Consider the following 72,089-nt stretch of genomic DNA (forward strand, 5'->3'; position numbering starts at 1 on the left):
CAGCGCACACTTATAATCCCAGCAGTCAGGAGGCTGAGACAGGAAGATCATGGTTCACGGACAGCCTCAGCTACTTAATGAGTCCTCCTGCAATTTAGTGAGACCTTGTTTCAAAATAAAGAATAAAAAATAGGGGTGGGTGTGTAGCTCAGAGGTAAAATGCCCCTGGATTCTATCTCCAGTACTGCAAAAAACAAACAAACAAACAAACAAACAAACAAACAACCCTAGAGGTTAAAGAAGTAGTGACATTGCCCTCCAAGCATGCCTTGCATTCAAAAGCCATTTTGGAAGCATCTCTTTTTCCCTTTCCTTCCTTCCTTCTTCCCTCCCTCCCTTCCTCTCTCTTTCTTTCTTTCTTTCTTTCTTTCTTTCTTTCTTTCTTTCTTTCTTTCTTTCTTTCTTTTCTTTCTTTCTTTCCTTCTTTTTGCAGTACTGGGTGTTCAACCAAGGGGTATTCTAGCTCTTTGCTTTTTATTTTTTATTTTGAAGTAGGGTCTTGCAAGGTTGGTGAGAATCTTCCTGTGTTGCTGAGGCTGAACTCAAATCTGTGACCCTCCTGTCTCAGCCTCCCAAGTAGTAGGATTACAGCTGTGTGCCATCATACCAGATAATTTCATAACTTTTTTTTTTCTTTTGCAGGTCTGGGGCTGGAACCCAGAGGCATTTGACCTCCGAGCTACACCCTCTGCCCAATTTTTTATTTTTTATTTTGACACAGGGTCTCACTGAGTTGCAAAGGGCCTCACTAAGTAGCTGAGGCTGTCCACAAACCAAGATCCTCTGGTCTCAGCCTCCCAGATGCTGGGATTACAAGCGTGCGCCACCATGCCTGGCTTATAACTTTCTTAATTCTACTTGACCTTCATCTCAACTCTCCTTGAGCCATCCTTTGACTCAGGCACTTTACATAATTTATAATTATATTAAAAAACTCCCAAGTAGCTGGCATTACTGGTGCACATTATTATGCCCAGATTACACCCAGATTATTTTATTTTATTTTATTTATTTGCTTTTGCGGTACCGGGAATGAAATCCAGGAACATTCTACCTCAGAGCTACACCACCAGCCCTATTTTTTATTCTTTATTTTGAAACAGGCTCTCATTGGGTTGCAAAGAGCCTCACTAAATAGCTGAGGCTGTCTGTGAACCATGATCCTCCTGTCTCAGCCTCTCAAACTCTGGGATTACAAGTGTGTGCCACCATGCCTGGCACACAGGCATGCGATTATTTTAAAGCAAACCCTTGACATCATATGATTTTATTTGTAAATGTTTATATAATATGAAAGATAAAGATGCTTAAAAAATTGACCACAATAGCAGTAGCAAAGCAAAGAAGTAAGGATGATTCCCAATACCATTAAATATATTGGTAGTCTTCATTTTCTTCAATGTTCTTTAGCTTTTTGCTTGAATCAGGATCCAGATGAAACACATATATGGTGATTAGTTAACATATCTGTTGTCTCTTTTTTAAAAAATTATTTCGCTGGGCGTGGTGGCGCACGCTTGTAATCCCTGCGCTTGGGAGGCGGAGATAGGAGGATCGCACAGGTTTGAAGCCAGCCTCAGCTACTTAGTGAGGCTCTCAGCAACTTAGTGAGAACCTATTTCCAAATAAAGTATAAAAAATAGGTCTGGGAATATAGCCTGGAGGTAGAAAGCTCCTGGGTTCTACCCCCAGTAATACACACCCACACACACACACACACACACACACACACACACACACACACTTTATTTGTTTTGGTAACAGGACTGAACCTAGGAATGCCCTACTACTGAGCTAGACCCCCCAGCCTTTTGTATTTTGAGACAGGGACTCACTGAGTTGTACAGGCTGGCCTAAAACTCGTTATCCTTCTATTGTAGGCTTCTGAGTAGCTAGAATTACAGACGTGTCTGTTAAGTCTCTTAATGTAAAGGCTCTCCTCCTGTTTCCTTGCATTTTTCCCTCTGTGGTTGAAGAAAACAGGCCCTATATTGCTTTGTGTAACTATGACCACACTACTTTAACCAACTTTATCATTCCTGCCAGTGGATCTAGATTTATGGGAGGAGCCCTTTGACCACCCGGCCGCCTGTCTGCAGTGCTATTAATATTTCCACCCATTCTTGCCTAGTCTCCCAGGGAAGTTCACCCTTCTCCCCACTGAGTCTCTCCCCACTTTCTCTGTAGGGAATGCCCTCTATGTTTTATCCTCCCTCTGCGTGTCCTTAGCCTCTCTCCACCTTTCCATGTCACTGTTCAAGGCTCTCTCAACTGTAAAACCAAACTAACCAGCTGAATAACACATACCTACCCTGAACTTCCTTCAGCCCTATATTTATTTTGGTTCCATTTCTCATATTACTTTCAAAGCCACACTTCATTCCATTTTTTCCTACTCTCTTACGGCCTATGTAATCCCTCACCCAAGCCTGTCTTTAGTTTCTATGACTCCTCAGAAATACCATTTTGCTTTCCAAGGTCACTGAAAACCTGTTCTGAGCTGGACATGGTGGCCCATGCTTTAATTTCAGTAAAAGGCTGAGACAGGAGGATTAAAGTCCGAGAACAGCCTCAGCAATGTAGCAAGACCCTGTTTCAAAAAAAAAAAAAAAAGAAAAAGAAAAAAGGGCTAGGGTGTAGCTTGGAGGTAGAGCACCCCTAGGTTCCAACCCCAGTATACACACACACACACACACACACACACACACACACACACTCCTCTGGCTAAATGCAGTGGCCACTCTTTTAAGTCTTTATCTCACTTGGTATCTTTGTAGCATTGAGAGTGTTAGTCACTTGCTGTTTTTTTATTTTTGAGCCTTGTTTTTTTTTCTTGTTTTCTTAACTCTTTTACTGAGGTTTCATAATTCTTTTCAAAGTTTCTCTCCCTTTTCTTCCTTAAATTGAAGTATTTTAGCTGAGCATGGTGGCACATGCTTATAACCCTAGTAAGTGGAAGGTGAAGACAGAAGGATCACAGGTAAAGATGAGGAGCTTTGGGGAGCCTCATGCAGTGAGGCCAGCCTCAGCGATGTAGCAAGACTTAGCACCATAGTACCTAGTGAGACCCTGTTTCAAAGACAAACAAATAAAAAAAATATTGGGCTGTGGGTCTTGCTCAGACATGAATGCCCTCGGATTAAATTTTCTGAGTAACACGCGCACACGCACGCGCGCGCGCACACACACACACACCACCACCACCAACAACAACAACAAAAGAAAATTAAAGTATTTATAAGTTCTGCAAACTTTTTGTAGATATCCTGTAAATCTCTGGCTCAGGAATCTTTCCCATCTACCTATGTAGACAACTGCCTATTGAATAGACTTTTTGTTGTTGTTGTTGTTGTTGTTCTGGAGATTAAACCCAGGGACATTCTACCTCCATGCTACACCTCCAGCCTTTTTACATTTTGAAATAAGGTCTCATTAAGTTGCTGAGGGTCTTGTTAACTTACTAAGGCTGGCCTCAAACCTGTGATCCTACTGTCTCAGCCTGCCAAATACTAGGATTACAGGTGTGTGCCACTGTACTCAGCTGGACAGATACTTTGATGTCTTTCAGTAACTCAGACTCAACATTGCTGAAATTTGATCCATGACCTTCCCACTTAACCTTCCTCAATTTCTACTGAATGATATCACTTCCTACACAGGTGCTTAAGCCAGAAATTTGGAATTGCCCTTAATGGCTTGCTCTCTCTCCCTGCTCTCCTTGCTCTCATTTCTAACAAATCACGAAGTGATGTTAATCATAATATTTTGTTCTTTTCATCTTCTCCTCCCCCAAGCTTCTCAGGTTTACATAGATTATTGCAATACTGCAAAATAGCCATAGCGGGTCATCCTGTCTCCTGCCTGGGGTCCTCCAATCATTCCTCACACTGCACCACGCTGTTCTGTCACTGCCCTGCATGGCACCCTCCACTGGCTCTCCACTCCTCCAGGAAGAGAAAGAAGCTTGGTAGCAAAGTCGAAAGCCCTTGACTGGCTGCCTTCACCTCTTCAGCTTCTTCTGTGCCCTTCCGTTTTTCACATTCAATGCTCCAACTTCTTGTTTTTCCTACTAGAGTCTATTGGTTTGTTTGTTTGTGTTTTTTTTTCCACCTCTAAAACTGTGCTTATGCTGGACCTTTCAGTTAGAATGTCTTTCCTTCTCTTTGTTGAATTCAACCTGTGAGCCTCAGGTCAGAGTCACCTCTTCTAGAAACTTTTTTTTTTTTTTTGTCTTCCAGCAAGTTATACATTCTTCTTTTCCAGCAGCCTTAAAATATGCCTCACAATAGGCAGTGCCCTCTGCTTGCCTGTCCTCCTTCACCAACTGATCTCTCCAACATAACCTGTAACCTATAACTCCCCAGGACATGGAATGAGCTAGCTGGAAGAGATCGTGTCTTCATTTTGCATCTGAAGATTTGCTTGTGACTTCCTGTCTTTAAGGAGGAAACCAAACCTCTGTTCTAGTAATGTAAAAAAATCATTGTTTGCCAAGAACCTGCCATGGGCAAGGCAATGTCTGTAGTCTTCAGAATATAAAAATAAAAATGTTTCCCTCAAGTTACTTAGTGGGAAAAAGGAGATAAAAATGTGTTCTTAAGTAGAATGCCCTCAGTAAAGAGGTTCACAGCACAAGAAAGGAAGAGACAAAATGCCCTGAGAGAGAAATAAGATTTTCCATCCAGCAGACAACTAAGCAAAGAAGAATATATTCATGTGTTTATAGGTCAAAATCTTTGGAGATTCATTATTTATTTTAGTCTTTTACCTATTTCTAAATTGTATTTCTAAATTTTATTGGTTGCTTTTATTGTTGCTAATTTTTAGGATCTCTTTTGGAATATTAACATACTTTCAGATATAGCATTTGGAAATATTTTATCCCATTCATCAGTAACTTTTAACTCTGTTTACATTGTACAATTTTTTTTTATTTTTTAGGAAGTTTGTTTATTCTTTTGTTGCCTGTGCCTTTGAAATCATATCCAAGAATTCACTGCCAATTTCAATGGGGTGAAGTGTTATAACCCAGGTTTTCTTCTAAAGTTTATAGTCTTAAGATAAAAGACATTTAGGTCTTTTATCTATTTTGAGTTAATATTTGTATATGGTGTTAGGTAAGGGTCAATTTTATTCTTTTTCATGTAATTATTATTTTTCAACAATATTTAGTAAAAAGATTATTATTTCCTTCACTAAATGTTCTTGGAAACTTTGTCAAAAACAACTTGACCATATATGGAAGAATTTATTCCTAGGCTTTTTATTTTACTCCACTGGTTTATATATCTGCCTTTATAGCAGTACTATACTGTTTCAATTATTGTAGCTCTGTAAGGTTTGAAATCAGAAAATGTACGTCTTCTAGCTTTGTTCTTTTTTGAGATTGTTTTGGGTATTTAGAGTTCATATTTCATGTTAGGATTTTTTCTGAAAAAAAAAAATGTACGATAGTTTTACCTTAAAAAAAAAAAAAGGAAAAATATCCTCTGGTAAGAAAGAAAGCAAAGAGAAATACTGAAATGTTATCTCTAAGTGATCAAAAGTTTGATATCAGACAAATGAATCTGTTATGTGAGATTATCTTTGTTAATTTTGGATAAATTGCTATAATATTAGATGTCAACCACTAAGCCAAGCATGGGAAGGTGAGATGGGGAGGGAATGGGTGGGGATTGGGTAGGGGCTAACTGGGTGATGTGTGCATGTATGTCTACACAAGTTTTTATCCCATTATGATGTATGAATACAGTGCACCAATAAAAAAAATAAAAAAAAAACACACAAAATGCCCTGAGAACTCAAAGGCCTATAAAAGGTCCTGGGTAACCAATGGAGTCAAGAAAGTCCTGTGTGTGTTTGGGGGGGTAGTGTTTGAGCTGAGCCTTGAACTTGCGTAGGCAATGAGTAAATATGGAGGACAGAGAGGCCAGATAGAGGAAAGCCAGAGACTAATTCAGATTTTAAATTATGGGCATAATTTGCTATATATCTATCTGAAAGGTAGCAGATACTTTTATAGTCTTTTTTATTATAGAAATTGTACAGCATTCATGGATCTTTTGCTACTAGAAAATATTTTATAGCATTGATATATTATTTTTTGTCATCATGTTGCTCTGGCTTCTTGCTGTTTCTCAGCATTCAGAGAATCAGAAATCTGATAATACTTATTAATTCAACAGTTATTGATCCTCAGTAAAAACTGTGTGCAGTGGCATCTACAAAGATCGATTAAGCCTGAGTCACTGTTTTCAAGAAATCACAGTGTTGTGGTGCCATGATTTGGATCTGGCATGTCCCCCAAAGGCTCATGTGTTGAAGGTTTTGTCTCTGATGCTGCAGTGTTTGGAGGTAGGACTCTGGGGGAAGCAATTGGATCACAAGGGCTTCGACCTTATGAATGGATTAATACACTGAATAGTCATGGTTGAATAGAGTATTGGGAGTAGTGGAAACTCTAGGGGGTAGAAATTCATTGGAAGGAGTGGGTCATTGAGGCCATACCTGTGAAGACTGTACCTTGTCCCTATCCCCTTCTTTTTCTCTGCTTCCTGGCTACCATGAGCAGAGCAACTTCTCCATTACCCCTCCCATCGTGCTGCTGTGCCTCACTCCAGGCCCAAAGCAGTAGAGTCAGCTGACCATGAACTGAAACCTCTGTAACTGTGAGCCAAAATAAATCTTTCCTTCTCTAAACTGATTTTCCCAGGTATTTTGTCATGCAGATATGGTAAAGTCATCAGATGGTAAAGAGCAAAATAATAAATACTTTGGCACAGGTATAAATAAGTTAGTATAGGAACTAAGCCAAAGGAACTTCTACCTCTGGCTTGGGGGTAGAGAAAATATCAAAGAAAATGGGAAATCTTTGAGGTAGGCAGCTTCAGTGTCCCAGAAGTAACTACAATAGTGAAAAGTGAATGGGAATGGAGAAAATGGAACCAGGGGAGGTAGTATTATTGTGCTTTTGCAGACTTGCAATTGGGTCTCAGCAGGATCCAACCCCTCAATCATTGCTATTTTAAAAGAAGAGGAGAAATAGAGCAAGAAAGAAGAGAAAGGAGAAGACCTGGTTTCACATATCCAATTCTGTAATTTGTGTGCTGTGTAACTGAGGACAATTTCTGAATGTCTCTGGGCATCTGCCAGTTAGAGGCAAAATTGACATTTAAAGCCTCTTTTTACTTGAATGACCTAGGATTCTGTTTTCTTTCTGATTGTAGAGTTGGACATTTGTCTGTTGATGGACACTGGACCAAGATCTTTGGCTCAACATTTGCTGAGAAAGAATGAGGCCTGTTTTCAGATATGTTTTCCTCATGACTGAGCTGTGTTAGGTTTTTATCGATCAGCAATGGCTACTCATCTGCTATTTTCTTTAGCGAGAAAGGAATTGATTTAAAAAAAAATATCTGACACCTTTCCTTTCCTCAATATCAGTGCTGCACATGAACCACGTAATTCGGTGATAAGAGCTGAAATTACTCATTGACATTATCAGGAAGCTATTTTGAAAACATTATCTCATTTTATTTCCTAGAATATCAAGTCTCTACGATATCCGTTCCTTAAAAGAGAGTGCTATTTTTGTTCCGATGGAAGCCAGAATATTTTAGTAAAGTTTGTCTCCAGTACTGCTAACTTCCTTCCCCAATACTGTGACCCACAGGAACATTTTTTTTAGTAAACTCTTTGCCATAAAAAATATGATGTAGTTTGCTCAATTTGAAGTTAGCTGTTTTCAATAATGTATCTTTACTCCCCTCCCATGCAGTGTTGGGGATAGATCCCAGGGCTTTGAACAAGCTGGACAAGTGCTCAACTACTGAGCTATATCCCCAGCCCTATCTTTTTTTTTTTCTTTTGGTGGTACTGGGGTTCCTAGAAACCCTTCTACCTCTGGGCTACACTCCCAGACACCTATTTTTTTTTATATTTTTAAAATTTGGAAACAGGGTCTCTTAAGCCAGCAAAACTGGCTTCGAACGTGTGCAATCCTCCTGTCTCTGCCTCCCAAGAGTGGGGATTACAAGCGTGCGCCACCACGCCCAGCCCCAGCCCTATCTTGACTCCATATGCATGGTCTACATTACATGTTATTTTGGTAACTTTCAAATACTGGGATGAATCTCTTTATTTATTACTTATGAATTTGTCATCTCTCTCCTTTTCTCTCTGTCCAGTCACCATGTACTCAGGCATTGTTAGAGCACCATTTCACAGCTGAGTCCATCACAAATGAGTATTTTATATATTCCCAAAGGTAGAAAAATAGCTTCCATATTATTATTGTTTTGACTTGTTTCCACTAATAGGTAAAAGTGTTTGTCTAATAATCAGATATTCCTCTGGCTTGATCTTGAATCTTTATTTAGGAGACAAGAAAAAGCGAACACTCACTAGCATTTCTATGGAAAGATTATTTTATTTATTTATTTATTTTTGGTGGTATTATTTATTTTGGTGGTATTTATTATTTATTATTATTATATTTGGTGGTATTTATTTATTTTGGGGTTCCTGGAAACCCTTCTACTTCCGGGCTACACTCCCAGACCCATTTTATATTTTATTTAGAAACAGGGTCTCTTAAGCTAGCGCAGCTGGCTTCGAACCTGTGCGATCCTCCTGTCTCCGCCTCCCAGGCGTGGGGATTAAAAGCGTGCACCACGACGCCCGGCCTATGGAAAGATTATTTTGAAAACTTTGAACATGTCCCAGATTTCTTTGCCTTTTCCCACTGAATTGCTGAGGCTGGCCTTGAGCTTGAGATTCTCTTGTCCCAGCCTCCCAAGTGCTAGGATTACAGGTGTGTGCCACTCCGCCTGGCTCCTTCTTTGCTTCTTGATTTAGAAAAAAATTTTTTTAATCGATACATAATTGGCATCATAATAATATATATGTGACACAGCATAATAATTCTATACATGCATGTGATTAGGTATTTTCAAGTATTTAAAATATTGACAGATTTGTGATTCACTTATCCATTTAATTAAATTTTAGTATATTGCTCTCTAAACTGCTATGTACAAAGCTAATTTTAGGCAGCCGTCCCTAAGTAAGTAAAGGGGAAAGATGACGTCTAGCAGTGCCACAGGGTGACAGCCTGGAGCTTCTGGGAGTACCAGGGCCTTGACCGCTCACATCTCATGGGAACTCTTTACAGCGCAGTCTTGCCTCGACTATAAGAGTCACACACCTTTGCCTAGGCAATGCCATCAGCCAGATGCAATGGAAAAGTATGTTAACATGGAAAGTATGGGAGGGCTATCTAATAAATGTCTGTATGACTCCTAGGCTTAAGTCTCTTAGGCCTGCTAATTATTTTTTGAGTGAACTAATGTATATATGAGTAAACACATGTTAGGATGTTGCTACCATTTATAGCCTATGAGCAAAATTCCTTATAAGGCAAAATGGGACCAAGACCAGCTAGCTAATGGGTTTACTTAACGGGTCATTTATAAGGCTGCTTCACAGAGATTTAGCAACGAACAATTCTATGATGATTTGACTGTTTCAACTGTAGCCTTTCCCCCTGTATTTCTTTGGAATAACACCTGATTAACATACAGCAGTCAAGTTTTTGCTTGTCATTTAATAGAGTGTAGTTTTAAAGTATCTTTGCGTACCAAGCAAGGCTTTTAAAGTTGCTTCAAGAATTGTGCTCTACATTTCTCTGTAAAATTTAAGATAAACCTGGGTAGAGGAAGGATGGAAGAAACACAGATTTTTATTGAACTATTCCTTGTTTCTTTTTAATTTTTGTTTTTTAATTTGGTGCTTGAAATTGTACCCAACCCTTTTTAAATTTTGAAACAAGCTCTCTATAAGTTACTGAGGGTCTCACTAAGTTGCTGAGGCTGGCCTTTAATCATGTTCTTCTTTCTCAGCTTTCTAAGTACTGGGATTACAGGCAAGCACCGCCATGCCCAACTCCTTCTTTGCTTTTGATTAGATATTTTCCTTAATTGGTACATAATAATTGTACATATGTATGGGGCACAATGTGATAATTCTATACATGAAGGTGCTGTATAATGATTAGATATTTTAAATTATTTAACATTGTATCTAGGGAGGAAAAGTACTTGCAATAGAATCAAGTCAGCTGTTTGTAGCTCCAACTAATTGTTGCTGGGTATTCTCCATTTTCAAAAGAATGATGAAGCCAGGCACTGAGATGCACATCTATAATCCCAGTACCTGAGAGGCTGAGACAGGAGGATTACAGGTTCAAGGCCAGCCTTAGCAAGTTAACAAGAGCCACAGCAACTTAGAGAAATTGTTTTTAAAAAGGGAGGGATGAGGCTGGGGTGTAACTCAGAGTTCATAGAACATTCCCGGGTTCAATCCTTAGCACCACACAAAGAATCAGAAGAATAGTGAACTTGATATTTTATAGAAAATATGACAGATTTTAAATGTAGCATTACATTGAAAAAACTGTGTGAGCCAAACTGTCTGTGTCTGTGGGGTGATAAGACTCTTTGATTATCAGCTGGTCACCTCTATTCAAAGCTGATTTCAGAATTACATGCTACATGCTGAGAATTGTGCAACTTATTAACCAGGTAAACACAAAATCTCCATCTCAGTAATGGTTCCAAGAAGACTTAGCATGTAGGGTTATTGTGAGAGCTCAGAAAATTTATATTAAAACAAGCCTGTCCTACAATGCAGGGCAGATAATAAGACTCAGGCAGTGTTGTCTGAATCTGTATCAGCAGCCGCACATAATACCGAGCACTTGGTCTACCATTCTTTGCTGTGCCCACATTCATTGCAAGCTAAGGATGAATATGTGTTTTCTTTGTTATATGATTTAAGAATGGCTTCCCTCCCTAAGTCAACCAGACACTTGAGCTAATGAGTTTTCTGAGTTTAACTAAACATGATTCTAGTTTTTTTTTTTCCCCCAAGAATCAGAGATTGGAAGTAAAGAAAAGATTTGTTCTTTCTGTGTTTGGGAAGCATTTAGCTTTCCTTTGCAGAAAGGGGCGAGGTACATTGGTCTTTGTCTTTCTCATTTGACATTTCTTGCTCGTTGCCCCCAGGTCCCCTCCTATCATATGTATGCCATAACACTATTAGAGAGCTGTTACTCTGTGTTCAGAAGGAGCCCAAAGGCTCTTAGGGCCAGATGGAGACACGGCTTCATCTTGCCAACCAGAGGTGTTGGGCTGCCGGCATCTCAGCTGGGAGGCTCAGTGTGGAAGGGTGTTCTGGCCTCTCAGTGTTGTTTTCCACAGGCCCGCAAGGAGGGAGAGAAACACACCTGGCTGCTGTGTCTGAGAAGTATAAGTACTCATTTAAAATTTATTTGAGGCCAGGAGTAGTGGAGAATGCCTGTAGTCATGGTACTTGGGAGGCTGAGAAAGAAGGACTGCAGGTAAAAGGCCAGCCTCAGCAACTCAGCTAGACCCTCAGCAATTTAGTGAGAACGTGTATCAAAATAAAAATAATAGAAAGGGGTGAGGTAATGGCCCTGGGTTCAATCCCCAGTTACAAAGAAAAAAAGATAAACATTTGGGAAGGAGGAAAGGAAATTTGTGCACGTATCTGACCCTGGACTTGTTTTCGGTGTGTTAAAACTGGAGAACAGGGGCCATATTTTCAGTGCAATTTATTATATATTTCCATGTCATTTTGGCAAATGTAAGAAATCTTCATTTTTGAAAGCACTGGCAAAGACATCACTTCTCCTCCTCCATAGAGGCTCATCTTCCCTTCCACTTCCCAGGACATTGCTATTTTTATCCTCCCCTAACTTCCGTGTATAAAAAGGGAGATACTACTTTTAGATCAAAATGTTTACATTATAAATGAAGAGAAGGTTTTGTTTATTATTCAAATAATAAAAGATCTGGAAACGCCGGCTTCCAATTTCTTTTCGTCTTTCTAAAAACACTGTCACAGAAAGGCAGAGCCTGGTTTGGTATGTCCCCTAAGGGTTCATGCATGGGGAGATTGGTCCTCAGTGTGGAATCATCAATGTCCCTCAAGTGCCCATGTGTTCAAGGCTTGGTCGCCAGTCTGTGGTGCTCCTGGAAGGTGGTAGTACTTTTAGTAGGTGGAGCCTAGTGGAAAGAAGTTAGGTCACGGTGAGGGTGGGTGGTGGTGCCCTTGAAAGGGGTGTGGGGGCCCAGGCTTCTTCCTGCTTCCTGTCAGCCCCAGGTGAGCAGCTTGGTCTACCATTCTCTTTCTGCCATGATGTTCTGCCTTACCATAGGCCCACAAGCAAGGGGACCAAGGAACCATAAATTGAAATCTCTAAAACTGTGTGCCAAGAGTAAACCTCTTCTCCTTTTAAGTTGATCTTTTCAGGTAATTGTTACATTAATGAAAAGCTGATATCAATCAAATGGATTAATCCATAGATAAGGTTAGAGCCAATCACTTTCCTCAAACCCCACCTCTGGACACTACTATATTGTGTTGGGGAACATTCCAGATCTAAGCCATAACCCTATGCTAAAAATAAAGTCTAAACTGGGCATGAAGGCACATGCCTGTAATTACAGTACCTGCGAGGCTTAGACGGGAGCATCTCAGGTTTGTGGCCAGCTTCAGCAACGTAAGTCAGGCCCTCTGCAGCTGAGAGCCTGTTTCAAATAAAATATAAAATAGGGTTGGAGGTGTAGCTTAGAGGTAGAGTGTCTCTGGTTTCAGTTTTTCAGTACCACACACACTGTGTGTGTGTGTGCGTGTGTGCGTGTGTGTTTGAGGTACACCTTTTTCTAGTTGCCTATCAACACGTACTGGCATATAACTTCATAGACACTTATGATGAAAAATAGTTGAGACTCCTTTACTACAATGGTATACTCATGTATTTCTTTTATCTCTTTTTTCTACATTTATCACACCTTTCCCTTCCTTAGAGACCTGTTGGGTTTTAAATCTATTACCCTCTCTCTGAGGTTCACTGAGGCTCAAGATAGTGCTTGGGATATAGCAAACATTCAATCAATTTTATTGACCACTGTCTGAATAAAGGAAGGAAAGAATGAGCCTGACTTTGAAGTTGTGAACCTTGGTGTAAAACGAAACTCTGTTCCAAATTCAAGGGGGGAATTTATTAGGTATTGAGGGAGCTCTGGCTGTTTGGGAATTTTAACTCAAACATATTTGTTAGGTGTAAAATGTGTTAGGTGTAAAATGATTTATATTTTTAGGATAGGATATTATACACAGAAGATGGTTTAGAGATTATTTAATCAAGTAAGATTGCAGATGGGATTTCACCTGTGTGCTCCTGTGTGTTTAAGGAAATGGATGTCAGGAGGGGTTTCCTGATGTGTTCAAAGTCATGGAGCTAGTCAAGGGTAAAGCTGGTGTTTTGAAGCCCAGGTTTCTTGACCCTTAGTAGCACATTCATGACATGGCTATTCTCAAAGCAAACTTAACTTAGAAAAGTGCTCTGGGAAATGATAAAGACCACATTGCTGGTGCACTTTTACTATGGGAACATGGATATAACTTGTACAATTCATTTTGACCCTGAGCTGAAGTTTTTAAATGAACTTCTAAAATGAATGAATGAATAAATAAATAAATGAATATACAGTTACTTAACTTGCTGATATCAGGAAATTCTTAATGTTGAGCTTATGTAGATTTGCATTCCTACTGGCAGAAGAAAGCTTAATAAAATGGGCCCTACTGATAATCTATAGAACATTAAGTTATAAAAGGAAGATCAAAATGGAGTGTGAGAACCAACACTTATTTTAGACTCATCTGGGTGAAGCACTTCCCTCATGATTGGCTTGCAAACATTGCCTGCCTGATGGTGAAATAGTCTGCTAACACATAAGCTGGCAACTGAAACAGAGCAAGCAATCAGCTGAAGTGATGTCTTCAAGAGGATCAAGATGTCATTAAGAGAAGGCTCGAAGGCCTTTGGAATTACATGGAGAGAGGTTGAGTTCACTTTATGTTTAATTCTCTACAAAATATTTGTAGACTTTGCCTGCCATTCTTGCTAAATTACCATGTTCCTGGCTGCCTACTGATCTGCCCACCATCCAAAACACAGTTGTTTTGGAAACAAATAATTAACTCTAATGTTTGCTATGAGTACTTTGGGATGTTCTGTGATTGGGTAAAAAAGGAGGCAGAAAATGAGCCAGTGGAGTGGGTGATGGATGAAAAGAATTAGGAAGCAGGAAATCCAAAGGACCTGTTTTAGAAGAAATGGTATTGGGTTGGTGGTCTTCTCATCTTTCACTGATTACTCTTTATCGCTTCTAGAAAGGCACTAGAAATATGCTTTACACTTTAGGATCAACCATATTAGTTTCACTCTAGTTCCTCCCTCCCCCCCTTCCCTCCTTTCTTTTTTTTTTTTTTGTGGTATTGGGGGTTGAACTCAGGGCACTCCACCTTTCAACTACACCCCCAGCTTTTTCTTATTTTTTACTTTGAAATAGGTCTTGCTAAATTAGTGTATGCTGGCCTCAAACCTGTGATCCTCCTGTCTTAGCCTCCCAAGTACTGGGATTACAGATGTGTGACTCTGTTCTCAGCTTAGTTTCTTGGTGTTTTAAAAACGAGTCAGCTATAACTATAGATATTTTGTTTCCACTTGGACTTAGAAGATTTATTGTAAAGGTAGAAGGCAAAAATTCTGGATTTTACTGAATCAAAACATATTTAGACTCTAGCTTTACTACTTTCTTTCTTTCTTCCCTCCCCCTTTCCTCGTCTCTCTTTTCATTTCCCTTTTTCCTCCTCTACCTCTATTTTCCCTGCATTCTATCTATCTCTCCTTTCTTTCTTCTTTCCTGTAAAGAAAGAAAATGGAAGGAAGTGGTAGAGCTGAAAAATATGGCTTATAAACTCTTTATACCTTCCAGATTGTAAAATATTTTATAATTTACCAATGATAAGATTCAGACTCTGGACAATAACCAATTTCCTTCCTCTAATCAGAATTTTTTTTCATTGTGTTTCTGGGGTGTGAACCCAGGGGGATTCTACCTCTGAGTTATACCACCAGGACTATTTTATTTTTTTATTTTGAAATAGGGCCTCTTTAAGTTGCTGATAGCCTCACTAAACTTCTGAGGCTGGCTTCGAACCTGTTACTCTCCTGTCTCATCCTCCCAAGCACTGGGATTACAGATGTACACCACCATGCCCACCTTTACTACTGTTTTAAAGATGAGGTGGCGAGGGTGGTAGGGGAGAGTGTAATGAAGGAAACACCATTGCTATTATGTGCATATATGAGAACACTAAAGTCAATCTCAATATTCTGTATGAGGAAGAGGGGGTGAGGAGGGAGCAAGGGGAAAGCTCACCGAGTGCTGTGTGCCTGATGCCACTATCACCCTAAACTACATTATGATGTAAGACTAAATGTACCAAGGAAAGTATTTTTTTAAAGGTGATAAACAGGACTCATCCAGAGAAGTTTGGTGGTGCTTCAGTCTGTTCCTCTGCAGGGTGGTGGTGGGGGTCACTCATCCCTCTCCAGTGGAAAGGATGGGGCGGAGAGGTCTGGTCTTCTGCCATTGCCCCATGTCAGATCTTGGCACTTGGGCATCTGGAATCCCTCTCCTGGGCACGGAGGGAGAGGCACACCTGGCCCCACTGCTCCTCCAGCCGTGGGCGACCAATGTGTGCAGGGTCTGTCCAAGATGGTGAATACACAATGACAAAAAGCCCCTTAGTTCTCTAGCCAGTCTTCCCCACCACAAGTTTTCTACAGTACCTGGTCCCCGGGTGGGGTGGTGGTGGTAAGAAAAGACTTATCAGAATTCATTGCCGAATAAGGTGTTATGAGACTACTCTTGGGGAGTTTGGGAGCCATTTCTCATTCTCTTTAAAAATTTCCATCTAGTATTTTCTGGTTTATGATATTTTTTAATCCTCTTACTCCTTTTTTTTTTTTTTTTTGTGGCACTGAGAATGGAACCCAGGGGCTTTCTACCTCCGGGCTATACTCTAGAGCTATTTTATATTTTATTTGGAAACAGGGTCTCACTAAGTTCCTGAAGGCCTCACTAAATAGCTGAGGATGGCTTTGAACCTGCACAATCCTCCTGTCTCAGCCTCTCAAGTAATGGGATTACAAACATTTGGTATTACACCCAGCTCTCTTTATTCTTTATCATCCATTTTATCCCTAAAATATAATCCTAAAATATAATAATTCATTTCTGATCATATGTGATGTTTATGCTTTTAGTGAGAGGCATTCAACATTAGATAAATAAAAAGTGGGGCTTTATTTTTCGGATAATTTAAAGCAGTATTTTAAAACAATTGCATGTCTCAGCCCATTACTGTATCACCAACTCAGTATAGTGGACTTCAGCTTGCAGCAATGGTGATTTTTTGTTTTTGTTTTTGTTTTTTTCTTACAGTACTGGAAATGGAACCCAGGGGCATTCTACCTCTGAGCTATATCCCCTGCCTTATATTTTATTCTTTATTTGGAAAGAGGGTCTCACTAAGTTGCAGAGGGCCTCACTAAATAGTTGAGACTGTCTGTGAACCATGATCTTCCTGTCTCAGCTTCCTGGATGCTGGGATTACAAGCGTGCACCACCACATCTGGCTAGCATTTTTTTTTTAAAAGAGAAATAATTGAATAGAAAATAGCAAAGGTGAGCATTGCTTGGTCTACATTTTGCTTCATTTGCACATCCACGCGAGTGTGTACTTGAGTGCGATGTGCAATGCTTTCCTTGCAGTGGACCCAAAGAGTTTAAAGCTACCAATGTAAGGCTGTTTAGGTTCACTTCAAGGTACTATATACTGTATTTATACAATCTTAAATCACTTAACTACCATGCTTACATTTCTAGAGAAATGCCTTCACCTGACCCAAAGTGAAAATGTAATAGATAAAAGCTGTAGTAAGAAGTTTAAGTAATGATTTGTTCCAACTGTGTCAGTACTGAGCCAGTGGCTTATGCAGTGGCTTTTGCTCTCCACTGCTCCAAACTATCTCTTAGCCCTTTGCATTTTATAGAGATCATTTGCTTTTTTGAGAAATTATATTTTTTATCATGTTGGAAGGGTGATAACATCCTAAAAATGATTGTCGAGACTTCCGGGAAGATGGCGACCGAGAAAAGCGGGGCTTAAGAGTCCCGCTAACAACCAATCTCCATTACCACAAAAAGAGCGCCTTTCATAGCCAGAAAACACCATCACCAGAAAAACAAAAAAACCACCAGGCTCCAGAGAGAAAGCGGACTGAGAACAGAGCTCAGGGCCACAGAGGAGACACACGCGCCCGAGGACGCGGCAGCAGCGCCATACTGCCGGCGGCAGCGGCGAACTCAGCGGACGGCTACAGCAAGCCGAGGTGAGCTGATGCGGAACAGCCAGGCGGGATCTTTCGGCGCAGACAGCATTTAAAGCTCCCAGTGGCTGAGCTCAGCACACGCTGCAGGGATTCAGAGTGGAAATCAAAACCAGAGAAGAAAAAATACGCCAGCCTCATGGCCGAGGGCGTGGCAGAGGCGCCATATTGCCACTGGCGGCGGCAGCAGCAGTGAATTCACCGAGTCCAGTACAGCTACATCTACGTACTCAAGAACAGTGAGTCAAATTGCGGGCCACAGAGGAGAAATCCCAGTATTGTGCCTCCTGGGACTTGACCCAGTGAGGGAGTGGTGGTGGCAGAGATATCACACCATAGGAGAACGTGCAACCTGGCACCCCCCATAGTTTAAAGCAGCCTCTATCGACTCCCTGGGTCGGAGACTCTGTGATACAACCCGGTAAAGGAGTAGTAGGGTCTGAGATAATACAGACTCGAGATCCAGAGCACCTTAAGTGAAGCCATAGTGACCCAAGGGAAGAACCCAGAGAAGGCACAAACCTCCGAAATCATGGGAAAGAGGAATAACACTGAAGTAATGAATGTGCACAACCCCACAACATCAGAACCTGATAAAACAGAAAATCAGAGATTTCTAGAAGATCAAATCAGGAAAATAACTGTAGAAATAATAGAGGTGCTTCGAAAAGAACTCAGAGAGAGCCAAAAAGAGATAAAGGATGCAATTAATGAAGTAAAGGCCTCAATTCAAAGCACAAACAACCGATTAGACCACATGGAGAACAGAATCTCGTTCTTAGAAGATGAGCAATCCAAAAATGAATGCATAGTTTCTAATCTAGAAAAAGATATCCAACAGCAGGAATCTGACATTGAAGAAATATGGGCCCATCTTAAGAGAGCTAACCTAAGAATAATTGGAATAGAGGAGGGAAAAGAAAGTGATACCAAAGGGATCAACAATCTCTTCAAGGAAGTAATAGCAGAAAATTTTCCAAATATAGAGCAAGAGGTTGATACACAGATCCAGGAAACTTATAGAACTCCCTTTAGACAGGATCCGAGAAGAGGATCCCCATGCCATATAATTGTCAAAATGACCAATGTGGAAGCCAAGCAGAGAATCTTAAAGGCAACAAAAACAAAGGGCCAAGTGACATTCAGAGGCAAACCAATTAGAATCACTCCAGACTTCCCAAACCAAGTCATGAGAGCCAGAAGGGCTTGGAGTAACATATTCCAAACTCTGAAAGAAAACAACTTCCAGCCAAAAATTTCCTATCCAGCAAAACTTTCTATCAAATTAGATGGAGAAATAAGAAGCTTCCATGACAAACAGAAACTGAAGGAATTTATGTCTTCAAAACCAGCGCTAGAGAAAATACTCAAAGAGATTAACTACAAAGAAGAAATAGGTAACACTCACCAGAACCAGAGAAACAAGAGTTTCCATCCAACAGACAACTAAGATTGGTTATCTGTGGAGATTCATTATTTATGTTAGTCTTTTACCTGTCTCTAAATTGTATTGTTTGCCTTTATTGTTGTTAATTTTTAGGATTTCTAGTTGGAATATTAATATACCTTCAGATATAGCATTTGGAAATATTTTATCCAATTCTATTAGTAACTTTTAACTCTGTTTACATTGTCTTTGGATATACAATATTTTCTTTTATTTTTTAGGGAGTTTGTATATTCTTCTGTTGCCTGTGCCATTGAAATCATATCCAAGAAATCACTGCCAATTTCAATGTTGTGAGGTTTTATGACCCAGATTTTCTCCTAAAAGTTTATAGTCTTAAGATTTATATTTAGGTCTTTTATCTAGTTTGAGTTAATACTTGTATGTGGGATTAGGTAAGGGTCCAATTTTATTCTTTTCCATGTAATTATTATTTTTCAACAATATTTAGTTAAAAGATTATTATTTCCACCACCAAATCTTCGTGGAAACCTTGTCAAAAATAACTTGACAATATAGGGAAGAAGTTAGCTCTAGGCTTGTATTTAACTCCAATGGTCTATATATCTGCCTTTAGAACAGTACTACACTGTTTCAATTATTGTAGCTTTATATGGTTTGAAATCAGAAAATATACATCTTCTAGCTTTGTTTTTGCTTCGAGATTGTTTTGGGTATCTAGAGTCCATATTCCATATCAGGATAGATTTTTTTCTGAAAAATAAATATATGATAGTTTCACCTAAAAAAAAAGAAAAAAATATTCTCTGGTAAGAAAGAAAGCAAAAAGAAATATTGAAATGTTATCTTTAAGACATCAAAAGCTTGGTATCAGACAAATGAAACTGTTATGTGAGATTATCATTTTTAATTTTGGATAAATTGCTATAATACTAGATGTCAACCACTAAGCCAAGCATGGGAGGGAGGAATGGGGAGAGAATGGGGTGGGGATCGGGTGGGGGCTGACTGGGCGATGTGTGCATGTATGTCTACAAAAGTTTGTATCCCACTATGATGTATGAATACAGTGCACCAATAAAATAAAATTAAAAAAAAAAAAAGAAAAAAAAATGATTGTCAATAAAGACAGAAGGAACTTTTTACTTACTTAAATGATCCCTGGAACAAATAGGTCTTATCTGGATCAGGGTATTCAATTGTATTGATGTCAGTGGCCTATGATATGCCACTTTGGCCTTTAATCTGAGAGCACTTGGGAGTTTCAAATGCAGGGCAGGACTTTTTCTGAAGTTGCCCTTCAACTTTAAAGGTTAGATTCTCCAGAAGACATGCAGTTGCTGAGAGCCCCTGCCCTAGATATCAATTGGGAGAGATTGAAGCAGATGGCAGGAAGGAGGACTAGAGTTGACATTATACCTAGAGCCCAGACGAACTTTATCTCAGGCTATTTGCTTTTGGGCTTATTCACCTCCCCTAAAAATTATTTACTTCTCTAAAATTGCCTATATCCTCACTTCCCTTTTCCCTAAGAAGGGGATAGATAAGCTTCTAAATCTGACTGGCTTATCAGTACTCACCTTCCTGTGATTCCCCCCATGACATAATACATCTGTGTGTCACTTCTCGATTGTCTGTTCATTTCTCAGACTCAAATACTGAACTTTAACAGAAGGGAGGGAGAGAGTTCTTTTTATGTCTACACAAAATAAAAATTTAAAATACAGTATTAAACCTATTGACTACATCATCTGTCCCTTTCCCAGCTGCTCAGCTGGCTTGCTTGCAGGGAATACGAAGAAGGGTGATCACCTGTTCTATCTGGTGGCCAGTTTTCTAAATGGGGTCCCACTAGACCTTCTAGGCCTCATTGATGGAGGCTGTCTCATAGGACACGCACACTGGGCTGGTGCTTGCAGCTAGAGAGAAGGAGGGTGTGGGAGATGTGCCTGACTCTGCCAGTAAGCCCATCTCAGGCCACAGCCAGGAATGTGAACCGGATGGTGAGAGGCTGTAAAGGCAATGCTTTTCCTACAAGTTACTCTAATGGAGACCTTCCCCGCTTTGGGAAATCTTCCTGTTTTGTATAGAGGAAGGCACAAATAATTCACAAAGTGGTTTATAAACTTCTTTTAGGGAAAACAAAGCAAAGCAAAACGAAAAAAAAAAAAAAAAGAACCCCGAATCCAACGAAATGTAAGCCACATTTTCCCATCTGAAGCTGGTCTTGCCTTTCTTGGAAAAATTATTAATTATGGAATCACAGCTTTGAAAAATCCTCATGTAACCTAAGGACCCATCTTTGAGTCAGTGGATAAAGCTCATTGGAGCTGTTTTAATTTTTATTCTGCTCCAGAGTGAGGCCACTTATCCCTCTCAGACAATATAATGGTTCCCCAGACTCAGGAGATGGCAGATGGCTTATGAAAATATATTGATGTCCCCATTTGGAAACTGACCTTTTTGTTTTGTCCTTGTTCTCCCTCTCAATCTGTTATTTGAGATGGCAGGGACAAAGAAATGCAAGCAGGAAGGAAGGTCACAACTTGCTGGTGATTTCTTCCACCTCCTGCAAGTCACAGGGCATCTCTGTACATTTATTCAAGACCTCTTGAATATGTGACCTGCCAGTATGTCTCCTTTTTTCATGTGCAGACCCCAAAAGACAAATAAACAGACATCTCGTTATGGGAGGAATTCATCTCCAGTCGAACATCAGAGACAGACTTTCACAAGAACACGCCTCCTGACTTGTCTCCCCAGGACCCCAGCCCGTATTCCAAGACTTCTGAACTCTCATTGTTGCTGATCATGGTAGTCAGTGAGAAAACTAAAAGAAAGGAGGCAGGCACACTGCATGTTGTGGCTGGGCCCGTACTGTTTTTCACTGAGCTGAAGAAGCTGGACACTGATGAGGGAGAGGGTGAGGGTCAGTTTTGTCTTGATTGGTAAGTGGCTGCAATATGCACGTCGCTTCATTTCTTGTCATCCTGCTGCTTGGTTATTAACCCAGCTGCCCAGGAACTGAGTACTGAAAGGATGAGGAGATAAGATTGGAACATGTTACATTTCCATTAAAGCGTAGACAAATTTGATTTTATTTAACAAAAGAGAATTTAAGTCGATCTTGCCTTCGGTTGGTAAAAGGAGGGTGTCCCCTTCATCTGTGTGTTTTCCAGCAACTCAATTCTAATAATTTGATTTCACAAGGTATTTGACTAGTTAAGCATTTCCTGAGCCCAGTTACTGAGGCTAATTGATGGTTAATTGCAAGCCTGCTCGTTATTTTGCTTACCTCTTAGTCTGAAAGTAGTGTCAGTTGCTCACATTTCAAACTTGGGCCAGGAAGTAGCATCCTAGGGTGTGATTTGTGGTGTTAGTACAACTAACACTCTCCCCAGTGCCTTTTCCTCCACCCAGCCACACTGCCTATATTGTATAGGGAGTTATTCTTCTAGGCTAAAACAGTTTTATTTTTTTCCCAGAAAACAATAATTTAATTCTTTTAAGTTTTGCTTTTTCTTCATTTTTTGGTAGTGATAGGTATTTTCTAACAAATTTTAATTCAGCTTATAATGTATTTTCAGTGGAACACTGGAAATGTATATTAAGCTACTATTAGTTAATTATATCTGAGTATAAATTATTTCACAATTTTTGCCTTTGGTGAGCTACTGGAGAAAAGATATTATAGAACTTGGAATGCTGGGAGGATGAAGGAGAGATGTAGCAAAATATCAGAAAGTATGGAGACCCAGTGAGCAGTTGGGGAAACAAGCCTCTTAGGTTCAATTTTTCCCCCTCTTTTTTTCCTTAGGTTCAATTAATGGGGACCTGCAAAGTAAACTAACAGGAGACGAATTAACAGGAGAAAAGACACATAGTTTTATTAACATTTACTTCCATGGGAAAATCATAGAAAAGAAGTAAAATTCAAAGTGGTTAGATTTGGGGTTTAGTTTTCCTTTTAACAAATGAAAGAGGGTTTGGGATTAAAGGAAGGATAAATAGTGGGAAACTAAGTAGGAAATATAGGGGGGAACTAATGGAAGAGAATGGTTATTTTAGTAATATCTACTTCTGCAAACACACCTCCCATTTTAGATAAGACTTTTAGGCTGATAAGGGGAAAGCCATCTCTTCCTGTATCTTTTGGTTCTCTATAGCCTTCAGCTCAAAGATAATTCTTATGCCAAAATAGTATTATGGGGTAGTTCTTCAGAGACAAATTGGGAAAGTGATACACATAATTAGATGTCAAAAGACCCCCAGTGACAGACTACATGGTTCTATGATTTTTACCTGATGCTGAGCTTTTTCTTCAAACATGAATCTTGATTGCCCATTGTCTTGATGAATAGATATATGATGTCATTCACACGATACGAAGACATAATTGAAGATATAAATGGCACCCAAGCTTTATGGAATTTTGGTTTACTTAGAATCATGTGGTTTATCTAAATAATACCCATACCTGAGTGTGGGGAGAAATCCCACTAGGCCTGAGCTGGAATTTAAACATGTCTGGGTATGTTTGGTAGGCTCAAAGTAAGGCCCTAGGGGGGCAGTTTTATTGAATTGAAGGATTTGTGATGGATAAAAGAGGCAGATGTTTTGCAGTTTTCAGGGCTTTGGGCAATGTGCGGCAGGACCCACATAAATAAGCTCTGAAAGAGTTGCTTTCTGGAGGGATTCTGAGAAACAGAGGTAGTGTTTCTCTGGGATACTGTTGGAAAAGTGCAATTAACTTAACAATACTTTATTTGGACAGTATAATCCATCTGTCACTCAGTTTTTATGTACACCCTGGAGTAATTAGTATTTGCAGTATATTGTGGAAAATTAGTTTGCATTCAGAAACATCTTTTAACATAAAAATATTGTTAATATTTAAGGTGGGTAATGTTTTTCAGGTGTGGTTATGTTATCTTTCAGAGCTTTATACTTATACTTATGTGGATCAAGTGATATGATTGACATTTCCTTCCAAGTAGGCTGTTGTTTGGGCTGGGTATGAGAGAAGAGGCAGGATACTGGGTAGAAGTAAACAAGTCTGTCTAAGAGTTAAGCATCATTGAAAATGGACAATGGGTAGTTATTATGCTAGTTTCTATATTTGAGGCTTCTGTAATTATAACTTCCTTAAAAGCACAACTAAAAGTATTAAAGAATCTACTTGCTACAAGTACATTAGCTAATTTTTCTCTAATTAAGGCAAAGAACATTAGAAATTACTTTTTTTTCCTGAAATGACAGCTACCTATGAAATATGAGTTGTCAGAATATTGTTCAAGGGCTCTCCTCGACTCATTGAACAAAAGTTAGGACCCTGGTAAAAGTAGGAGATAGTTGTTACCAAATCAGGACCATTTTGCTGGCTGCACCATATTTCACTCACTAAAATGACAAAGTTTGCAAAAAAAAAGTTTATTCATAGGTGGGAAAACATTGAGACCAGTCTCAAATACAACCCTTGAGGATAGGGTTCAGGTATAGTTATGGGATAAAAAAGCAAAGTGTACAAAGGCATAGGAAAAAGTAATTTGAGGTAAGAAAAATGGAAGTAATTTGTGCTCTGCATAAGATAAGTAACCAGCCTTACCAGTTGTTTATAGGATGCATGCTCGAAACAATGTCTAAGTGGTAGCATGTTCTGAGTATAGAATTTTAGCTCCCTGATGTCCAGTGTCACTCTGTGAACACTTCCACAGGCCCAAGTGAAGGGCCAGTGGTTTCAACCGGTTTTAGATAGACAAAAGAAGCCTCCACACTCTTGAAAAACAATTTAAGTATCTGTCACCATGGTAATTTATCCACCAGTGGTATTATCTAGAGCCAAGCTAATGGAAGTATACTGCTTAGCTCTGTGACCTCTAAAGCTGGTGATAAAAGCAAGTGAATCTAGAGGGTTTATTCACATTTCCCCTGGTTTTCATCTTTGTTGAACTGGCGTTCTGAACCAGAAGCCTATTGAGTCCCTTGTCAGGTGCTTAGTGAAGGGTTTTGTTTTCTGATTCTGACCAGAGGTGAGCTGTACTGACCTGTTCCCACAAGATTGTCCCACCTACAGTGGGTGAAACTTGGGAGGCCAGAGGCTTTTCAGAGACCTAAGTCCACAGAGCACTGGGAGTATATTGAGTTTAAGAAAAAGACTCTCTGGCGTTTTTGCTTCTGCTTGAAAATGTATTTTTTGTATGTGTGCCAGAATTTGTTTAAACCACCTATCCTAGGCTGGGCGTGGCGGCGCACGCTTGTAATCCCCGCGCTTGGGAGGCGGAGACAGGAGGATCGCGCAGGTTCGAAGCCAGCCGCGCGCGCGGGCTTAGGAGACCCTGTTTCCAAATAAAAAAAAGTATAAAAAATAGGTCTGGGAGTGTAGCCCGGAGGTAGAAGGGCTTCCAGGAACCCCAGTACCACTAAAACAAAACAAAAAAACCCCCACCTATCCTGAAGGTTGATGAGAAGACCCAGGGCTCATTTACCTTTGATGATAGACACGGGGAGTTTTAAATAGATACTTTGGCCTGGACTGGGCTCAAGGCAGGCATTAGGGACCTCCTCCCTCTTCTCTGTGGGGCTCTGCATGTCTGCCACGCAGCCAAGGGGCCCGGGAGTAGCCCTGTGAGTCCTGGGTGGCTTTTGACACTCATCTTTGTATTAGGGCTCCACAAGAAAGAGGTGGGATGAGGGAAATGATCTCCGGCCTTTTGCCAGCACTTTTGATAACCCCTGACACCACCTAGTGACTCAGAACAATACGAAGGAAATAGCAAAGGGATTGGGCTTTTGAAATGTGCACATAGGAACAAAAGTGAGCCAGTTTGTGTAGTTATTCTTTAATTTGCCTCCCATTCATACTGTTAAGTTTTCTGAGGTTTTGGCTAAATTGTGTCACACGTATTAAGGTGAATTTCTTGGTTACCTGTATAGTCACTAACTTTAAAAAATCCAGATAGTTGTGCAAATATATAAAGATTAATATTTCTTGAGCATAATATTGCAGGCTTTGGTTTTATTGACATGCTCCCAATCTGTCAAACAGACCTACGAGATAGATAATAATAATATTATTATTAAAGAATTTTGCTTCAAATAACTAAAAATGACTTTTATTTACTTAACTTATACTTAATGAGCACTTGCTAGGTATCAGGAATCATTTTAATTTTTTTTGGCAGTATTGAGAATTGAACATAGGGGCATTCTACCTCTGAGCTACACCCCCAGCCCTATTTTATATACTTTTTTTTTTGAAACAGGGTCTCACTAAGTTGTAGGAGGTCTCATTAAGTACCTGAGGTTGGCTGCTATCCTGAGATCCTCCTATCTCAGCCTCCCAAGTACTGGAATTACAAGCATGCACCACTATGCGTGGCTTAGGAATCATTTTAAATATAGTCTCTGTCCTCAGGAAGTTGATTGTGATAAACAGTCAAATCAATAATGAGATAATTTCATGTTATTAAATGCTACGAGGATAATAACCGGGCGAATGCATCTGAGGGGAACTAATTGGCATGGAGGTCACCATTATATGGGCAGAGGGAGCATCAGGTTCAAAGCACCAAGGCTATGCATAAGGCCTTGTGACTTTTCAAGGTTATCTAACTTGTGAATGGCAGTGCTGGATTTTCATCCCTTTTTGCGGAATAGCAGGTGGTGGTGGTATGGAAAGTTTTGCCTGTTCAAGGTGAAGCCAGGGGCGTTATCAGAGGATGTTGAACGGATATTTGCAGAGCTGGCTGGAATGGAGCCAGGACACCTGGACTGGGAGGGCCCCCGCCACCCGGACACCGGGGACTTCAGAGGAAGTGCTTGCTTTAATCACTTCTGGAAATGGGATCGTTCTTTGATATTTTCTCCTTCTGTTTGCTTGGTGACCACAGCAGAACCAGGCCTCTCTTGCCTAATGAAGAAAAAAAATCTGCCAAATAATAGAAATATTTCTTTCAGCTTAACTGCTGACCCAGACTAGTCAGAGAAATGGCCTTTCAAAGAATAAATCTATGAAATTCCATTTCTGGGGGCAAGCGCCTCGATTCACATTGAGTATTGTTGTAAATGTCAGTGATCTAGCTCCCACTGTCTGCGTGAATGGCTGTCAGTGTTTACTCTCCCAAGTTAATTGCTCTAACTTATTCAGCACAGGGCTGGAGACTGCCTGGCCATAGTGTTTTTTGTTAATCTCAGTCTCTGTTCCTCTTTTTTGTCTTTCTTCCTTTTTTTCTGCTGTGAGCCACTTTTCAATTTTTCAAGGTTATGCTGAAATACTTCTTTGCTTGTTTTCCTGGGCTGCCCTGAGTCAGTATCCCAAGCTGATTCATGGAAGATCCAGGAGGGTAGACGAGGGGGAGCCAGGGGGAGATGGGGACCAAATGAAAATACCTGAGGTAAGGGGACAGACCATAGCCCTTTCTTTCATGTGAAGAGCCCAGGGCACAAAATGATTCCAAGTCAAAATACCAAAATGTAAGTGCTGTGTTTTCCTCGTGGTGTACCCAGGACTGAGGACACAGCAGGTGCTGAATAAATACAAAGTAAGTGGATGGACCATCCAAGCAAGTTATCTCTACCAGCTTCGCCATCCCCCACCTCCTTCTCAGTCCTGTTCTCACTGACCACTGCTGGGTGTTTGCCAAGTGTTTTAAGGAAGGCGTTGAAGGTTGAAAGGGAGGAAGGCTGGACATTTTGCCTGGGCTTGATTGGCTGTGGCCAATTATGACTCTGATCCAGCTGCAGAGCACTTTGTGTGTGATGAATGATACAGAAACATGCCTCCAGCAGCCAACTGGCCCCTCACCAGTTCTTTGTAAATACCAGCCAGAGGCAGCTCTGGTCTTCTGCCAGGCTGGAGACAGCAGGAGCAAATCCCGCAGGTTCTTAGCCTTCACCCGGGGCTCATCACGACGCTACAGCTGTTTCAGCTGCAGATACTGGCTGATGAATTCTTTGTAATTTTCCTTCAGAGAATCTGCAAAGGAAATGCCATACTCCTGCTCCCCTCTGCCTGAGTATGTTTGCTTTGGCAGAGAACCACTCCATATCGTCTCTCCTGCACTCTCATCTCTTTGATCCAAACATTCTCTCCTGCGGGTTACTTCTTGTCCCTAGAGGCACAAAACACATGCTTGGCCTGGTAGGAACATCAGGAGGACATGTTAGGTTGCTTGAGGGGCCCAGATGAACAGAGTGGTGTGTCTTAAAATCCATTTTAACCTGTTCTTCCATTTACTACATTATACTAAGCCAGCCTAGGAAAGACAATTGATACTGATAGGTCTGATGCTGTAACTGGGAATTGAGTGGAGTGTGTGTGTGTGTGTGTGTGTGTGTTAGTCTTTTTCCTGGCTTTTGAAATTCATACATTTTCACAGTTTAACATCTTGGAAATTAGGAGACATTTTTGTTTTGTTATGATCAACATATTTTATACATCAATTGGCAATACTTTTTTGGGGGTGGTGGTGGATGAAATAATGCTGTGCCTTAAAGTAGGCATCTTAGATTTGATGAAATATTTGTAGTTAATTTAGGCCAGAAATGTCTCCATTTATTTTGCCAGTCAATTTTTTCCTACATGGTATTAACCACTCAGATGACTCTGAGTAAAATGTTTCCATAACCAGTCTGACTATTTTAAAGAGTTCACTGTCATAATCATTCTAAATATATGTTGATAAACTTACTTAAAGGAAGAAAGAATCCAAGAGTGAGGAAGCCTGGGTTTTCTGGTCCTGCTCTTGCTTTGGTTAACTGTAAGATCCTGGATAAGTGATAGCCTCTCGGCATCTCCTTTCTCTGCTGTCCTCTGAAGAAGGTGAGGATGGCGAAGGCTTTGATTTCATAGCTATTCCTCCCTGTCCCCATGGGTTTACTTACTCGGTGTCGAAGGCATGGGGTGGCAGGTCTGGCTAATAGCTCCTCAAAGTGAGGTTATGTCATGGTGACTTGTGAGAACTTGTCACGCCAAGCCAATTTAGTTTTCTCCGTAGGACAATGATGACATAACATGAGCAAACAAGAAGAGTTCATGGTTACTGAGTGCTAACAGAGCACTGTGGACTGTGCCACCAGTTGCTGTGAGTCGAATCATTCCTTTCCCCTGAAAGGTGCAGTCCTGATCCCCAAACCTTATTTGGAAATAGTGTCTTGAAGCTCGGTCAAGTTAAAATGAGGTCATTAGGGTGGGCCCTGATCTACTATGATTTCAGCCTTAGAAAAAGGGGAAATTTGGACACAATGACAAATAAGCACAGAGGGAGAAGGTCATGTGACATGAAACCAGAGATCATGGAACACTCCAAGTTGCCATAAAACCACCAGAAGCTGGATGAGATGTTCTCCCTCCCAGTCCTCAGAAGGACCCACCTCTGGCAACTTGCTGATACCTTGGACTTCCAGCCTCTAGAACATCACACTTCTGTGGTGTAAGCCAGTCCATTGGTGGTACTTATTCTGGAAACTCTAGAAATTCTGCTGCGCTATTTAGGCACATTGACTCATTCGGTCCTCACAATTATTTACCCTATTAATTTATTCCCCAAGGGGCTAGCAGGAGAGCAGATAAAAGTCCTTTCTTTACAGGGCTCACCTTCTAGTGAGAAGGCAGGATGGATAACTAAGCATGTCCCATGGCAGATGGTGAGATGTAGTGGCGAAACAGACATGGTGAAACTGTATGGAGGAGGGTGGTTATATAGGAGTCTGCAAATATTGCGTAGAAAGAGTATTATAATTTCCCAGCAACTAACACAAGGCAGTCCCCTAGTGTATCCACCAAATGGGTGGCTTCAATAGTCTGTTTTCTGTGTGATGAGCTTAGACATGTGGAGGTACTTGCCAGAGGTTATGCAAATAGCTAGTGGAGGAGTTGGAGTTGGATTTAACCCAGGACTTCTAACTGCATGTGCTCACAACAAAGGCTCTCTGCTCACCTTATCTCTATTGATTTAAGTTTGTTCTCTTCTGCCTGAGTCTAGTCTAGATTAGGCGGGTAGAGCATTTATTTGATGAGCCTCCCAGAAGCTTAGTTTCCAGTGACCTGAGATTAGTGTGAAGGACATATGTCAAGTGGTCTTACCACCTTCAGGATTATTAACATATTGACTAAAGATGTTGAAGATCTGCTTATTTAGCCTGTAGGCAATGCCACATCAAATAGACCAATGCCATATCCTTGAATAGAAAGCACATTCCTAGACAAACAGGATAAAACATAAGCATGAGAGTAGAGACTAGAGAAACCAAAACTATGAAAGTCATTATAACATTTTCTGGTCACAGTCGGTATTTTCAAAGACATGTCGGTCATACTGATCATTATATGAATCAGAAACATCATATCTTTGTTCAAAATGAAGACCAGCCAGAATGGGTGTAATTCTTCTTCTATGCTCTGAGTACATCAAATACTTACCTGTATTTGATATGCTGCAAATAATATTGCTCCTGGAACTTTAAAAGATAAATATTCAGTCATTAGTGTTTTAGTTTAGCCAGTAGAATTGGAAAAGTTTAAAAATAACATTTAGTATCAATGTTAGTTTGAAGAAAAGAACGTTTTCATTTGCTTCTGCTAGAACTCTGAATGATACCACTTTTCTACCGGGTAATTTGACAACATGTATTAAAAGCCCTCAACTGAGAATGTTCTTTGAACAATCCCAATTTTAGGATTTCCCCCTTCCCCAAATCATTTGAGATAGATAAAAAGATTGAATTACAGAAGTTTTAATTGCAATGTAATTTGTAATAGCAAAACAAAATCAGAGTGCAATTTTTTTTTCTACATGATACTGAGAATTGAACCCAGGGCCTTGTGCATGCTAGGCAAGTGCTCTACCACCGAATTATATCCCTAGTCCTAAATGAGAGGTTAAAAATGTTTTTAGTCAGCCAGGCATGGTGGCGCACACTTGTAATCTCTGGGCTTGGGAGGTGGAGACAGGAGGATCGCACAGGTTTGAAGCCAGCCTCGCTGGCTTAAGAGACCCTGTTTTCAAATTAAAATATAAAAATAGGTCTGGGAGTATAGCCCAGAGGTAGAAGGGTTTCCAGGAACCCCATTACCACCAAAAAAAAAATGTTTTTAGTCTATAATCTTTTGGGGGAATCTGATAGAAGCAGTCAGTTTCTTTCTTGAGAAGAAAACACATATGTATCTACATCAAATTTTGTACACAATTTCTGAGAATTCCTGAACTCTGAAGTCCATGCAGAGTTAGGTTGAAGACTCCTCCTTCGTAGTAAAGAGTAATAATTGGTGACAGTGTAGTCTCAAAGCACATATGTGCACTACTGTCTAAGACTGAAAATATATAAAGCAATATAGTTGTTAGTTCTAAGTGGAATTACAGGTTTAAATTATTTTCTTTGGGCTTTTCAGTGTATTCCAAATTTTCACTGTGAAAAATTGAAATCACATTATTCAGTGTGACTTTAATTTTTAATTTTTATATACTTTTATTGGTGCATTATAGGTGATTTTTAAATGTTTCCTTGATATTGAGAAAAATAAGGAAGCTTGGAAAAGACCCCCCCATGTAATAAAAATAATACATGATAAAAAGTGCAAAGAAACATCACTTTGCCTACAGTAATAGGTACCCTTATGAGGAGGGCCCAGAATAGTTTTCTGAGTTCATGGAGCATTAAAGGGAAATGGATTTAATTTAAACTAAATGTTCTGCTTGGGCAGAAAATAAAATTTTTTTTTCCTGTTGGTGCTGTAAAATGCTTAGATGGGGCAGCCAAGGACATCAGATGAAACCTTTGTCCCTGGAAATGCAAAAGATGTAGCAGGAAATGGTCCATCTTGTTGGTTTAAGCATCTGCTTCCCTGAAGGTATGAAACAGGTGGTTTGTCTCCAGCCTCCTGCTCAGTGCATTTATGGTTTTGAACTGGGGCACACTGTCCACAGAAGGGAAAGACACTGGCTGTCCTTATGCGGGACTCCCTTCCCTCCTCACAGATTTTGGTGATGTAGTGGCTTCTCTAGTAGGGTGATTCAGGTCCTATTAAAAACATTGACGCTGGGTGTGGTGGTGCACGCTTGTCATCCCAGTACTTGGGAGGCTGACACAGGAGGATTTGGGTTCTTGGCCAACTTCAGCTACTTAGTGAGGCCCTCTGCAACTTAGTGAGACCCTGTTTCAAAAATAAAGAATAAAAAATAAGGCTAGGGGTGTAGCTTGGAGGTGGAATGCCCCTGAATTCAATCCCCAGCACCACAAACAAAAGAAAACAGAACAAACAAAAAACATTGACAACTCGAGAAATTTTGAATCTAATGCCAACAAAACTGAAATTCATTTCTGTCCCTTTATCTGATCCAGAATACTGAGTGAAGTGTTCAATGAGCAAAACCCAGGCGAGGGACATTGTCACTCATGTTCAGTTATTTACATTAATATCTCCTTTGGGGAAACTAATGTTGTTTATTGGATATTGAACTCAGGGGTATTCTACGTCTGAGCTACACCTCCAGTATCCCCTTTTTTCTGGTACTGGGATGGAACGCAGGAGTCTTCTACCTCTGACCTATACCCCCAGCTCTAATTTATTCCATAGTGGAAAACAGTATCTCACTAAATTACTCAGAATTTTGCTAAGTTGCTGAGGCTGGCTTCCAACCTGTGATCCTCCTGTTTCAGCTTCCCAAGTACTGGGATTACAGATGTGCACTACCATGCCTGGCAATTTATTGGGAAGATTGAATAATCTGTGGACCTGAATCTATAGAGGAATTTTTCTAATCCATTTATAGCTTGGAAGCCTTTTAAAAAAAAATATCTGAGCTACACCCCCAGCCTTTTTTATTTTGAAGCTGGGTCTTACCAAGTTGCTGAGAATCTCACTAAGTTGCTGAGGCTCACCCAAACCAGCAATCCTTTTGTTTTAGTCTTCCAAGCACTGGGATTATAGGTGTGTGTCATCGTGCCCCTGCTGAAAGTATATACCTAGGGACAATTCAGTTTCTATGACAAAATAAATGGATTGAATATCATAATTGTCATGTATTATACGCCCACGCAACATATTCACTGCATATACAGACGTAGAAATAGGCAATGTAGTGACATAGTGAAAAGTATCAGGTCTGCGGTTAGACTTTCTTGATTCTTGGTTCCACCGTGGATTTGTCAGGCTTGGATAATTGGTTTAACCTCGGTAAACTGGGTTCATCTGTAAAATGAACATAATGATGGTTGTCTTCTTCACAGGGTAACTGTGATGACTAAATGCCTTAACACCAGTGCATTACATTACCTGGACTCTCATGCATATTTGCAAGTCGCATCAAGGACCTGAAGGTTTGTGAGAGACTCTGGCTTATAGTCTGCCTTAGTCTGGGATGCAAAACACTTGGATGGTCCTAACGCCACCAGGACCAGGATGGCCCTTGGATAGTGTGCCCATTGGAAGTACTGGCTTCTCTAGGACAGTTGCGTCTCCATTTGTCTCTACTGATGCGAGGTCATTATATGTGCAGGATTAACCAAAAGAGTTCATGAAGTAGACAGGGCTCTCGTGGCTCGGGAAGAGCCTGTGGGAATGGAGAACTACAAGCTATCCCTAAATTAACCTATTTGCCAACACTGCACAAGAAAAAGCTTAAAAAGCTTATGTTTTTAGTTTCCATGACTGAGCAACACAGATTAAGGTATAGAGTCTTTTCTTGTTCATAACTCCACAGGCCAGTGGATTTATCTCTTTGTGTATTCTCTCTTTCCATTAGGGGACATGATTTCCTCTTGAGTTTCTTGCTTCCTGGAATCAGAGACTTACTGACTTTCTGGATGAACCAGAGGAACTGATTGTATTAACATGTTAACAGGGACAGCTTGAAGAAGCATTGGTAGGTGTATTTTCCCTTACACAGAAGAAAACTTTCAGAGTTGCAAATTAAAGTTAAACTTGTTGGAACAATTTGTTCCTTTTCTGGTAAAAATTCTGCCATTTTCTCAAACAAATAATACATCAAATACATACAGGTAACAGTGTCCTCTAATACAAGAGAAATCTTGTGAGAACATTATCAGAGAAGTTGAAAATATATTTGTTTCCATAGAATCTGTGTTTTAATGGAGGAGTCAGGGAAAAATAAAGATGAGAATTCAATGTGTATGATCTTGTTCTGATTGCGCTGTCATTGTGAGGAGTACAAATAGTCTCTGCCAAGACTTTTTCTTTTTTCTCTTTTATTTTTATGATGCTGGAGATTGAACCCATGGACATTTTATCTCCAAGCTAAGTTCCAAGCCCTTTTAATTTTTTATTTTGAAACAGATTCTCTTTAAGTTGCAGAGAGTTTTGCTAAATTGCTGAAGTTGGCCTCTAACCTGTGATCCTCCTGTCTCTGCCTCCCAAGTACTAGGATTACAGGCATACGTCATCACACTGGGCCCCCTGCCAAACTTCACAGAGGCAAATCTTCAGTGGTTTTACCATTCCAGTTTTCTCTTTCTTTCTTTCTTTCTTTCTTTCTTTCTTTCTTTCTTTCTTTCTTCCTTCCTTCCTTCCTTCCTTCCTTCCTTCCTTCCTTTCTTTCTTTCTTTCTTTCTTTCTTTCTTTCTTTCTTTTTTTTTATGGTACTGAGGGTGGAACCCAGAGGCTTTCTAACTCCAGGCTATACTCCCAGACCTATTTTATATTTTATTTGGAAACAGGGTCTCACTAAGTTGCTGAGAGCCTCACTAAGTAGCTGAGGCTGGCTTCGAACCCGCGTGATCCTCCTGTCTCAGCCTCCCAAGCGCAGGGATTACAAGCGTGTGTCACCACGCCCGGCACCATTCCAGTTTTCTAAAGTCTGCATTTCCTAGATTTTCTGGGACAGCATCTACCACTATCTTATTCTGTTCAACCAAAGTGTTGTAGTAAACCCATAACTAGTACAAGCTTAGTTATCTAATTATATGTCACTTTTATGTAAATAAAAGCAAATCAACAGTGAACCTTTGATGAACCTTAAGTTCTGATATTTGATCTTGAAAATAAGATCTTTTGAATTCAGAGCTCTTTGAGTTGTATGTATGTATGTATGTATGTATGTATGTATGTATGTATTATGGGCTCACTACAGTCTCACATCATAATGTGGATCATGTGGACAATGGCATACATTTACACAGTACTTGGTGCCCTCCTTCCTCCCCCACTTCCCCATTTCCCTCACTTCGGATACTGGGTGTCCAGGTTAACAATGTTATATTCACATATATATGCATACTCTCATGTAGCTTTCCCATGAATGAATCTCAGCCTTCTTCCTCCCCTCCCTTTCCTCTCTGGCTTTCCTGAGGTTTCCCCTCCATTATCTGGAGTCCCTCTGGTATCCCTAAGGCATCCAACAACAGATGAATGGATTACAAAATTATGGGAAGGACACACAGTGGAATTCTACTCGGCAATAAAGAAGAACAAAATTATGTTATTTGTAAGAAGATGGAAAGACCTGGAGAACATTAGGTTAAGTGAGATTAGCCAAGCACAGTAAGAGAAGGGACATATATATAAATATATATTTTTTTAATGAAGCTGGAATGGTCCAGGAGCCAAACAGTGCCTGTCAAGGTGAGGACAGTACCTCATTGTTCATTCAGGATGTCTTAGATTTATCAGTATCTTTGGCACAGTTAATCGTGGTGCACTGTGACCTTGTACCACCCACTGTTGGCTTGTCAGCCTCTCCATCTGTCAGGGAGAACTGAGAACCAAGTTCAAGCGACCCTGTATTGTTTATCCCTGGCTCCTGCTCCCCTCCTCTCTGCATCTTCTACCATTTCCCTTCTTTCCTGGGATCCTTTGAAAACTGGAGAGTCCAGGGATGAAATGAGGCATCACTGTGCATCTGCCCAGGTCAGAGGCAGACTCTACAAGGCCTCTGCTCTGCTTTATTTTGAAGGAGATTGGCTAGGACATTGGCACGTGATGTACCATACTGTGGGGTTGGCCTGCAGTGCCCTGATTGCCTAAACTTGAGAAGCACAGAGTTCATGGTTCATCTTCTTTGCATCTTTGGGTGTTTATTTGTTTAGCTGGGCTTGTCTTTTTTGTCTTGAAAAATAAATGTTACACATGAAGCACAAAAAAATGTTCCTGCCTAGTAGTTAATAGCGCAAATAATAACTTTAATGTCATACAGCAAAAGTGCTCTGATGACTGACGGAAGACCTTTAGAGCCAATCTGATCCCTAAAGTTAGGTGAGTGTGTGATGGGACAGATTGAGTGTTTTAATCTGTCCAAATCAGAGTTTCAGTTTTGAGAACTTTCTTATGGTTCATAAGCTCTATCTGCCCGAAGACATTTTAGAAATCTTAGCACAAAACATTCTCTAACGTACTTCAGAGTCATTTCAAAATAATTTCCCTTAATTACATCTAATGGATTGTCTGATGAACCGTACGACTCTCCATTTGGTTTGGCAGAGGTAATTAGCCATGAACAATTGTACTTGGACATTTTAATTGTACAAGTATGAGAGCTATGCTTTTATTTTTATACCTGCCATTTGAAGAAACCTGAAGACTTTACTGAGGTATGTATAATATTGCTTTTTTGTGTGTGGGTGGTACTGGAGATCCAACCCAATGCCTTGCATATGCTAGGTAAGTTCTCGGCCAGTGAGTTACAGGCCCAGCCCTTTATGCTTTTTAATTTTGAGACAGGGTCTTGCAAAATGCCCCAGGCTAGCCTCAAACTTTCAATCCTCCAGAGTAGCTGGGATCATAGGAGCAGCCAGGATTATTGGCATAGACCACAGAGCCAGGTGCTTTTGTTTTTCCTTTAAAGCACCTATTTTAAATCAAAACTCTAACTTCTGAAGTCTGCCAGGTCTCCCAACCCTTAACTGCATCACTCAGAGACTCTGTGATCCTGACAAATCATGTATACTGTGTTTCTTCTCATATAAAATGGAGTTAATAAAGATACTTGCAGGATTAAATGAAATAGTGTCAGGATGGCATTTTGTAAGTCACGTTATCATGTTGTTTATAAAAATCATAAGGCTTTCCAGGAGGCTGAATAAGCAATGTCTTTCAAACAGTGGATTAGAGCAGTGGGGTATATATTAGGCCCTGAAATCTCTTTACTAGTTTAGAATGGGCATTTTAAAAAAGTGAAGTACAATAGGATAAAAAATATAAATGTCCTTCACTTCACGAGTAATAAAAGCAAGTGTTGCTTCACTGAAGGTTGGGAAAGTATGTGTGTGTGGAAAGTTGTGTTGTATGTGTCTTTCTATTTTTTTTTTTTTGTTGTTGTTCAACTGTGGATCAAAGGCAATGTTTGAGAACCACTGGAGAAAATGTTGCTGGTCAATGGAAGCATTATCCATTGTTGAACAATTTTATCCATAGTAAAGCTTAATATAACTTTTCTAGTTGCCTTCCTCTGTTTTTTTTTTTTTTTTTTTTTTTTGTGTGTGTGTGTGTGGTACTGGGGTTCCTGGAAACCCTTCTATCTCTGGGATATACTCCCAGACCTATTTTTTATACTTTTTCATTTGAAAACAGGGTCTCTTAAGCCAGCATGGCTGGCTTCGAACCTGTGCGATCCTCCTGTCTCTGCCTCCCAAGCACAGGGATTACAAGTGTGTGCCACCACACTTGGCTTCCTCTAGGTTTTTATTGAAGACAGAATTTCAAATTAAAAAAAAATTTTGATTTAGGCCCACCAAATCTTAATTATATATATTAAATAACACTTGAAACGATATTTTCTCTCTACACCAGGCAATGTTGCCCACCTAATTGCCAGACTCCAATATCACCTTATTCCTGACTGCTATGTTTTTCTTCCATCAACTCAGGGAAGAAGGCCTCTATCTTCATTTAGTCCTAGGAATAAGCCCTGACAGGTCTTAGCCAATCATACTAGTTTCATTTCCTCAGTGCCCATGGGTTTAAGAAACGAAATGTGACACAATTCCAGCTAGTGAGATGTGAGGTGAGCTCATCTGGGGGTGCATCTGGGAATGGTTTCCTTATTGATAAAAAAAAACAAGTCTCTGAAAAAAGAACTCTTCTTAATCTTCTTTCACTATATGTGTTAAACTGTAATACCTGGGTCTGTGGCAGATTTTTAACTCCAAGATGAACTCTGAGACCTGAGCACATTCGAGTGGATGATAGAGCTGAAAGAAGGAAATGACCTGCGTCTTTGTTGTTGAGGCCCAAAGTTTAGCTGCCCTAAAGGACTTCAGGACTTTTTTCTACCTGAGCTAATGCTTGTGTGTGGTTTCAGTCATTCTGAGTCAGGACTTTCTGCAACTTGGAGCTGGAAATATCCTACTTTATCCCCCCTAGAGTCACATCTGGATTACTTCTTTAGAAATATAACCACTGTCACTGCATATCCTTGGACTATATTGAGCTTTACCACATGGCTATTTCCAACTTTAGAGGGAATTGTGAGTCAGCAGGTTCTATTTCATCCTCTCCTAAATCATCATGCCTCATACTCTTAGGAGTAAACTCTTTTAGCAGCCATAGATGACACCTGATTCAGACTAGTCATTTTCTACAGAGGTTGCTGGTATAGGTGTGTGAAGGAAAAGACTTCTAAGACTTCATGTCAGTATTCATACATTGTTCTTTTTGAAATAATTTTACATCTTTTGTTACTACGATTGAACATCTACAAATGAATGTTTAGGCATTGGCAGTATATTGGTAAATATGATTTATATACTCTGTCTTAACAGGGAGTCTAAAGTTAAATGATTCTTGATAACTTTGGAAACTAGGGCAACCATTATGAGATTTACTGAGTTTCGTATCTACCAATGAGTTCACCATGATTTTGATGAGATTCTGCAGTGTACCTGGCGCCAAGGGGGTAAAGTAGCTAGCCACAACACTTGCTTACTCCTATAGAAGCGTAAAGTCTAGCTCTTCATAATAATCTTCTAAGGTAGCATATGTTATTAATCCATTGACTCAACAAATATTCACAGGTCATCTTCTCTGTGCTAGGTAAAGATGAGAAAACTGAAGCTAGGGAGGCAAATGACATAACCAACGAACCAACAGAATACTAATGAGTGAGAAAGTTAAGTCTGGCATGCAGAAAGCTTTCGTGATCTAAGGGATCTTCTCACTTGATCATATTATTTGTATTGCAAAGAATACTTAGAATTTCTTCTTAAGCATGCCTTGCGAAGTTTGTGAATGAGTTGGCATCAACACTGTCCTCTCAAACATAGTATAGAAAGTCAAGCCAGAAAATTCCTCTGGACATCTAGGATTTTTAAGGGAGAAAAAGCATGGCTAAGTACCGTTGTAGCTACTGACTCAAAATGGATATTTATCTGTAGCATACATTCCTCCAAAGTCCATGTATTTTATGTACAGAGTGAGTTCTTGTGATTGTCTTGTTTTCACTTTCCTTTTCTTTCAAGCATTCTTTATATTAGCTTACTTTTTCTAAATTCCTACTTGATTTCACGCTATCTACCATTTCTGACTCTGTGATTAAGAAGGATAAGAAAGGATGCTTTAGCTGGGCAGGGTGGCACATGCCCATCATTCCAGTACTTAGATGGCTATGACAGGAGGATTCCAGGTTTGGAACAGCCTTCACACCTTCATAAGACCTCGTTTCATATTAAAAATTAAAAAGAGCTGTACTGTTGCCTAGATGTAGAATGCCCCTGGGTTCAGTCCCCAATACTAAATAAATAAATAAGTGAATAAAAACTTTAAGGCTATCAAATGTAGAATATTTTATACTTGAGATGCTAAGGGTTTCTAAGTAGCATAAATCTTCAAAATTTGGAGATGGTATCGGAAAATGCCACTTTCTGTAATGGTGCTCAAAATCTTATAATAGAGCTGAAATTCATCTCTTGTCAGGTTCTCTACTTTTATGTTATGGCCTCACTTTGAGATATTCTCATGATTGTGCAATTTTGTTGTAGTTATGTTTTATTTTGCCTAACCTCCAGGACATAGCCCATCAAGGTAATACAGTTACGAGAACACAGTACATCAATATAATAGAATTAGAGACAAAGACACTGGAAAAATAAACACAGTAATTCATCCTGGGAGCCAGGAACAAAGATCTTGGGGTCTTCTATGAAAGACCTTATAAGCCCCAAACTAAACTCTAGATTATATCAATTAGACCTTGCTGGTCAGTCAAGTTTGGGCCATTGGGTCTGCCTTAACTCCTGAAGGCAGTAAGGTGAAACTAACAGGGCAGACTTCAGTGTGTTACCAGGAGGTTGTGGTACTGAGAGAGGGCTGAGGACAAAGCTCTTCTAATGGCTGGTTGTTTATCTTTCAATTGGGGCTGGATAAAGGAAGACCCGATCAAGATCAAAGAATGCAGGTGAAGAGGTTATAAAGGAGGGTAAGGGAAGCAGGCTCATTGAGAGGAAAGGGGCTGAGAGCTGCTGTTGACCAGGTGGTGGAGAGGAAGGGTGACCCTTGCCAAAAAGGCCTCTTCTTTATCTTTTGCAGTTGCTCTAGGTTCTAGGATGATATATGAGAGTTAGGTCTTGTCTTAGGCCAATACTTTCTAAGATGTTTACCTCTTATTGCTGATACTTGGCTTTTAGTTCACCCTCTTTTCAGAGGTTCTCCTTCCTCTTATCTTGTTGTAGAGTTTATCTTTTTTTCTTTGATGGTTCTAAGAAATACCCTTTTTTTTTTGGTACTGGAGAATGGACCCAGGGGCATTCAACCTTGAAGCTATGACCCCAACTCTTTTTATTTTGAAATAGGGTCTTGCTAAGTTGCTGAGGGTCTAGCTAAGTTGTTGAGGCTGGCCTTGAACTTATAATCCTCTGGCCTCAGCCTCTCAAATACTGGGATTATAGGTATATGCCACATGCCCAGCTCTAGCAGACACTCTTACTGTCTTATTTTATCAAATGCTATTATTGTGAGATTTGTTGAGTTTCTTTCCTTTGTCTCAAGTTCCCTCTGCTGAGTTCCTAATGACTCTGTAAAGGAACACAATCCATGAAGACATTTATTAAGCATCTATAGTATGTAACATGTTGGAACAATTATGACAAATAGAACATAGTCCTTCCTTAAGCAGGTGACATCCCTGATAAAGGTGACCTTTTAGAGAGGAAAACAGAATTATAAATACATACAACATAGTATAAGACTATAATGTTAAAAATATCTATAATGCAGAATATGGCCTTGTTTTTCTCAAGGTCCACCACCCTACCTTCTGCCAGTTCAGTCTATCAGATTTCAGGGAACTCTATCTGTTTGAGAAGCCAATTTAGCAGTTTAGTTTACTTAGCTGGTAGCCAGGCAGCCTAAAAGCAGAGGGACAGCAAGATTGAGGGGCTGAGTCAGGCACTCTGAGGTGATATTATCCCTTCGATAAAGAGAGGACTGTGTTGGCCTAAAGTTGGCTTCTGAATCTAAAAGGCCAGGCCCTTTTAAGCTTTATGGAAGTGCAGAAGAAATGAAAGTCACAACATGAAATGCTCAGGCTTTCCTCTCATGATAAAATAAATTATTCATACTATTTCCTCTTTTTCTTCTCTTTAAAAGAAAAATGCATTTGATGACACTGGTTGAAGTATGGTATAAGAGATTTTTTTTTTCAGGACCATCTTGATATGTGTAGAAAATATTGCAAAGGAGTTTTTGCAGTAGAGGAGAGAGATTGGGCTCAAATCCTACTATATTGTGGATAAGTAGGATTTTATAATCAAGGAGCAGGGTAAGTATCAATGGGTGAAAAATTACTAAGAGGAAGCATTGGAGGTAAGGGGAGATTTTGGTTAAATTGAACTAACTGGATTGTTGCTAAAGACAGGCCAGTTGATCAAACATTTCCTGGGGGTTGTTGGAGGATGAGGAATCAAATCACATATAAAAATGATCAGATATTGAGCATGAGGCAGGAACAGAGAGGGTTCTTTTTAAACTAACTTAGCAAGTTTTTGCTAAAACTGGATTTTGCAGAAAATGAGCGTAGAAGAAGGTGCAAGAGCCTGATAAAATTTGACCAAGCAAAAAAACTTTGATAAAATTTGACCAAGCAAAAAAACTTTATCTTATTATTTTGCTTAAAACTGAATGGGTTAGCCTTTAAATTTTTGCACAGGAGATTTAAGAAGAAATGATGAAAACTTGAATGAAAATGATTTTGAAAAAGAGCTAATTCCTATAGCCTGGGTCCTGAATGCTCAGGAAACATTTTTTATTATTTATTTATTTATTTATTTATTTATTTATTTATTTATTTATTTATTTATTTTGTGGTACTGGGGTTCCTGGAAGCCCTTCTACCTCCGGGCTACACTTCCAGACCTATTTTATATTTTTTAAATTTGGAAACAGGGTCTCTTAAGCCAGTGTGGCTGGCTTCGAACCTGCGCGATCCTCCTGTCTCAGCCTCCCAAGCGCGGGGATTACAAGCGTGCGCCACCACGCCCGGGCTCTCAGGAAACATTTGAGAATAATAAGCAGCAATTTAGGAACCTAAGAGATGCCTGCCACAGGGCACATCAATACAAAAGTGTGTGTAATGCCTACATCCTCCCTGCCCTGGGAAGAGTTGACATAGGGAGAAGATTTTGCAAACAGGATGAACCCAAAGTTGTTGGCACCAACATTTGGCACCACATTCTCCCCATGTCATCAACATACCTTTTGTGCTGATATTGGGAAAAGTCTTTGGTACAATTTTAAAATACTGATTTCAAATGCTTTGGCATTAATTTTAAAATATAGAAAGTAGTCAGAGCTTGGGTGTTGCACAGGCACTCAGGCAAAGAAGGAACCCTGCAGAGTTCCTGGCACCAAAAATGATTAGCAAGAACACATAGAGGTAGCCAAGAGCCTTTGCATTTCAAAGACAAGTTTATATTGTAAATAACTTCTATCGGACAGGCTAGAATTCCCCAAGGATATGGGAGGATGGCACAAGCCTTCAAGAGATCCCTGACTTCGATAATCAAGTAACATATTTTGGGGGTCTTAAAGATTTGAGCTTACGCCTACAGGAAGAAGATTTTGGCCAGACAGGTTGTAAGATAGTGAATCCCCACATCAAAAGGCTTGCCCTGAAGAAGGTTTGGATCTAGTCAGGTCAGAAAGACAATTGGTTAAGCAAAGATGGGAGATAAAATTCTTTATAAAAACTGTTCTATATCCTAAAACGTCAGTGACTTATTTTCAAGTCACTCCACTGCACCTCAAATGCAGTGTTTCCTGTCTCTTTCTTTCTGCCTTTGTAATAATAAAAATTGCATAAGCTTAAAGCAGTAGAGTTCTGGCTATTATTTTCTACAAATAACTAGAACAAGAACTCACGGCTCCATCTTACACCATTACAGTTTCGACACCCAACAGGGGGTACCGTTTCAATTTTGGGTGGCACAGTAAAACCTTTGGAATGTTATCTAAATTTCTTCTATTGAAATATCTCAAGTGCAGCAGTGCATGCCTGTAATCCCTAAACATGGGAGGCTGAGACAAGAGGGTTTCAGGTTCAAGCCCAGTCTCGGCAATTGAGTGAGACTCTACTTCAAAATAAAAAATATAGCCAGGTGTGGTGGCGCACACTTGTAATCCCTGCGCTTGAGAAGAAGAGACAGGAGGATTCTGCAGGTTCGAAGCCAGCCGTGCTGGTTTAGGAGACCCTGTTTCCAAATAAAAAGTATAAAATAGGTCTGGGAGTATAGCCTGGAGGTAGAAGGGCTTCCAGGAACCCCAGTACCCCCCAAAAACAAAATACCCCCCAAAACAAAAAATAAAAAATATAATAGTAGGGTTAGGGGCATAGCTTGGAAATGCAATATTCCTGGGTTCAATTCTATATAATATATATAGCAGACAGGCTAGAATTCCCCAAGGATGTGGGAGGATGGCACAAGCCTTCAAGAGATCCCTGACTTCGATAATCAAGTAACATATTATATATATATATATATATATATATATATAATATATAACATATTATATATATATAATATATATATATTGAATATATATATATTGTGCTCTGACCCAAGCTCTGACTACTTTCTATATTTTAAAATTAATGCCAAAGCATTTGAAATCAGTATTTTAAAATTTGTACCAAAGACTTTTCCCAATATCAGCACAATATATATATTGAATATATATTGAATATATATATTGAATATATATTGAATATATATTGAATATATATATATTGAATATATATTGAATATATATATTCAATTCCAAAAAATATATATATATATATTTGAAACAAATCTTCATTTGTTTCAAACTTGGGAAATAACACAAAGGTAAGGCATAATATTACAATACTCTACATTATACAATAATATATACAATACTATGTATATCAATACTATATATAGTATAATATATACAATATATATGCATAATATATACAATACTATATATAGTATATTACAATACTATATAAATATATTTCTGTTAGAAGACTTGAATGAAGAATAAAAAATAAATTTTGGGAAGATCAAAGGTTTTTGTTTCCTTTAGTTATTTTCCCCTTCCCTGGGATTAATAGTCAAATGAAAAGAAAATTCTGAAATGGGGATTGCAAAGTTTCCAGAATCTCCAGGGAAGAAGAGCGACTCATCCAGATGTTATGGTGGTACAGCAAAACTCTATCGGTGTGGGATGTAACTGCGGGTTCTTGTTCTATTTTAGAAAAGAATAGCCCAAACTCTTCTACTATAAGTTTAAGCAATTTTATTATTACAAAGACAGAAAGATAGGACAGAAATTAAAGCACTAAAGCAGAGGGATGCAGTAAAGTAACTTGAAAATAAGTTACTGGGGTTTTGAATACCGAATAGTTTTCATAAAGATTTTTATTCCATATCTTTGTTTAACTGATCATCTTCCTGACCCGACATAGGTGTCGATCTGTGGGGGCAAGTGGGCCCACCCTGGTCTCCAGTGCAAGAGATACTGGGAGAAAAAAGGTGGCCTCAGAAAGTCCTTGGTCTCTCGTATATGGACAGGAGCATTGCTTCTGGCCCTCTTAGTAAGTGGCACTACAGAAGAACGAATCAGCAAAAACACAACCAGCTAAGGGCCAGGCACTGCTTTTATGCTTTTTGTATACCCAAAAGAAACTAGACAAAATTATAATAAAAAATGTTTGGATGGTAGAGTTCTCAGAGTTGTGATTGTAGCATTTCAATCCAGTGAATATTTATTGAGTATGTATCTGTGTCCACACTGTTCTTGGCACCACACTGTGGAAGGACACCAAAAACTCAGAGGTGGGATTCTTACTTGTATTCTTCAGCCAGAGCTGAAATGTGATTCATGAGTAGAATTAAAATGTATTGGAGCCGGGCATGGTGGCGCACGCTTGTAATCCCAGCATTCGGGAGGCTGAGACCTGGAGGATCGCGGTTCGCGGACAGCCTCAGCTACTTAGTGAGGCCCTCTGCAACTCAGTGAGACCCGGTTTCAAAATAAAGAATAAAAAATAGGGCAGGGGGTGTAGCCCGGAGGTCAAATGCCCCTCTGGAAATCCCCAGACCCGCAAAATAAATAAATAAATAAATAAAATGTATTGGGATTAGGGGTTAAATTAAAAAAAAATTACCCTATACAACATTATGATAAAATTATTCACAGATAATCTAGAGCTTGTTTAGTGGGACACTTAATATATCTAAGGCCCTCAAACTCCATTTCAGTTCGGTTGTGTATTTTTCTCCTTGTTCTTTCTCAAATAACAACTGAATTTGGGGATGGGTGTGGAACTGGGATAGCTACATGGTATTTATTGGAGAGAGAGAGAGAAACCGTTTCCAAACCTAGATCTGTTTACTGAATATCCAGCTTTTAACAAGAGCATTTAATCCAAAGTGAAATCGGTGTGTTTCACAGATGTATTTGTCCCTCTATAATTAAAAGATCAGCTCCATGGAGTTCTTTTCTTTAAAGATTATCTATAATGTGAATAAACCATTCTCTTAAATGACAGCTTCTCTCTTCTGAAACCTTTCATCTCTTCCTCAGCTGACTGAAAGGGCTGCTCATGGTCTTTTTCAGCTACTTAGAAGGAATATAAAGCAAACCAGTGCAGCAGAAAGAGATGAATAAAGATTTCTTTGTTTCTGATCACGTGCCTAAAGGGAGGACGCCCCTGGGCTGGAGGCGCTCTCTAGAGTGGGTTCAGGCTCTTCCCCCTCCCCACAGCAGCAGTCTGGCAGTTCTCTCACAGGGCTGCATGAAAAAGCAGCACTGTTCCCTGGGGGTGATCCCCCTCCACCACAGGCACTGCCGCCTGCCACCTATGATCCCCTTTACCCAGACAACAGAGAGACACTGCTAGTACCCAGGGTATGTTTATTCCTTCTGCCTACTGGAACCTTATATCAAAGAACACAACAGGGATTGCCTGGTGCACAAAGGTTCAAAACACTGAAATCTGTGAAGTAACTTGACCACAGTGGACGAAGGCAAATGTCCTGTGTTTGGGGAGGTGCAAGGAAGAGATCAACGTATTTGTCATGGAGGGAAAGAGAGATTTCCATCTGAGTACCCGTCCAAACAATGAAGTATGTTTGCTTTTATTTCCTAGGCTCATAAAATATCCTGGAAAAAATAGGGTCTTTGAAATCTCTAATTTTTCATAATCTTAAAATTCTATCTATGCAATTTCTCACTCTCCCCTCTTCATAGAACTCTTTATAATGCAGCTTTCAGGTAAACTCTCCATATAGTTTTTTTTTAAATTTTTTATTGGTGCATTGTATTTATACATCATAATGAAGCAAAAAACTTGTGTAGACATACATGCACACATCACCCACCCAGTTTATTATTGTTTGTAGTTTTAGGCTCAACAGTCAATTCTTGCTCAATAAATGTTTTCTGAAAGAAAATAAATAAATGGGTAAATGTAAAGGTTAAAATATTAAGCTTTGTGGTGAAACTTTGATTAAACTTTCTCCTTAGGAAAATTCCAGTCTTGGTTCCAGGCTCAAATATAATCATACCTTGACAATCTGTGAGGATTTGTTTCAGGACAACCCTCCAGCCCCACCTTGTAGATACCCAAATCCTTAGACGTCCAAGTAGCTTATTTAAAATCACATAGTATTCACATAGTATTATTAACTATAAGTTATAAATATCCTTCCAATACTTTAAATACTTTCTAGATTACCTTTAATACCTATAAGTGCACATGCTATTTAAATTCTTGCTATACTGTATTGTTTAGGGAACAAGCACAAACATATTATTTAAAAAAATATTTTCAGTCTGTGGTTGGTTGTGTCCACAGATATGAAAACCATAGATATGGAGGGATGACTATGTTAGCCTTCTCTGAAAAGAGGGCTGCTTTTTCTTGGGCTTTTACTGAACTGGACCCCATGGAACATGAACTTTGGGGAGATATGCAGTGCAGTGGCCAGTGGGTGAGGTTATGGGGAAGATGGCTACAGTAAATTTGGTTCTGCTTTCTCAGGAAAATCTTTAGCTATTTAGCTACCTACCTGAGATTTATTAGACTGTTCATGATTCTTTGCATGTAAAGAAGAAAATAGAGGGAAACACTGACGATCTACAATAGCCTTCCAGAGTGGGTGATACTGCACCACAAAAGATGATGGAAGGAAATATAGATATATACAAGGATGCAAATTTGTCGCTGAATCTTTCTGCTTATTCACTTAGGGATGGAAGATTGCCGAGCAATTTCTCTCTCCCTGGAAAAAGGGGCAGTGAGACAAATAAGCTTGGGAATCCAATTACCAAAGACTATGCTTCTCTTGTGAAAGTTTTCAATCTGCCCATCCGCATCAGTGGGATGGGATGGGCTGGTAGTGCTAATGGAATTCCACGTGCCAGCAGTACAGTGTGTTCTAGAATGAGGTACAGACATCATACCCCCTTCTAGCAGCAGTGAGCATAGAGAGCAGCAGTATCATTTTTCTCCTCCAAGATCAGAATCTCAAGAGAGGTTTCTGTTAGTTTTTTTTTTTTCTTTCTTTCTTGCGGTACTGGGGTTCCTGGAAGCCCTTCTATCTCCGGGCTACACTTCCAGACCTATTTTATATTTTTTATTTGGAAACAGGGTCTCTTAAGCCAGCGAGGCTGGCTCCGAACCAGTGCGATCCTCCTGTCTCTGCCTCCCAAGTGCGGGGATTACAAGCGTGCGCCACCACGCCCGGCCTCTGTTAGTTTTTTTTATTGCTGCTATAACAAAGTACCACAGACTGCGATGAAAAATTATTTCATCGGAGTCCCTGAAACTAGAAACCAGAGACCAAGGTATTAGCAGGGTTGGCTTCTCCTGAGGCCTTTATTCTTGGCTTATAGACATCTATCTTTTCCTTGTGTCTTCACATGGTCTTCCTTCTGTACATGTCTAGGTCCAGATTTTTTGCCTTAATAAGGACACCAGTCATATGAATAGGGCCTACCTTAGTGAACTCATTCACCTTTAATTACCTGAATAAAGGTCCTAACTCAAATTAGAATCACATTCTGTGGGATTTAAAGGGGACATAGCTCAGCCCATGATGAGATCACACCAGTCAAGCCGGGCGTGGTGGCGCACGCTTGTAATCCCCGCGCTTGGGAGGCAGAGACAGGAGGATCGCACAGGTTCGAAGCCAGCCGCGCGCTGGCTTAGGAGACCCTGTTTCCAAATAAAAATGTAAAAATAGGTCTGGGAGTGTAGCCCGGAGGTAGAAGGGCTTCCAGGAACCACCACCAAAAAAAAAAAAAAAAAAAAAAAAAAAAAGAGATCACACCAGTCAGATCCTTGACTCACCACTGGATATAAGTTATTCTATGTCTAGGGAAGAATAAAGCTATGAAATAGAGAGTAGGTAATAAGTATAATAACTACTGATTGTAGACAAAAATGACCAGAAAGGGTTTGAGAAATTGAAATGAAAAGCTGATATGAGGCAGTAATATAGCTTGATGTGGTTAATTCAGAAAAAATGAAAAATGAAACAAACCACTTTTCCCTACATGGGGGTAAGAAAGAGATTTCTAGCATGCAAGAACAACAAAGGAGTTTTATATTCAAACAGAATTAATTAGTTTTTCATGCCATGGGGTCACTTAAGAGATGGGTAATTTGAAAGGTAAAGGAAATTATAAAATGTAAGGAAGCAAACTGGAGAAGAATCAAGAAGAATCAGATTTAACTCAATAATACCGGAAAAGTGAGGGAGGGCAGATCCGTGCTCTGAGTATGGTGGAGTTGTATTATAAAGTGTCGGATAACGTGAGCAGAAATGGTATTCGTTTTTACAAATATCAAAAGGTTTTCTCTGAGAAATTATGAAAGGAATAAGTACTCATGTGAATGGAGGTTTTGATTGATAATATAACTCAAAGAGCTGATCCTCCTGATGTGTTTAGTGGACATTAATGATGAGTTTTGAGAGTCTTAAATTCAAACACAATAGACAAATAAAAGGTTCAAGCCTAAAATCAAGAATAAGGAATCATTGACTTTTAGAGCTAGAGGAGGTGTGATGATTTTCTGGTTCTACTTTCCTCTTTTATAGGGACCCACCGAGGTTTGGAGTCCAACCCAGTGTCATTCTTCTAGTAAGCAAAATTGCTGTCACAAGTCTCGTCTTTGTTCCTTTACTGACTTGTTAAATGATATTATGCAAGTTATTTAAACACATAATATTAAATATAAATTGTGTAATATAAAAACTGCAAGAGGGTATAATGAGAATTTAATGATTTAAAATATTGAGTCCTGTGTGATTGAAAATGTACATGAGTCCCAGGTGGCTTGAAAATCCTAGCATTTTAAAGAGGTAATTAAAATGAAAATGTGAACATGTGGCACTTTATTTAATGTCCTTTTGGTAGAACCAGAACTCGAGGGGAAAATCTGTGATTTGACTGCTCAGAGCAACCAATGTAATTGTGCTTTTCTTGCAGCTATCTGATTTTCTAGTGTGGAAGCAGAAGCCATAGACTTATTTATTATAAAGAGGTCCCCTATTGTTTTGTGTTCACAGCTTTGTCCTGCCACAAGTCTCGTCTTTGAGAAAGTTTTTTGAGAAAGAAAATTTTATGTTCCTTTTCCATGTAAAAAGGTCAGCGTTTAAGCTATGCAGAGAAACTTTTGTGCCATAAAATTTTGTTGGTCTTAATAATTCATTATTATTCTCATTCCCTTCATTCTCAAATCTTGTTGTTGAAGAGTAGGACTGGACTCTGTGATTGTTGTATCTTAAGACATATAGAAAGCTATTTTATTGGCATAGCATTTGAAAATATACATGTTTAAATAATTGTATTTTCAGGCCATAATTTTAAAAATAAGCTTATTAACTTAGATGTAAAAGACTTTTTAAAGGTATAAACCGAAATTCAGTTCACACACACACACACACACACACACACACACACACACACATACACACGAAACTTTCTCACCTTAGCAATGATGGACTATATTCTAATTAAATCTTTAAATATGGGAATACAATTTTGGCAACATCTATTTATGTATAACTTTTAAAATCTCTTTTAGCATCTGGGGGAATTTCCTTTTCACTTATACTTTTAAAGTGAGTAAAATCTGATAATTTTACCCCTTTTTATTTAATCCAACCACTTAGTCATACCTGCTTAGTATCATTAATTATTTACCAAGAAAGAGGGCATTTTATATTTCTAGTAAGGAAGATGAGTATCCAAATTCTGAGTTAAGTGTTAACCAAGGTTGTTGCCTTTTGAATTTGTTGATGGGGAAAGGGGAGGTGAAGTGGAGAAATTTACTTTTTCATTCTATTTCCCCATTTTGCCATGAGTTTCCCAAGAAAGGCCCAAAGCAGACACTCTGGGCTGACCAGGAGTCTTATCACCTAGAAGACCTAATGGTTGACCTGAGAGAGAATAGGAGGAGAACGGTGACTGGTCACCAGAGTTAAGATTCAAACAATGGGCAGAACATGATAGTGCTCTTCTGTAATGCCAGTTCTTAGAAGACAGAGAAGAAAACCACAGGTTCAGGGCTAGAACTTTGCCAGACCTTGTTTCAAGATAAAAAATAAAAAGGGTTGGGGGTGCAACTCACATGTAGAATTCCCCTGGATTCAGTCCCCAGTAAACTCCCCTCCCCCTTCATACACATAGATTCAAACCATGAGTTTTGTCAGCTCCCTGTAAAGTAAAGGTAGGGAGTTCAACCTGGGGCCAGAGATTTGAGGAACTAACCCGCCATTCATTTTAGGATGCTGGTTTATTGTCTTTGATAGCAATTCTATGAGACATTTTTCCTGTTTTTTCTTTTTCTTTTGCAAGATAAGGATAAGGTTGGAGGGAGCAAAGATGTCCTTTTATAAGCCTAATAAGAATTCATAACTCATAGATTAGGTAAATAACCTTAGGAATGCTTGTTTCCTCATTTATTTCCATATAAAGCTATGTGATAGGCACTGTTTCATATGCTAGAAAACCTAGTAGAGCAAAACTTCAGCCCTCACAGAGCTTGGATTCTGATAGAGGAGACTGTGAGTAAGCATACATCATACCAAGAAGGGCTACAGACAAAAATCAGGCAGGGTTAAGGACCGAGAATTGTGGTATTGGGCAGTGGGAAAGAATTGTACAACCTGAGAGCTCAGGGTAATAAACTCCATAACAAGGCCTCTATGATAAGATGACCCAAATGGAGGGGAGGAATAAGCCACACAGATACCTGGGAATCCCAGCAAGTGAGGACAGGAGCATGCTTGGTGTGGGCATGGAGCAACAAGGAAGCCACCTGTGCTGAGTCATAATGACTAGGGGTGATGATGCTGTAGGAGATGAGAAAAGGATGATGGGTTGTAGGGCAGATCATGAATGATCTTGCAGATTCTTGTAAGGAATTCTGCTTTGACTTAGGGAGATGGAAAGCCAGTTGAGGCTTTTGATCAGACACAATCTGGCTTTTAAAAGGATCCCTCTAATGACTACATGGGAGAATAAACTTAGAAAGCCTAGGGTGGAGAATTGAGTTCAGTTGGAAGGCGATTGCAATCACCCAGGCAAGGGCTGATGGAGTCTTGCGCCAGGGTGGTAATGGTGGAGATTTGATAAGTGGTGGGAGCCTGGATCGCTCTGGAGGTAGACTCATAAGATTTGCTGCTAGATTGGATATTTGGTATAACATTGAGAAGGAAAGGATGACTATGACTATAAAGTGTGGGGCTGCTGGGCATGGTGACATATGTCTGTAGACCCATCCCTGTACTCAGGTGGTTGAGACAGAAGGATCATAGGTTCTAGGGCAGCCTCAGCAACTTAGTGAGACCCTCAGCAAATTAGCAAAAATCTGCTTCAAAATTAAAAAAAAAAAAAAGTGGTAGGGGTAGAGTTCAGAGGTAGAATGTTTATGAGTTCAATCTCTAGTACCAAAAAACCCATCAAACAATGTGGGACTGCCCTCTCCTAGATGGGAAATGATTGGAGGGACAGATTTGTGTTGGTTTTAGGAAACAAAGTTTGACATGACTGTTAGATACCTAAGGGAGATGCTGACAAAGCTGGTATATGGATGAGGGTGGGCTTTAGGGGAGATGTCAGGATTGAAAATCTGAACTTGGGAGGTGCCAGATGTAGGTGACATTTAAAGGGAAGGGGCAATGAGGGGAGGAACCAGGCATTTGGTGAGGGCCGGAAAGTAGCAGCTTGGGGCAGGGTGGAGAGCAGCTATAGATGAAGGCTTTTGGCAGCTAGTGGGGAGCAGTGTCAACAGTATGGATGACTCTGGAGGAGATAGGGTGACCTTGCAAAGGGAAGACAATCAGGCCAGTTAGGGGAAGGAGGAGGCCTGTGGCACAGCCTGATGAAGACTCAGATCCAAAGATAATTTTTGTGGTTTTTACTCAAAACATATCTGTTCTGCTAGGCAGGTGTGGCCTGATAAGAAAACAGGTATCTTCACAAATTGAATTACAAACTACTCTATTTTGGATAACTATATCTTCTATTTTCTAAGTGATTGCAAGTCTTTTATTTTTGGAACCCAGGGACTTTCTACCTCTGAGCTGCACCCCAGCCCGATTTTTTTATTATTTATTCTGAAATAGGATCTCACTAAGTTGCAGAGTGCCTCACTAAATAGCAGAGGCTGCCTGCAAACTTGTGATCCTCCTGTTTCAGCCTCCCAAGTACTGGGATTACAAGCATGCCACAATGACTGGCTTTGCAAGTTGTTTAAGAATTTTTTTTTTGTTTGTTTAAATTCATTTGTGTATTCTTCATGAAGCTTAGACGAGAAAGCTTTGTGTATGGTAGGTACTCAACTAGTATTTAATGAATGAGTTAATGAATATGTTACTTAAAGCTTCATAAATCTCCTGAAGAAATCTGAGCGTGGTGTCGCATACCTGTGATCCCAGTACTTGGGAGGCTGAGGCAGGAGGATGGCAGGTATTCATAGCCAGCCGCAGCAACTCAGGGAGGCCCTCGGCCTCACTGTTTCCAAATAAAAAATAAATAAAAATAAAACAAATAAGTAAAATAAAATAAAATAAACAAATAAAAAATAAAATAGGGCTGAAGGTGCTTGGACAGGAACAACTCATTTGAAAATTCTCTCTCCTGGGTCAATGCATTTGTTCTGCTTGAAAAATGTCCTGTTTAGAGAAATGCAAGACTCCTTTTGAAGTCTGTTATAGTGGGGGTTGACTTTTTAGATGTGATCTTTGAGACTAAGAATTATAGGTTGTTTGGCAGTTTGTTTAAAAGTCTTGTCCCAAGAAAAAGTTTTGTTGTATGTTATGATAGAATTATTCAGAAAAGCACATGCTTAAGTTGAGGTTTCCAAGCAGGCTCTTGTAAAAACAGGCAATTACTTGCTCAAGGCAGTTAATTGCATGCACAGATGGGTGCTTGTGTTACCAATTCCTCATTTGCACTTGTGATTACCCATTTGCAATAATTCATGAAATCTAGGGGAATTCTTAGGTACAAGAAAAGGTTTTAGGCATTTTTAAGAAGAGATCATTGCCGGAAGAGGAGACCAGAGGGAAACAAACAGCTAAATATAAAATCTATTCCAAATCCTATATTTAGGGAGTGTTTTCTGAAGTTGTGGTTGCTGGAGGTAATAGGTTACCTAGCTGTCTTGCTTAGGTCTTTCCATTGACTTTCACTTAAAAAAAATAAAGAAAAAAGAAACATCATTTCTCACTTTATTTTATTTTCTTCTAGCTTTCTGATATGATAGTTTCCATCATACTGCTTTTAGTTTGATGGAAAGCTTAGTTAGAAGAGCTTTTTTTTCCTGAAAGAAATGTACCCCAAATTCTTTGAAATATTTACATTTTTATGTTTCTGGGGATTGAACCCAGGGGTATTGTATGTTTTAGTTACATCCCCCAGCCCTTTTTACCTTCTATTTTGAAATAGGGTCTTGCTAAGTTATTGCTCTCTGGCTTTGAGCTTCTAACCCTCATGTGTTAGCCTCTCAAGTACTGGGATTACAGGCGTAGGTATGTGCCACCATGCCTGGAGAAATTATTTGAAATCATGGATCTGGAAGAAAAGTGGGTAAAAATCCCCACTCTCCAAGATTGTATTGAAATGTCAAGGAGACTCATGTTTAGAGGTGGTTATCATGACAACCCAGTGCTGTGATAAGTGAACAGTGGATAAACAGAATGAAAGAAATTCTCCTCCTCATTAAAAGATGAACACTGATCTTAAGAAATATCTTTTAAAAAATAATTTTAATTGTGAATCACCAGAAATAAGCGCTTTGTGAGGAAAATTGACCTGTATTGAGCTGTTCTTATATGGTATATGTTATTTTCAGTACTGAAAAGGGAATGAATCTCCATAGGAGGGGAAACCTCAGCAAAGCTAGAATGGAAGGAGAGGCGAGGAAGAAGGCTGAGGTTGATTAATGGAGGAGCTACATAGAATATGTATAAAAGTATGAATGTAGCATGCTCAACCTGGACACTCACTGTTGGGAAGGGGGAAGGGGAAGTGTGGGGGAGAGGGCACCAAGCACAGTCTGAATGTATGCCATTTTAATATGTTCCACATAAAAATTAAAATATATTAAAAATAAATAAATAAATTTTGCAAAAAATTAAAAAAGACACTATGTACATATATGAAATTATCAATAAAAATCAGTATCATGTATGGGCAGGGTGGGATGAGAGGGGTTCACCAAGTGTTGTGTGCATGTCTCTATCACTTTGAACTCCATTATGATGTGTGATTACAATGCACTAATAAAAGTATGTTAAAAAAAAAAAAGGGAACGAATCTGTCAATTTTCCTAGCCTGTGGAAGTTACAAATAACTTTTATTCTAAATTCCCTCGGGGGTACTTTGCAGGATTTGCTATTTTATTTAGCCAGTCGAATCTGCTATATGAAACATTTTGGAGAAAGAAGATGAGGAGTAACCCATCCTATAGGATCAATATACTTGGTAGAACAATGGGCTGAAAGTCCATAGACCTAAAATATCCTTTGGCTAGAGAGTACTAATTAGGAGAGAGACATGGTGGCACATGCCTCTAAACCAGTACTTGCGAGTCTGAGATAGGAGGAGCTCAGATTTGATGCCTGCCTCAACAATTTAATGAGATTCTCATCAACTTGGTGAGACAGTGTTTCAAAGTAAAAATTAATGACCTTGACCTTAATATCCAATACCAATAAAAAAGAGAGCTTTTGAGGTTAGGTATATGGGGTTGAGGAGCTAAGGTAGTCACTCTGATACCCTCTGAGAGCTTAGACATAATCTTTGACCTGAGAGATTCCCAGTGAGGTCAGTTCTTGGAGTCTGTTGTGGCAATCCTTTCTTGTGTGTATTCCTCTTGAACTGAGGAAATCTAAATTTAGGAATCATTGTATCAGTCAGCATAGGTTAGGTAATGCAGCAATAACAAGTTATCCCCAGGTTTCAGCAGCCTAAAACCACAAAGGCTTACCTATCTTGTGAATATTGTGTGTCTCTTCCTGGGAGGTGGACTCTGTTCAACATTGTCACTGTGGGACATAGATGGTACACTAAGCTTCACTAACACTTCCAGTCATTGTACCAGAGAGATAAGAGAGCTCTTAAGGGTCTTGTATGATGAACCGAGTGTTCCATTTTGGAAGTGACTTATTTCCCTTCTATTCACAGTCAGTGGCCACAACCAGTCACATAATTCCACAAAATTATCAAGAGGCCAAGAAAGGCAGTCTAATACTATATCTGAAAAGAATAAGAATTGGAGATATTTGGCAAGCAGCACTAACAACCATCACAGGTAGCTTTAGATTCAGTGGACCCTCAGAGGTTGCCTTTTCACTAGTCCCAGGAGCCCCAGCAACTACCACCTAGGGTAGCCAAGCTGGTCCCATGAGCATCCTGCTTTTCAGGTGATTTTTCCTTCTTTCTCTACTAGTAGGAGGAAGGTACCTGTGGTACTGAGTGCTACACAGTACACATTTAAAAAACATAACTCTCATGATAGATAATAGATTTTAAATAACTTTTGGGAAACCTCTTTCATCGGGAATTTCTAATATTTGAGATGAAAGCACAAATTATATGAAATCACAAATATGTCATTAAGATGATCAGAATTCTAGATGCCCCCCCCACTAACATACTAAAATTTATATGAACCCTGGAGTATTTGTGCTGTTTTTCTTTGGCAGGAGACATCTTTTCATATTCCATCCTAATTTTGAGGCATTTGGGCATTTTGTTTTGGAAAATGTCAAACAGATCAAGAATTGTGCTGACTGTAAAGATTCAGTTAGAACTGAATTGCTCAGTTTGTCAGCAAACACAGTTCATGAAATAGAAATGTTAAGGTAAAAAATAGATGGGAGGAAAAGGAGGGTGAGATGAATGGTTTCTTGAGTTTTAAAAACTGTAATATAGCTTTGGTGAAAATGTTTCTACAACAAAGTGGATGGATAGTAGTATTAAACGAGATCTGAGCAGATTCCAATATTGTTCTCTGGTTGTGTGTGTGTGTGTGTGTGTGTGTGTGTGTGTGTGTGTGTGACAAGGGATTGAACCTTGAACCCAGCAGTATTCTACCTCTAGGTACACACCCAACCCTTTTTCATTTTTTGTTTGAAACAGGGTCTCACTAGGTTGCTAAGAGCCTTGCTAAGCTTCTGAGGCTGTCTCAAACCTGTGATCCTCCTGTGGCAGCCTCCCACCATGTACTGGGATTATAGGCATGCACCACCATGCCTGGCCTGATTTCTCCTCATTGAGGACCTAGTGATAACACTACCAGTGTGCTAAACAGTTTCTATTTTAGTCTAGCATTTCAGTCTTTTTTTTTTTTAATTTCTTGTGTCCATGAGCTAGAGAGAGCCCCTCTAGCTTATAATCTGTGTTGCTAAATTTTAGTCTTTGCACATGTATTTCTATTTCTGTGAATGCATTTTGAACTCAGGCCATTCATCAGTTAATTTATATGGTAGCCTTTGCTCCCTTTGAATGTGAATTGCAAATTCTGGATACAAAACACCTTAGATCTCCATTTTCCCAGTCTGAAGTCCATATTTTACCTTTACCCCAATAGCTGCTTGCTCTTTGAAATTTGTTTTCTCTGTTCTGAGGAATCAGTGTTTTTTTTTTTCCCCCCCCTGTGCCAGTGTTAATGGATGGTAGGTATTTAGATACCCACCCCCTTTTCCTGGGAAGAATCACTTCTCATTCAGAATGGATGTTGAAATCTGTTTATCTAAATAGACTCATGATACTTTTCAGTTTGGTACTACAAAGAATCATTAATACCCCTGGTGAAAATGGTTCTAGATGAAACTGATCAATTGCTAATTGACCATTATAGTTTGTGTGACAGAAGCACTTTTAAATTTTCATTTCTACGTCTGCTATTTGATAATTTAACCACATTGAAAGAATTGACAGTATTTTTCTTTTCTAAAATTTGTAAAACTACTCAGTCTCTTAAATTTATAACACGATTTATAAACTTTGCTTGTACAAAGGAAGTAGCTCTCATGGCACTCTACTCTCATGTTTTTCGTGAGGGAGATTGAGTATAGTAAAGAAAACCATTTTGCATGAAAAAGTGTCCCATTTTGTGCACTGATCTACATTAGTGAACACATACATTGTGGAAAATTGAGTCAGTAGTTACAGAGAGAAGGCACAGAATAATAGAAGGTGAGAATTGGAAAGAACAGAGACATTTTCATCAAACTTATAAAACCATTAAGCTCTTTCGTATTTGAAAATTTAATGCAGACATATAAGCAGATAGCTAAGAACCAACCTGTTCTGGCTAACGTGTGGTGAGGGTGATGGTATCCTGGAAAGCCATGTCTTTTCTGTATTTATGCCTCCAACTATTAAGGTATACAATTGGAAAACCAGTGATGCTCAGTCTACTTTTTGTAGCTAGAAAATCTGAGTCCAGAACAGGTATACGATTTCCCCAGAGTCATGGCAGAACCAATACCATACCTAGATCTTCTTATTTGCCAGCCTTTGTCCCTATAATATGTAGTCTCTTAGAAGAGTGTTCTGTGCAGACATTGCCATTCAAAGAAAAGCATCTTTTGAGATAATTAAAAGATCATTAACGATTTTGTGCTGAGAAGTTATCTCAGTCATGGACGAGAAGAAAGTGGGCTTCCCCAAAGATTCCATAAAAACAAGGAGATGGAGAGGTTCTAGGCCATCAGCCTGGTGACCTTCCTAGTCTCTCCAAAGCCTTAGTTAAGTCTTTTTTCTCTCCGTGTGAAATTGAAGAGGAATTTGATAGGATGTGTTGTGAATATTTTCTTGTCAGAAAGGGCCTGTCTTTCTTCTTGGGAGAAAACAGAGAAAAGAAACACACACACACACACACACACACACACACACACACACACCACCACCACCACCAACAACAACAACAACAACAACCAATACTCCCCCTGTTGCCATATCCAAAACATGAAACCCGAGGCCGTTAATGCATTTTAACAACTCCCAGAGCAGAGAAAATTATGTGCATTCTGATTTGCACACAAATCAATAGTTGTCTGCTGTGATTGAACTCTGCACTGGAGAACTGAACTGTAATTATATTCGTGCCAGGCATCAAGGACAAATCTCCTGGGTTTTGAGTAGGTGTGAGACAGGAAAAAATTACCAGTTCTGCTATAGAAGATTAAAAAAAAAAAACCCACAAAGCTTTTCTTTTGAAATGGTGGGTTTAATTATATAGTCTCCATCTGACAAATCATTGTCCTCAAACTCTTGATAAAATCATTGCATTAAAAATATGTGTCTGGGGAAAACAATGCTATAAAACAGTCTTATTTACATCTTTGTGGAATCTCAGTTGTTGAACCTATTTCTAGTGGCGTTAGATTTTCTCTTGCTTCTTAAAATTGATAAAGTACGGGCACTAGATTTTAACATTTAATCTCTCCCCTTTTCTTTCATTATGCTAATTTAAAGACAAGCAGTAAAGTCTGTGATTCTGAAATCACAACTCACATTCTGGCCCTGAAGTGTTCAATTTCACTCTATAGCTTACTGGAAGATTTTGAAACTAGTAATATGTGATTGGTTTGAGAGTTTCCCTTAACTCTGTTATATGATACAAAAAAACCTGCCCTATTTTCATCTAAAAAATAGCCACGGATAGAGTGCCTACTATGTGTCCAGTATGATGATCAATTCTAGAAATATATTGATGGACTAGATATAGACTAGCTTTTGAGAGGTTCACAGTCTACTAAATGATGTGGGCAATAATTAATCCCTCATGTCTTAGTTCGGGTTGTATTTTCTACATACCAATAGGCTACGCCTCCCACCAGCCATAACATTCTTCTTTCTTTTCCTCTATAATTGAGAAAATTCTGGTCAATCCCTCTGTTCTCAGTTCCTATCACTGCAGATTCAAAGATGTGGGATCCTGAGAAGGGAACAGTGAACTTGGCCCGGTGTGAAGGGCAGGCTCTCCACTCACCCTGACAAGCAAGTCAAGAGATGGACCGTGCTCACAGAGATGCTGAGTTGTGCATCATGCCTCAGCTTTCTGAGATCCTCATGAAGACTAGAAAGAATGTTTCTGACAAAGGAACATAACAGAAGATTAAGCAGACCAAAATTTAGTTATAGTAATTTACCTCTCAGAATTGGATTTAATTTTTTTTTTTACCAGCTTTTGAGGCAAAGGTTGTGTCCCAGTTGAATGTGGCTAGAGCTGTTTTCTTTGGCTCACTGAGTATGGTGGTAGTGGTGGTTTTAAGAAATTTGAGGCAGAGGTCAACTTATTACATTGGAGGGATTCCAGAGAAATCTAAAGTCTATTTCTTGAAAAATCCAAAGATCTGGTAATAGGTTTAGAAACAGTTAAGTGGTTATGGTTGTTTGATATAAGGCCTATGCTCTTTCTACTGCCTGGTATAAGGACTATGCCCTTTCTGTTTTACAGCCAGGGCCGTGTTGATTTGCATTACCTGTGTAATACTTGGCAACTTTTCAGAATCATCCTTTGTGGTTTAGGGATGGGTTCTATTCTGGTCAATAATCAGTGGAGAAATTAAGTTGCTCCTGGAATCAATCACCTCTGATTGAATCACCTCTGATGAATTGAATCACCTCTGATGAAGTTTCACTGCCTTGGGGCATGCATATTTCTAATTGAGTCCCCGTATTTCTGTGTAAAAGTGATGTGGCTTGTTATAGCTAACACAGAGGTACCAAGGGGAGCCAACACAAAGCATCATCCACTGATGACCCAAATTCCCTCAGCTATAGTCCTAGTGCCTTTTCTTTTCTCTCATAGTTTGAAATGTCCACTAGGAAAATAATATTTTGCTTGTTTAGATGGGAGTTTAAAAGCAGAAGACCTATCAGTATTATGGTGAGGTAGCTGGAAGTTTTTTTCATATGTTTTTTTTGTGTGTGCGTGTGTGTGCACGTGTGTGCATGCGTGCATGTGTGTGTGTGTGTGTGTGTGTGTGTGTGTGTGTGTGTGTGTGGTGCTGGGGATTGAACTCAGGGACATTCTTCATCCAAGCTACACCCTCAAGCCCCGTTTTTTATTCTTTATTTTGAAACAGGGTCTCACTAAGTTGTGGAGGGCTTCACTAAGTAGCTGAGGCTGGTCACAAAGCCAGATCCTCCTGTCCCAGCCTCCCAAGTACTGGGATTACAAGCATGTGCCACCACACCCAGCTCATATATGTTTTTTGACAACTAATATTACTGGGTCCCTATTTTGTGCAAGCCCCTGAAGATAGTAAATAAGAAGGATTAAAAATACCTATGTTCACCGGGCGTGGTGGCGCACACTTGTAATCCCCACGTTTGGGAGGCAGAGACAGGAGCATCGCGCAGGTTCCAAGCCAGCCACGCACGCTGGCTTAGGAGACCCTGTTTCCAAATAAAAATGTAAAAATAGGTCTGGGCGTGTAGCCCGGAGGTAGAAGGGCTTCCAGGAAGCCCAGTACCACACACACACACACACACACAAAATGCCTATGTTCCTATGCTTTACATTCTAGAGAGGGAAACAGGTGATAACATTTTGTTAGACTACCTTAAGTATGTAAAGGGATTATGTACAGTGTTGAAGGTGGTAGGAGGATAAGGCAGAAAGGGGAAAGGACATATCAAGAGTGGGGAGCTGAAATTTTAGATAAAGTTGCCAGGGAAATGATATTTGAATTAAAATGGAAGAAAGTGAGGGAAACTGCTATGAAGGTGCCCCAGGGTAAGAAAAATATGGACAGCATTCAGAGTTCAAAATCCCAAGGCATGAGGAGATCAGGTCATTGGAGGACTAGAAGGTTCATGAAGACTTTTATGCCCATTATCTGAATTTTGGCTTTTGCTCTGGGTAGCTGGGCAGCCATGGTGGTGGTGAAGCAGAAGAGGGCATGTTGTAAATTGAGTTGCACAGTGGTATCACATTGGGATTGGGCCTTGTGCTGAGAATAGACTCAAGGGGCAAGGGTGGAAGAAAGAAACCAGGTTATTATGCTGCTCCAGTGATCCAGGTGAGGGAGGACAGGGAGCAGGACTGAGGTGGGGGTATGCTTGGTGACAGAAGAATTGAAGTGTGCAAAGAAAAAGAGGAGTCAAGGATGATCCTAAGATTTTAATCCCAATAATTAAAAGGATGGTTCCCTTTAACTGAGTTAGGGATGACTGGAATGTAGAAGTAGTTTGGGGAGGGGAAGACACTATCAGGTGTCTCCTTTTTGGATTTGTTAAGTTTGAGGTGCTCATTGGATATCAAGTTGATGTTGACATGTCAGTAAATCACAGCCACTTCAATGGAGGTACAACTTCAAATCTTTGCCTATACAAATGAGCTATAGAAATTCTAAATAGTAATTAAGTGTAATTTTATTCTCATGCAATTAAGTGAAGACGTTGGGGAAAAAAGAAAAGAGATCTTTTCAACATTCAGGAAACTTGAAACGAGGCCAATGTTAATAACCTTCAATTTAACTTTAGATTTTTCTATTATAAATGCAAATTTTAAAAATCATCATAAAAACTAAATAGTCATTAGAGATCACCTTGGGCTGAGAGCTGGGAGAATAATTTTTACTTCAATAGACTTTAAATAAATATTTAATGCTGATAATAGAGACACATAGAAAGTCAGTGGGAAATTTGCAGGACTTACAAAGCAGACATGGTTTTTTAATCAAATTGAAACCTTTTATAATGAAAGCTCTTTGAATTTTCCTGTGAGTTTTGAAGTCAGAGGGTTTCCTAGAAATAATCTCATTAAGCTGTAGTGAGACTAGCCAGGACACATAATATTATTTCTAATTTATAGATCTGGCTGTGGAGGAAGAAAAGACACAATGGAGCTCTATGCTCCTGGAGACTCAATGACTGAGCAAGCTTTAGAGCTTGCATTTTTTTTTTTCTTTTCACATGAGTTATTTTTCAGCTTAACTAAATTGTTGTCTTTGTCTCTGTTCTATTATAAACAACATTTTTCTTGTTTTACTCTCTTTAATGTCTCCTACCATTTTGCTCTAAAGGGTCACATGCAAAAAGATTTTTGCATTAAAAGAAAGATTTGTGTACTAGCTAAGTGGCTAAGTATAGTTTAATTTTCAGGCTCTAGGTTTCAAGCTGTGGAAAGAATCATGTATCTCTCCCGGCCATGTATTTGTTAGACAGTTAATTTCTTTAAAAATTCAAATAGCAAAAGTGAATCCATTTATGTTGTCAAATAATAGCAAGAATGTAATATAATATCAAGTATGGCCAGAGACAGGATTTGTTTGTTTGTTTGTTTTTGGTGGTACTGTGGATGGAACCCAGAGGCTTTCTACCTCCAGGCTATACTCCCAGACCCATTTTTAAATATTTTTATTTGGAAACAGGGTCTCACTAAGTTGCTGAGAGCCTCATTAAGTAGCTGAGGCTGGCTTTGAACCTGTGTGATCCTCCTGTCTCAGCCTCCCAAGCGCGGGGATTACAAGCGTGCGCCACCACGCCCGGCCAGAGACAGGATTTGTCTTTACCCCAAATTCAGAATTCCCTTTGGGGATTATATATCCAGATGCAGGAGATTTATTCAACAATCATTTGTTTAACACTCACCAAATAGATAACTCTAATCAGTGAAGAGATGGGCTTTCATAGGTATGCCTAATATGTTTTGAGTATATATACAAAGGTTCTTTAGTTCTACAATGGGGACTGTCTGTAAGTAACTCTTATGTCATATCTTTCTATTTCCATGACCACAGAGACAAGAAACCTTCCTTGCTAATCTCAGACCAATCTAAGGCAAGGCCAGGAATCTTACTGGCTAAGCTTGTTTCATATGGCCATCTTTTGGGTCAAGCACTGTTGATAGGACCACGATTGATTGTTGGTTCTCATGAATGTGTCTGGAAAACAGCAAACTGTGATTGAAGACAATGTAGAATGGGTAGCAGAAGAGCCATTTCCCAAAGAAAGGAGGGGTGACACTATTATTAAAGGAAGGGATGCAGAGGAAGCCCCAGCAATAGCTGTTTGCAAACAGGTGACTACAGGATGTGCATCTAAGAGGTGGAGGCAGGAATGGTTGTCTGAAGGTGTTTGAAACTTGGGTTCTAAACCTGAGTAGTAGTTTTAAAACTACTCTAAGGCCGGGCGTGGTGACGCACGCTTGTAATCCCCACACTTGGGAGGCGAAGACTGGAAGATTGTGCAGGTTTGAAGCCAGCCTTGCTGGCTTAAGAGACCCTGCTTGAAAAAAAAAAAAAAGCATAAAATAGGTCTGGGAGTGTAGCCCGGAGGTAGAAAGGCTTCCGAGAACCCCAGTACCACCAAAAAATAAAAATAAAAAAAATAAAAAAACCCCTAAGATTTGAAGAAAGAGTAGGCATTTTTTTGGGGGGGTTATGTATATATTTGTATGTAGACAAAAGAAGAGGTTAGAGTGGTCCAGCTTAAACATGCAAAGGTAAGAACAAATTTTAAAAAGTGATTGATTCAGAGAAGCAAGCAAGGATTTTGGTATGGCTGGAGAGGGTAAGATGATCAAGTTGCAGGAAATAGACAGACTTGTGTTCCCTGGGATGAGAAATCCCCCTATCAGATTTAATCTAGCAGGTATTAATTGAATATTTCTCAGTGCCAGTAATATTCTATGCATTTCACATGTATTAGCCCATTTAATCCTTACATCAACCCAATGAGGTAAGTAAGGTGGCTTACTTAATATTTAATGACTGGTATGGTATGATCATGATTGGTGATCATAAAATTGAATGATAGCTGTAAAATGCCACTACCCTCCACTATGTGTATCCATAATGACCAGCTCCAAGTGTGGGTACTCTTACTATTTTTGTTTCATACGTGAGGAAGCTAAGGCACAAAATTACTAACTTGCCTACATGGTCGAGTGGAGGAAGTGGGCTTCAAATCCAGGGGCTCTGGTCCCAGGCCACATGTGTGTAAGGGAGGACTTTCAAGTTAATTATTCAGAAAAAGAACTTGAAAGAGTTTCATGAAGACAGACACTGTGCCTGTTTCTTACTATATTTTTGCCATTATTCCTGACACACGGGAGACACGCAAAAGTGTTTATTGAATGGAATGAATGTAGAGAACGCTCATTTCAGATGTAATAAGAGCAAATGTGGCTGGGGCATTAATCCAGATGAGAAGAAAATAGAGACTTAAGGTAAGAAAACTAAAGGGCACCGAATGGAAGATAGTAAGTAAGTATTCATATGCAGAATTTAGTTTCTATTTTGAAAACTAGATGAACGCTGTTGTAATTTGCTCAGAGGAAACACAGGATGTGAATATGTTGTTAGTGGTATGTAAGGTAAGGCGGAAAAGAGCTCCTTTGGCAGATGGGGAGTCTGGAGGCTACAGCTGTATGGGAGGCAGTTGGATTTGGAATTTAGAGAGAGAGCTGCACTGGTGATGTGGATGCATGAGTAATCAGGATGTGAGTGGAGGTTATGAGCACATGGATGGATGAAATCATCCAGAAAGAGTGCAGAGAGAGGGAAGAGGCTGGAGGCCGAGTCCTTGGCCAGGCGAGAGCAGATGAATGTCAAAAAGAGAATGAGAATGAATAGCCAGAGACACAGGAAGAGGAATCAGAATGCATTGCCACTAAAGCCAAAATTTGTGGGAGCACCAGTATGTGTGGTTTTCTGATTTTCTCTAAAACCTCCAAGCAGCTTGGCTCTGAATGTGGAAAAGGCAGGCAGGCATGTGGCTGAATCAGAATTTGGGTTTTGCTGGGTAAAAGCAGCTGTCCATAGGCAAGGAAGTTGGGAATAGGGACAAGAGTCTCTGAATGATGGATCTGGGGCTTTGGTAGTTAAGGCGGGAAGCGAGTATGGGAGAGGCTTAATTAGGAGAAGTTGGTCAAGGATGGGCGGTCTCAGTGAGTCAAACAGAGGGTGTGGAGTGTGTCAGGGACTCAGGGAGCTGAAGGCATAGGAAGTTGTGGTCAGAATGGGGTGATGATTTTCAGTTCCAGGTGATAACAAGGTCCAAAGGTGTAGTCATGGGTCATGGGTGTGAGAGGCTGAAGTGCAAGGGAATTTATTAGTCAGGGTTCTCTAGGGAGACAGAATCAATGGGTTCTTATTATATATGTATAGGTATATATTATAAAGAATTATCTCATGCACTTATGGAGTTGAGTCCCAATGTCTGCAGGATGACAGTAGGGTTGAGACCCAGGAAGAGCATTATGAGACCCAATATGAGTCCAAGAAGAAGAGAAAAATAGGCAAACACCATTCAAGGTTCTCTGGGAATTAGTGAAATCTGAGGTACAGGTGAAAGTTTCAGTTTCGTGTAGTACAAAGAGAAGATTGTCTCACAGTCATGGGTATGTGTTGGGAACATGGCCGCTGTGAAGCCAAATGAGAGGAAAGAGGTGAGAATAAGACCAAGGAGAGAAGAGAAGGTGAGAATAATCTACCCTGCCCCTCTCAAGGACTATTCCCAGAGAAGCTGTTCAGTATTTCCAACCTCCTCTCAAGGATCCCTTATATAAAATCAGTCCTTGGAGGTTCAAAATAAATAGCCTGTTTAATACCTTTTTATATCCTGAAGACAGATAGCTTTCTTATTAATCTCGCTACATTTGGGGGGCAACATGAATCACCAAACAAGGGCAGATCTGTTACAATTTACCCACTCCTCTGAAACCTCCTGCTTATAAGAATATCGATTATTTCTTTTAACACAGTTCTGCTCAAGAAACAAAAGGCCCAATTATAATATTTTATCTTGATGGCCCCCAACAGGTGAACTGTGTCCCAACATTCCCTGTCTAGCCCTGAGGGCAGTTCAGTTTGCACCTGGATATTGCTGATAACACCTTGCTATCTGTTCCATCAAGTTTACCTAAAGGTATCACAAAATAGTGCATCTGCAATCTTTTCTTGGGTGCTCAGAAGCGCAGAGGAACCTGTTTAGCCTCAATTTTCCCTATGGGAATGTGTACTGGACACAGACAAAACGATTCCATCAACCCTTCTAGATATACCTCTTAATAACTGTCACCTGCCAGTAAGCATTCTTTACAGAGCTGGGTCACAACTCAGACCCAGATTTCTATCTCAGCCCCAACCAGGACAAAAGCATCCCATCTCAGTTCTAAAGAGCAGGCTTGCTTCTGTAATCTCTAGCGAAAGCAGGAGGTAAAGGAAACTTTAGAGCAAGAAAGTCAAGGCCAGGAAGACCAGAGCAAGGGCTTAGACTTTTACCTTTTCATCTGGCTTTGTCTTTTGCATTGTGTGTAATCTTTTTTTTTTAAATTGGTGCACTGTATTCATACATCATAGTGGGATACATACTTTTGTAGACATACATGCACACATTGCCCAGTCAGCCCCCACCCGATCCCCACCCCATTCTCTCCCCATCTCTCCCTCCCATGCTTGGCTTAGTGGTTGACATCTAGTATTATAGCAATTTATCCAAAATTAAAAATGATAATATCACATAACAGTTTCATTTGTCTGATACCAAGCTTTTGATGACTTAAAGATAACATTTCAATATTTCTTTTTACTTTCTTTCTTACCAGAGAATATTTTTTTTCTATTTTTTTTGGTGAAACTATCATATATTTATATATTTATTTTTCAGAAAAAAAAATCTATCCTAATATGGAAAAAGGACTCTAGATACCCAAAACGATCTTGAAAAAGAACAAAGCTAGAAGATATATATTTTCTGATTTCAAACCATATAAAGCTACAATAATTGAAACAGTGTAGTACTATTCTAAAGGCAGATATATAAACCGTTAAATAAAAAAAGGAGTTAAATAAAAGCCTAGAGCTAAATTCTTCCCTATATTGTCAAGTTATTTTTGACAAGGTTTCCACGAAAATTTGGTGGTGGAAATAATAATCTTTTAACTAAATATTGTTGAAACATAATAATTACATGGAAAAGAATAAAATTGGACCCTTACCTAATCCCACATACAAGTATTAACTCAAACTAGATGAAAGACCTAAATATAAATCTTAAGACTATAAACTTTTAGGAGAAAATCTGGGTCATAAAACCTCACAACATTGAAATTGGCAGTGATTTCTTGGCTATGATTTCAATGGCACAGGCAACAGAAGAGTATACAAACTCCCTTAAAAAAAATTGTATATCCAAAGACAATGTAAACAGAGTTAACAGTTACTAATAGAATGGGATAAAATATTTCCAAATGCTATATCTGAAGGTATATTAATATTCCAACTAGAAATCCTAAAAATTAACAACAATAAAGGCAAACAATACCATTTAGAGATAGGTAAAAGACTAACATAAATAATGAATCTCCACAGATAACCAATCTTAATTGTCTGTTGGATGGAAACTCTTGTTTCTCTGGTTCTGGTGAGTGTTACCTATTTCTTCTTTGTAGTTAATCTCTTTGAGTATTTTCTCTAGCGCTGGTTTTGAAGACATAAATTCCTTCAGTTTCTGTTTGTCATGGAAGCTTCTTATTTCTCCATCTAATTTGATAGAAAGTTTTGCTGGGTAGGAAATTTTTGGCTGGAAGTTGTTTTCTTTCAGAGTTTGGAATATGTTACTCCAAGCCCTTTAGGCTCTCATGACTTGGTTTGGGAAGTCTGGAGTGATTCTAATTGGTTTGCCTCTGAATGTCACTTGGCCCTTTGTTTTTGTTGCCTTTAAGATTCTCTGCTTGGCTTCCACATTGGTCATTTTGACAATTATATGGCGTGGGGATCCTCTTCTCCGATCCTGTCTAAAGGGAGTTCTATAAGTTTCCTGGACCTGTGTATCAACCTCTTGCTCTATGTTTGGAAAATTTTCTGCTATTACTTCCTTGAAGAGATTGTTGATCCCTTTGGTATCACTTTCTTTTCCCTCCTCTATTCCAATTATCCTTAGGTTAGCTCTCTTAAAATGGGCCCATATTTCTTCAATATCAGATTCCTGCTGTTGGATATCTTTTTCTAGATTAGAAACTATGCATTCATTTTTGGAATGATCATCTTCTAAGAGCGAGATTCTGTTCTCCATGTGGTCTAATCGGTTGTTTGTGCTTTGAATTGAGGTCTTTACTTCATTAATTGCATCCTTTATTTCTTTCTGGCTCTCTCTGAGTTCTTTTCGAAGCACCTCTATTATTTTTACAGTTATTTTCCTGATTTGATCTTCTAGAAATCTCTGATTTTCTGTTTTATCGGGTTCTGATGTTGTGGGGTTGTGGGCATTCATTGCTCCAGTATTATTCCTCTTTCCCATGATTTCAGAAGTTTGTGCCTTCTCTGGGTTCTTCCCTTGGGTCACTATGACTTCACTTAAGGTGTTCTGGATCTCGAGTCTGTAGTATCTCAGACCCCACTACTCCTTTACTGGGTTGTATCACAGAGTCTCCGACCCAGAGAGTAGATAGAGGCTGCTTTAGACTGTGGGGGGTGCCAGGTTGCACGTTCTCCTATGGTGTGATATCTCTGCCACCGCCCCTTCCCCACTGGGTCAAGTCCCAGGGAGTACATACTGGGATTTCTCCTCTGTGGCCCGCAATTTGACTCACTGTTCTTGAGTACGCAGATGTAGCTGTACTGGATTCGGTGAATTCTCTGCTGCTTCCGCCTGTGGCAATATGGCGCCACTGCTACGCCCTCGGCCGTGAGGCTGGCGTATTTCTTCTTGGTTTTGAGTTCCACTCTCAATCCCTGCAGCGTGTGCTGAGCTCAGCCACTGGGAGCTTTAGATTTTACCTGTGGTGAGAAATCCCGCCTGGCTGTTCCGCAGCGGCTCACTTCGGCTTGCTGTAGCCTTCTAGTGAAGTCGCCGCTGCCGCCGGCAGTATGGCGCTGCTGCCGCGGCCTCGGGTGTGAGGCTGGTGTATCTCCTCTGTGGCTCTTAGCTCTGTTCTCAGTCTGCTTTCTGTCTCGAGCCTGGTGATTTTTTTGTTTCTCTGGTGATGGTGTTTTCTGGCTATGAAAGGCGCTGATTTTGTGGTAATGGAGATTAGTTGTTAGCGGGGCTCTTAAGTCCCACTTTTCTTGGTCGCCATCTTCCTGGAAGTGTGTGTAATCTTAAGAAAGTTATTTAACTTCTAGGGATGTCAGTTTTCTTATTTATAAAATAGTGATAATAATAGAATCTCCCTCTTGAGTTGTTACAGAGATTAAATGCAATATATTCTGCATTATTTATGATTATCTAAGGACACAGAAGGAATAGGATGTATAAATATAGATATCAGGGGTTTTATTATAGGAATCAGAACACATGATTACAGAGGCTGTGAAATCCTATGATATATTCTCTACATGCTGGGTAACTGGAGAAGCTGGTAGGATAATGTGGTGTGAGGCTGAAGGCCTAAGAACCTGGAGTTATGACATCCAAAGTCAGAAGATAGGTTTCCCGGTTCCAGGAGAAAGCAATTTGTCTCTTCATCTCTTCCTCTGCCTTTCTGTTCTATGTGGCACTCAGTGGACTGGCAGATGCCTGCCCACAGTGGCGGGCCAGAACCTTCCTTACTTAGACTACTGATTCGGATGCTTATTTCTTCCATCAATACCCTCAACAGACACATCCAGAAATCATGTTTCGGCAGCTATCCAGATACTACTAACTCAATCAAACCACACTTAAAGTATTCCACAGAGTCAGCCATGATTGGCAAACAGCAAGTGCTCCGTAGATGTTAGCTCTAGTTTTGATTTTGTTATTCTGCACTTAAGTTCTTTCAGGTTGCCTTGGTAGGTACATAGGTGATCTGTATTTATTGACTCACTAACAGTCAAGTGTTTAGTCAACTGTGAATCATGTTTTATTTCTATAGGTGACTATTTTGTATTTGAAAGTGGAAACAGGAAAATCTTGCTTCTCATAGTCTCCCTGAGTAATCTAACTTGGCTTAGTCAAGTGTGCTTAAAGGGATCGAAGTTGGGGACAAAGTGTTTAGACTGTGAACCTCAATTCCCAAACCCCTTCTCAGCTTTCAACTGTACAGGAAATGAGTGATTACATTTCTGCCCCTGGTGACCTTCTTGGTCTTGACTCATCACAGATGATGCCATAAGAAAGCCATGAATCTGGCAGATAGGCATATGATTTGTTTCTTGGATTTAACAGTGTATGAATTGGATTCTCTGAGTACAAATTTCCCTAATGAGGACAATTCCTGATTGCAAATTATTTAGTCTATGTACACTTGGGGAACTTTGGGATGTTTATATGTTTAGCTCTTTCACAAGCAAGGCTATTCATGTTCAGAGAATGTCTGCTGAATCCTCTGATTTAATTCAGATTACATACAAGCTTAGGCAACTCTTTCATGGAAGAGACAGAATAATAAAGAAGTGAATCACAAGGCTTGGTCAGCTCTGCTGTAGGTTACACAGTCATTCATTGAACATTTGCTACACAGTTGTGGAGCTCAGGGTTGAGGACATACAAATGATTGTGATGCCATTTCTCTTCTCTTGGGGCTCAAGGGCAGCTAGTAACTTTGTGGGTGACATCTTGTGGTAAGAGCAGAAAACATCTATTATTTATCATCTATCATTTATCTAACAATACTTATGAAGCTTCTATATGAGTGAGGTACCACATTAGGTAAAAGGTGATTCAGTATTGGACAGTACAGATTCTCCTTGTCTCAGACCCTTTACAACTCATGGTAGGGATAAACAATGAAATGTAAACATAGAATTTCTTGTGATAAATATAACATAAGAGAACCATTTATAATGAATTATGATACATGTAATAATGAATTATGATACATGCAATATAGTAATTAGAGTTAAATGCTTGATCAGAAGTGATATTTCTCTCTCTCTCTCTCTCTCTCTCTCTCTCTCTCTCTCTCTCTTTCTCTCTCTCTCTCTCTGATCCTAGAAATATCTAAAGCTCTAGGAAGAACACATTTCCATTAATAAAAATTCATGTAAGAGGGCTGCACCTTTAGAAGTTCATTTGGTTAGATAGGTTTACAAAAAAAGTAAGTTAGGAACACAGAAATAGCAATGGAAATAGAGTCGATGACGTAAGTGGAAGCGATCCTGTACACTAGGCACTGGACTTGGAGTAACTGCAGACACAAAAAGCTCAGAGTTCTTTACAATGACTGTATAGCACTCACAACAGGAAAAGACCTATGAGAATAAAAATGATGAAAGAAGAGGTGGATTTGGAATTAAATGAGTTTCTCTTCTAAATGGCTAAAGGCTTCACTAGTATCTTAGGGTGTTTCTACCTGAGATTATTTATATTTTATTGTACACATTTGTTTATTTTAACTATATGTTATAGTAATTTGGTTCCTTTCATTATAGAAAGTTGTATTTCCTTAAACATTGTCTCATTTTCCTTATTAGTTTCAGAGTGAAGAAAAAAATTCTTCTCTTACTATTAGGAAATATCTGAATAAATGGAGCCAACCAACA

Source organism: Muscardinus avellanarius (assembly GCF_963383645.1).
Source record: "Muscardinus avellanarius genome assembly, chromosome: 11".
NCBI classification, from domain to species: domain Eukaryota; kingdom Metazoa; phylum Chordata; class Mammalia; order Rodentia; family Gliridae; genus Muscardinus; species Muscardinus avellanarius.